This window comes from Lithobates pipiens, unplaced genomic scaffold (assembly GCF_037356315.1).
Source record: "Lithobates pipiens isolate NorthernLeopardFrog02 unplaced genomic scaffold, aLitPip1_a1.2 Scaffold_22, whole genome shotgun sequence".
Lineage (NCBI taxonomy): Eukaryota > Metazoa > Chordata > Amphibia > Anura > Ranidae > Lithobates > Lithobates pipiens.
Genome location: NW_027507784.1, coordinates 152,890,638 through 152,962,726, shown reverse-complemented (window position 1 = coordinate 152,962,726; position 72,089 = coordinate 152,890,638). Strand labels below are relative to the sequence as shown.

General features: G+C 44.1%; 2 protein-coding genes across 2 annotated transcripts; both read right to left on the bottom strand.

Annotated features, from left to right (window-relative positions):
* Window positions 1-31,030: 31,030 nt before the first annotated feature.
* Window positions 31,031-45,307, bottom strand: LOC143924272 (gamma-crystallin 1-like). Its single transcript, XM_077448477.1, has 3 exons — window positions 45,190-45,307; window positions 33,187-33,429; window positions 31,031-31,366 (listed from the first exon to the last, which is right to left on the bottom strand). Exons 1-3 carry the CDS (start codon window positions 45,208-45,210, stop codon window positions 31,088-31,090), a joined length of 543 nt encoding a protein of 180 aa, XP_077304603.1. The 5' UTR covers window positions 45,211-45,307; the 3' UTR covers window positions 31,031-31,087.
* An 8,100-nt stretch (window positions 45,308-53,407) lies between these two features.
* On the bottom strand, window positions 53,408-56,214 carry LOC143924271 (gamma-crystallin-3-like). The gene is made up of 3 exons (XM_077448476.1): window positions 56,070-56,214; window positions 53,861-54,103; window positions 53,408-53,747 (listed from the first exon to the last, which is right to left on the bottom strand). The coding sequence occupies exons 1-3, from the start codon at window positions 56,076-56,078 to the stop codon at window positions 53,472-53,474; spliced, it is 528 nt and encodes a 175-aa protein (XP_077304602.1). The 5' UTR covers window positions 56,079-56,214; the 3' UTR covers window positions 53,408-53,471.
* Between the last annotated feature and the right edge of the window lie 15,875 nt (window positions 56,215-72,089).

Genomic DNA, 72,089 nt, shown 5'->3' with positions numbered 1-72,089 from the left:
TGCCGTCAGCCCCAGTGCTGTCAGCCCCAGTGCCACCAGCACCAGTGCCACCTGCCAGCGCCAGTGCCACCTGCCAGCCCCAGTGCCATCCGTCAGCCCCAGTGCCATCCGTCAGCCCCAGTGCCGTCAGTGCCGTCAGCCCCAGTGCCGCCAGTGCCGTCAGCCCCAGTGCCACCTGCCAGTGCCAGTGCCACCTGCTAGCCCCAGTGCCACCTGCCAGCACCAGTGCCACCTGCCAGCGCCAGTGCCATCCATCAGCCCCAGTGCCATCAGCCCCAGTGCCGTCAGTGCCGTCAGTGCCAGTGCCACCTGCCAGTGCCACCTGCCAGCGCCAGTGCCACCTGCCAGCGCCAGTGCCATCTGTCAGCCCCAGTGCCGCCAGTGCCAGTGCCGCCAGTGCCACCTGCCAGTGCCACGTGCCGCCAGTGCCAGTGCCGCCAGTGCCACCTGCCAGTGCCACCTGCCAGCGCCAGTGCCACCTGCCAGCGCCAGTGCCATCCGTCAGCCCCAGTGCCGCCAGCCACAGTGCCGCCAGTGCCACTTGCCAGTGCCACCTGCCAGTGCCAGTGCCACCTGCCAGTGCCACCTGCCAGTGCCACCTGCCAGTGCCAGCTGCCAGTGCCAGCTGCCAGTGCCACCTGCCAGCACCAGTGCCACCTGCCAGCGCCAGTGCCATCCGTCAGCCCCAGTGCCGTCAGCCCCAGTGCCGTCAGCCCCAGTGCCGCCAGTGCCACCGGCCAGTGCCACCTGCCTGCGCCACCTGCCAGCGCCAGTGCCATCTGCCAGCCGCAGTGCCATCTGCCAGCCCCATTTGCCAGAGCAATTAGCCAGAGCAAATAGCCAGCACCATCTGCCAGCCCCAGTGCCAGCCCCAGTGCCATCTGTCAGCGACATCTGCCAGCCCCATCTGCCAGCCCCATCTGCCAGCCCCATCTGCCAGCCCCATCTGTCAGCCCCATCTGCCTCCAGTGCCATCTGTCTCCAGTGCCATCTGTCAGTGCCATGTGTCGTCAGTGCCACGTGTTGTCAGTGCCACGTGGGGTCACTTTGTGGGCATTTCCATTGTCCTGGTGCTCCAGGGCCTTCAAAACTGTAATAGGTGGTTGAGAAATAAGATGTGTAATTTATGCTCCTAGAACGCCTGATGGTGCTATTTCAATATTGGGCCTCTGTATGTGGTCAGGCTGTGTAAAAGTCTCACACATTTGGTATCGTTATACTCAGGAGGAGTAGTAGAACGTATTTTGGGGTGTCATTTTTGCTATGTACATGCTATGTGTTGGAAATATCTTATAAATGGACAACTTTGCGTAAAAAAAATGCGTTTTCATTTTTTTTCCACATTTTCCCAAAACTTCTGGAAAAAAAATGAACCATTCGAACGACTCATTATGCCTCATAGATTATATGTTGGGGTGTTAGCTTTCCAAAATGGGGTCACTTTGTGGGCATTTCCATTGTTCTGGTGCTCCAGGGCCTTCAAAAATGTAATAGGTGGTTGAGAAATGAAATGTGTAATTTATGCTCCTAGAACGCCTGATGGTGCTATTTCAATTTTGGGCCTCTGTATGTGGCCAGGCTGTGTAAAAGTCTCACACATTTGGTATCGTAATACTCAGAAGGAGTAGCAGAACGTATTTTGGGGTGTCATTTGTGGTATACACATGCCATGTGAGAGAAATAACATATTACATTGAAAATTTTGTGAGAAAAAAAAATAAAAAATCTTCATTTTGCAAAGAATTGTGGGAAAAAGATGACAACATCAAAAACCTCACCATGCATCTTAGTAAATACCTTGGAAAGTCTACTTTCAAAAAAAGGGGTCATTTGGGGGGTATTTGTACTTTCCTGACTTGTTCGGGTCGCAAGAAATGAGATGGCCACCAGTACATCAGGTGTGATACATTTTGTGCGATTCGCACCACAGCTTGTAGACTCTCTAACTTTTACAAAGACCAAATAATATCCACTAATTTGGGTTATTTTTACCAAAGATATGTATTAATATAAATTGTGGCCAAAATTTATGAAAAAAAATTATAATTTGCAAAATTTTATCACAGAAATAAAGAAATATGCGTTTTTTTTTTTCAAAATTTTTGGTCTTTTTTCATTTATAGCGCAAAAAATAAAAACCCCAGAGGTGATCAAATACCACCAAAAGAAAGCTCTATTTGTGGGGAAAAAAAGGACCCAAAATTCATTTGGGTACAGTGTTGCATGACTGAGTAATTGTCATTCAAAGTGTGAGAGCACCAAAAGCTGAAAATTGGTCTGGTCAGGAAGGGTGTTTAAGTGCCCAGTAAGCAAGTGGTTAATAATAAAAACCTTTGTAAAAGAAAGAAGAAGCCACACATTGTTGAGTAGAAAACTTTTTACTGAAAGCAAATTCACGTGTGTGTTTAGAAAAGCGTTTTTGAGCAAACCAACATCTTTGGTGTATAACATTATTTTTTGTCACATTAATTAGAAATAGCCTTTTTTGGTTAAACAGGCATGTTTCAAAACATAACAGACACGGGGGCGTGGCCGACCGAGCGCTGTGATGGATGCCTGAGCCTGCAGCTCCGCTCGTCCACCGGAGAGATTCGCCTCACACGGAGCACACCGGCATCAATTTCGACCCAAACCGCAGCGATCGAGCACCCGAACACCGAGGGGATGTCGCGGCGGAGGAAATCCACGCCGCAACCCCAGAAACTGAAAGACTTTTTTGTGACCAGGCCGCGAGACCTACCACAAGATGGCGGCGGCGCGAACTCACGGCGCCCTCCGCACCAGGCCGCGAGGCGCAGCACGGACCAGGAAGGGCAGGCAGCATCCACTACGCAGCCCGCAGGGCACAGCAGCTCCACCTCAGGCTCGTCCAGCCCTTCAACCCGGAGTCCGGTTAAATCTAAGCCGCGGATGAGCTCTCCAGCCTCAGGCCTTGACATGGAGGTAAGCGGTCAGCAGAGCACCCACACACCACAGGCCGCACATCTACCAGACCCCATAGCGGAGTTCCCAACAGAGGATAGGCCTGTGTCAGATACAGTGCTGAAGGAAATGTTACTTTCTCTCAGATCAGCTTTACACGCCGACATGGTACAAGCGATTAACCAATGTCGCTCTGAAGTGCAAGCTATAGGATATAGGGTGGACAGAGTTGAACACCAGCTAGAAGAGCATGCAACCTCTTATAATGTCATGGTGGAAGCACATGGGGCCCACGGGGAAGAAATCGCATGGCTCAGGGATAAAGTCGCAGACCTTGAGGACAGATCCAGACGGAACAACCTAATTGAGGGGTGTCCCTGAGTCGATCTCCCCATCGCAACTTCTACAATATGCCCAAACACTTTTCTCAACCCTGGTTCCTGACCTGTCTGTACAAGATTTGATAATAGACAGAATTCACAGGATTCCTAAACCCTCCTATCTCCCTGAGGGGACCCCGAGGGACATACTAATGAGGATTGACTTCTTCCACGTTAAGGAGCGCATTCTCCAAGCTGCACGCAGTGCTGCCACCTTGCCAACACAATACGCTGACATGCTGCTGCTGCCTGATCTCTCCAGACATACCTTGGAAAGACGGCGTAACCTGGCTACGGTGACCAAGGCCTTGAGGAATCACAAAATCCTCCACAAATGGAAGTACCCTGCTTCATTGGTTGTGACACATAACGGTGTATCAAAAACCATCACGACGGCGGGGGGCGTGGCTACCGAGCTACTGCATGGACGTGTAAGCAGTTAGCTCCGTGCTAGAGTCCGGGAAAACGACGCCTTACGGAGAGTACTTCAGCTCCAATTTTGTACTACCTGCTTGGGAACCATCCCTCACTCCTTCGCCATGGCCAAGAAGAGAAAAGGAGTCTCGCAGCTGCATAAACTCCAACATTTCTTCCCGCAAAAAGACCGAGGCCTAATCCAAGATGGCGCCGGGGACGATTCGTCGCCTGCTTCCAGCGGATCCTCAGCATCCACGCCTAGCCCGGGACCATGCGCATCCACTTGCCGAGATCCTCCGGACGTCTCCACTCCGCTGTCCCGGAGCCCGGCAAAATCTAAACCTAGACTGACGGAGGACACGACCGCCGATAAGGTGAGCGGGGACCATGACGGCCTAGATGACACCAGGGAACTAGCCGAAACGCTCCAATCCTTTCCCACTACTAACCAGCCGGTGTCTGACACCACGCTGAAAGACATGTTAGTGTCCCTTCGCAGCTCCCTCCACGCGGACCTGATGGACTGCATGAAAAGCTTTAAGGCAGACATGGGGGAGCTAGGCGACAGAGTGTCACATGTAGAGGAGAAAATGGGAGACTACGCTACCTCGTATAACTCACTGGTCGATGCTCATAATGAACAGGCTGACGAAGTGTCTTGGCTTAGATCAAAGGTCGCTGACCTCGAGGACAGATCCCGCCGCAACAACCTTAAAATTAGGGGGGTCCCTGAAGTGATCACCCCAGGTCAATTACTGCAATATGCTCAAGCTATGATGAGATCCTTCCTGCCGGACGCCACTGAATCTGACTTAGTGATTGATAGGATTCATCGTATCCCCAAGCCGTCCCATCTACCAGACAACATTCCTAGAGATGTTCTCATGGGGGTACATTTTTACCACATTAAGGAAAGCTTCATGTCTGCTCACCGCAAAAATAAGCAACCACCTGAATGCTATGCAAACATCCAACTTTTTGCGGATTTGTCCCAGTATACCATGCAGAAACGCAAAGCCTTGCTATCCATTACTAAAGCCCTGCGTAACCACGCCATCTTATACCGCTGGGGATATCCGGCTAAATTACACATTACCAAAGATGAGCAGGTGACTGTGGTGAATTCGTTGGAAGAAGGACTAACGCTTCTCCGCGCCTGGGACATCCTTCCAGCTCAATCAGAAGCACGCGCTTCTTCACCATCTTCAATGGATGTCAGTAAAACCTGGCAGGTTGTATCCAGGAAACACAAAGCTGCCTCCTCTAGGAGACACACTTGATCTCTCCATTACACATTTCCACTACAAATATGAGCACCTGGCTCTCCCAGCACGTATGCCACTAAGTGTTTCTACACCCCATGACATTTAGTGCAGTATTTCTGCCACGGGCTCATGAGAAGGGCCCTTTTCTTAATATTGAGCATGATATAGCTCTAAGTTCTTTTTTTTTTATTTTTTTTTATTTTCTCTCTGTATGCAGCTACTTTGGTTTTGTTTCCCCCTGCTTGCTGTTTTTCCTTTTTTTCTGCCCTACTTCCTCCCCCATCTCTTCCCAGGATGGACCCGCCATACTTCTCGGATTTCCCGTCTTATCTATGAAGACCACTTCCACAGCTGGACATTCGATGACATCTGTCTGCCCTATAGTACACTGGTATGCTTACTCTTATCTTCCCCTTGTGATTGTTGCAAATGGTGAAGGTAGTCACCTTTAATGCACATGGGCTTAACCACCCGGCTAAAAGAGCTGCCCTCTGGAAAGAGGCCGGTAAACTGAGGGCCGACATCTTATGTATACAGGAATCGCATCTCACACTGCAGGACCAGCATAGACTTAAACACAGAAAATTCCCCCATGTTTTTCAGGCTTCGGTGTCACGTAAACATAAGGGAGTTGCTATTGTTATTAGTGCTTCGGTAACCTTCACCCTCAAGTCTCTTGTCACCGATCCAGAGGGTCGTTATGTCATTGTCATTGGCGACATTAACAACAAACTCTATACCATAGTCAGCCTTTACGCTCCCAACTCTCATCAGCTGAGATTTCTAAAACGGCTATTGAAAAAAGTTGACGCAGTGAAGCAAGGTACTCTACTAATTGGGGGCGACTTCAACATCACCACGGACTACACTATTGACACTACATCTAAATCCAAAAGGCCTTTACCTACACTGCAGTCCTTTTTGCACTCCGAAGAACTATATGATATCTGGAGGTGCCAACATCCTGGTGAAAAAGATTTTTCATTCCATTCGGCTAGGCATAATACTTATTCCCGCATTGATATGATTATTGGAGATAGAAGCCTGTTAAGAGCAACATCCTCCTCCGCTATCCATGATATATCTTGGTCGGACCACGCACCGGCCTCGATAGTGGTGGCGGAGAAGGATGTCCCATTGGGAGATTTTGTGTGGAGGGCCGACTCGAGTCTGCTTCGGGTACCCGGATATGTGACCTCTTTAACAAATACATTACAGGAATTTTTTGATATTAACACAAATTCTGTCTCTGACCCTATGACCTTGTGGTGCGCCCACAAGGCATATATGAGAGGTATTTTGCTACAACTCAGCTCCAAACTCAAAAAACAGAGATCAGGCAAGTTAGACTCTCTGCTTCAAGAAATTAAAAACGTTGAAGCTCAAAATAAGGTCACTCCCGGGGCTCCCCTGGCGGACAAGTTGACGGCCCTCCGTTATGAACTGAGGGGATTACTTTTGAATTCTCATGACAAATACATCAAAGCTCTGCAGCTTAATCACTACGCTTATGGTAATAGGGCTGGGAAATTACTCGCTAGCAAATTGAAAGAACATAAAACCCGAAGTAGAATCCCCTTCATCAGAAATACTCCTGATGGTACTAAAATCTCAGACCCTAGAGGTATAGCGGATGCTTTTGCCACATATTACTCCTCTCTCTACAATATAGACAAAGATCCTGACACAGTTCAACCCTTGGAAGATGATATTCAAGCCTTTTTACAAACTCTTAGTCTCCCAACCCTATCCAATTCACAGCTGACATCTCTTAACGCCCCTATATCAGTGAAAGAAATACAAACAGCTATTCATACGTTACCCCTAGGCAAGTCACCTGGCCCTGACGGCCTCCCAAATGACTACTATAAAGTATTTAAGACAGTACTATCTCCGACATTACAAGCCGTTTTTTCCAGAGCAATTTTGAACGCTTCTTTTCCTCCAGAAATGCTTAGAGCATACGTGGTTACTATCCCCAAGCCTGGTAAAACTCCAGATACCCCTCCAAATTTCCGCCCTATATCTCTCCTAAACACTGACGTCAAACTTTATGCAAAAATACTAGCCTTAAGACTTTTGGACATTCTGCCTTCCCTGATCAACCCTGACCAGTCGGGATTTACAACTGGTAGACAGCCCTCGGACGCAACCCGGAGGGTTGTAGACTTGCTCCAACACGCCAAATCCTGTCGGACGCCTTCTCTGCTCCTCTCTTTGGATGCGGAGAAGGCGTTCGACAGGATACACTGGGGGTATATGGTTCATGTCCTTAAAAAATTTGGGTTCGCTGGACCCATATTATCAGCTATTCTAGCTCTTTACTCGTCACCATCTGCCCAGGTATATACTTCAAGCACATTGTCCCAGATTTTTAAAATCACAAATGGTACGAGACAGGGGTGCCCCCTCTCTCCTTCCATCTTTAATTTACTTATTGAACCCCTCGCGGAAAAAATTAGATCACACCCAGATATAATTGGCTTCACCTTTCAAAACACCTCCCATAAGATCAACCTATTTGCGGACGATGTCATCTTATTTCTGAATGCCCCCACAAAATCTTTACCCTCCGCTCACTCCATTTTACAAAGCTTTAGCCAAATTTCATATTATAAAATAAATTTTTCCAAATCTTTAATCTTACCGATTAATGTTCCTACCAATCTTAGGGACACTTTACAAACCCTGTTCCCCTACACCTGGAGCGAGGTCGGCATAACTTACTTGGGTCTCCGGATAATTGCTGACCCAACTGAGTTGGCTGATATCAATTACCGCCTGCTCTCTGACCATTTGCTTACAGAAATTACCCGAATATCCAAAATAGAACTCTCTTGGTCGGGGAGACTGGCATCCTTTAAGATGCTCCTCCTGCCACAAATCATGTATGTTTTCCGTACACTACCTGTACCTCTTTCACACACACACTTAAAGAAACTAGACGCCATAATTACCAAATATGTCTGGCAATCCAAAAGACCTCGATGCTCGAAAGCTCGTCTACTGAAACACAGGAATGCAGGAGGGGTAGGATATCCAATACTTCTAGATTACTATAGGGCATCACTACTTGTCCAACTTAAAAGGTGGTTTCGGGATACAGAGACCTCTCCATGGGGATCTATTGAACAAACATTAAGCCCTACTAGAACGCTGATGGCTATGCTTTTGATAGACATGTGGAAACCATTTCCACTTAAGACGCTACCTTTGACTGTACAGGCCTCCTTGTTGGCTTGGAGAGCTCTCTGTAATGCCCCTTCGCCAGGTGATAACTTAATTAATATCCCCATTCCTCTAGACATATTGGCAGATATTATTCCTAATGTACCTACTAAAAGATGGAGGGATAAGGGGATTGAGAATGTTGCTGACTTATTCTACGATAATTCTATGAAATCTTTCGATGATCTCGTCAAACAATATGGGTTCCAAATTCAGGACAGCTACCCTTATGGTCAGGTCTCCCACTTCTTTAGATCGCTCCCATCCCATAGATTGTATGTCCACGAACTAGCGTGGAAATATCTCACTTCAACACAGACCCAAAAGAAGGGAATATCTATATTTTACTTACTTTTTCAACAAAAAACAGTGTTTTCTAAAACATCATCTCATATTAAATGGGAAAGAGACCTGTCAACCACTTATACCAATCAACAGTGGCAGTCCGCATTTGGAACTTTGTATAAAGCTACCAGATGTGTCACTCACTGGGAACTCCATCAAAAAATCGTCCTGAGATGGTATCTGACACCCTACCGCCTGAGTAAATTCTCTCATGATCACTCACAACAATGTTGGAGAGGTTGTGGTGAAATAGGTAACCTTAAACACATATTATGGTCTTGTAGAAACCTAAATAGTTTCTGGAACTCAGTGTTTCGTTTTATCTCCTCAACCACTGGGATGCTCACCCCCCCTAATATAAGTCTTGCTCTTCTAAACCTGGGTATAGAGCTTTTCCCTCCAGATCTCCGCACCGTGGTTATCCATATACTTTTGGCTGCTAAATCGCTTATAACAAAACAATGGAAGAGTGCTGTAGCGCCAAATATATCCGATTTATACCATGTTCTTCAAACTACCTCTACATATGAAATCCTCCTCGCCCGGAAGCGGGGGTCGGAGGGAAAGGCCATACGGCTTTGGAAAATTTGGTTGGAACAGTTCCCTACTTGAGCCTCCCCGAATAACTAATTTGATGACTATTTATTATATTTCAGTAATCTTTCCTTTCGATGCACTGTATGTTACTGATTGATCCTTTTAAGATATGCCTGCTTAGAAAAAGAGGTCCATCCGATACTTACCCAAACAACTACCTACCAATCATCTCCATCCTTCCTTGCTTACCCTTTTCTCTCTTCTTTCTATCTTCCTTCTTCCTGTCTTCCTTCTCTCCCCCTATTACATACGTTGGAACTTCTACACTCCTAAGTGTAAATTGTTATAGTGAACTTGCAATAGATAATGTTCCATTCTACTTTAATACTACTGTTAACAATGCTGATGCTGAGTTACTTGTCCAACTCCTCATTCGACTGCTACATGTTGTATACTTTTTCCTTGCCAAATCATTTTCTGATGTATGTATTATCCTTGTTCTGTTAACTAAAATTCTTTTCAATAAAAATTATTGTGAAAAAAAAAAAAAAACATCACGACGCTAAATGAAGGTATAGCTGTGCTGAGGGAATGGGGGATCCTGCCCGAACCACACATGCAGATTTCGCCTACCCAAGATCCCAGACCTATTCCTGCAGAATGGCAAGTGGTGTCACACAAACGTCACGGCAAGAAAAATGCCGGTGGAAGCTCATAATCTCTTCTCTAAAGTTATTCATTCTCTCCGGCGAATTGGAGCCTATTGAGTCTCCTTTCACCCCCGATTACAAGTTAGCAGCTACGTCTGCCCGTGGATCGGTTTTGAGATCCTTTTTTATGACTATTGTACGTTATTTTTTACTTATGTTTTGTTTTTCTCTCTTGTTTATTGCACACAGTAACCTACCTTACCGTCACATATATGACACTGAAACTCAGACGACTCTCGAGTTCCTCGTGCGGATTTGTCTCAGAGGGAATACATGTGGTATAGTGAGTAATAACAACATGCTTCTCACGTACACCTACCTATTCTGTATCCATGACTATTAAATGCTTGTCACTGAACGTTAGGGGTCTAAATCATCCTGCCAAAAGATTCTCCCTATGGAAGGAAGCAAATAAACATAAAGCCGACATACTGTGTGTGCAGGAAACCCACTTCCAAAAACACAAAACCCCTACATGCACCCACAGGGATTATCCGCATGTTTTTTTGGAATGCAACCCGACCAGCAAAAGAGGCGGTGTATTATTGGCACTGAGGAACACCATTGCCTTTCACCTGAAGGAGTCTTTCATAGACGATGGGGGGAGATACATCATACTCACTGGAGATGTAAACTCCAGACCATATACCATTGTGACTCTTTACGCACCAAATTCACATCAACATCGTTTTATACGGAAAGTGTTTAAGAAAGTTTACTCCATGCTCCATAGTCAAGTCATTATTGGTGGAGACTTTAATCTAATTGCAGACTCCAACCTGGACACTACATCTATTGGCCTGCACAGGGCAAATGTCTTACAACCTCTTCTACATACCCATGAACTGTTCGACACCTGGAGGTGTTTACACACGACTGAAAAAGACTACACCTTCTTCTCTACAAGACATTGCTCGTACTCGCGCATAGACTTCTTTCTCACAGACAAGTGGTTGCTTCAACGTGTGTTGGATGCTCAAATACACGATATAACATGGTCTGACCATGCAGCCATAACACTGTCTATTGGCGAAGGGGGTGTCCCCCCCCTCCTCACTCATCTGGCGCTGCAATGTTAGAATTATCCAGAATCCCACACTTCTCCCGGTGATCTCTCAGCATCTCAAAGAATTTTTTCAGGTGAACAACTCTCCTGACACAAACCCTTTCACACTCTGGAATGCTCATAAAGCATTCATGAGGGGTATCCTAATCCAACTAGGAGCCAGGGAAAAAAGGAAATATATGCAAAATCTACAAAACACATTAGATACGCTTCGCAAACTGGAAGCCCAAAACAAAGTTTCCCCATCGCCATCCTTAGCTGTAGAAGTCTCTAAAGTTCGGGAAACCCTGAGGGATCTACTCACACACCAATACGATAAACATCTACGTAGACTGAAGCTTCACTCCTATGCCAATGCCAATAGAGCAGGGAAATACTTGGCTAACAGAATTAGACAAGCACGCTTAAAAACTAGAATAGCTTATATTCTACACCCCACCAAACAACACAAAATTACCAACCCACAAGTAGTGATGGCCGAACGGTTCGCCCGGCGGTCGTTTCGCGGCGAATTTCCGACTTTCGCCGTCCGCGGGTTCGAACGCCTTTTTCCGTCGTTCGCCCCGGCGGACTTACGTGTTTAATGTATACAAGAACTTTAACCTTTCGTGACACGTTTATCATGTGTTACAGGACAACCAATTGAGACATGACAGCTCATGGACACTTGGACATTCCCCCTAACCTATAAATACACCCGATCCGGTGGCCATTTTACATTCTTTCTTCTGTCACTGTAGGGAAAGGATCCTGTGTGGAGTAGGGACAGAGAAAACGCTAGCTATTTGGTACACAAAAGTTCTTTTCAGGACTGGTATAGGTGTTAGGTCAGCAGCCTGAGTTTCTTTTGTCAGTTTAGATAAAGGGACAGAGCGCTGTATGCTGCTATTTTAGGGACAGCTCAGCCAGATTAGTCTTTCTTCATCATCATCATCATCATCATCATTAGCTGTTACTATCAGGTCCACAAAAGAGCTGTTCCAGCTAATCGTTCCAGCCTACTCTTTTTTGCCAATTTGTATAGGGACAGGCAGGAAGCAGTGTGTCAGGCAGTGAGGATAATTTTAAAGACTTGCTGTTACTATTAGTTCCACAAAGGTTCTTTTCAGGACTGGTATCAGTGGTACGGTAATAGGCTTGTACACGTATAATATTCTTTCTTCCAAATATAGAAAGAATATTATACTTGACTGCTGCCCTTCTGCTGCAGTCTGCTAATCATTCACAACTCACTTGTTCCACAAAAGTTCTTATAAGGACTGGTAACTTGGTCTGTCTAGGGTGCTACGGTACATAGGCTTGGGTGCGGTACAGTCTGCTGTTCTGTAAGGACCGCTATCGGTCCACAATAGATAGGGTTGCCGTGCACTACTGCTGACCGCTGCCCTATACTGCAGCAGTCCTTCAGCGGTATAGGGACTGACGCACAGTCTGCTAAACACTAATACACAACCTGCTTGGTCCACAAAAGTTCTTATAAGGACTGGTAACTTGGTATAGGGTGCTACGGTACATAGGCCTGAGTGCGTTACAGTCTGCTGTTCTGTAAGGACCGCTATCGGTCCACAATACATAGGGTTGACGTGCACTACTGCTGACCGCTGCCCTATACTGCAGCAGTCCTTCAGCGGTATAGGGACTGACGCACAGTCTGCTAAACACTAACACACAACCTGCTTGGTCCACAAAAGTTCTTATAAGGACTGGTAACTTGGTATAGGGTGCTACGGTACATAGGCCTGAGTGCAGTACAGTCTGCTGTTCTGTAAGGACTGCTATCGGTCCACAATACATAGGGTTGCCGTGCACTACTGCTGACCGCTGCCCTATACTGCAGCAGTCCTTCAGCGGTATAGGGACTGACGCACAGTCTGCTAAACACTAATACACAACCTGCTTGGTCCACAAAAGTTCTTATAAGGACTGGTAACTTGGTATAGGGTGCTACGGTACATAGGCCTGAGTGCGTTACAGTCTGCTGTTCTGTAAGGACCGCTATCGGTCCACAATACATAGGGTTGCCGTGCACTACTGCTGACCGCTGCCCTATACTGCAGCAGTCCTTCATTGGTATAGGGACTGACGTACAGTCTGCTAATCACTAACACACAACCTGCTTGGTCCACAAAAGTTCTTATAAGGACTGGTAACTTGGTATAGGGTGCTACGGTACATAGGCCTGAGTGCGTTACAGTCTGCTGTTCTGTAAGGACCGCTATCGGTCCACAATACATAGGGTTGCCGTGCACTACTGCTGACCGCTGCCCTATACTGCAGCAGTCCTTCAGCGGTATAGGGACTGACGCACAGTCTGCTAAACACTAACACACAACCTGCTTGGTCCACAAAAGTTCTTATAAGGACTGGTAACTTGGTATAGGGTGCTACGGTACATAGGCCTGAGTGCGTTACAGTCTGCTGTTCTGTAAGGACCGCTATCGGTCCACAATACATAGGGTTGCCGTGCACTACTGCTGACCGCTGCCCTATACTGCAGCAGTCCTTCATTGGTATAGGGACTGACGTACAGTCTGCTAATCACTAACACACAACCTGCTTGGTCCACAAAAGTTCTTATAAGGACTGGTAACTTGGTATAGGGTGCTACGGTACATAGGCCTGAGTGCAGTACAGTCTGCTGTTCTGTAAGGACCGCTATCGGTCCACAATACATAGGGTTGCCGTGCACTACTGCTGACCGCTGCCCTATACTGCAGCAGTCCTTCATTGGTATAGGGACTGACGTACAGTCTGCTAATCACTAACACACAACCTGCTTGGTCCACAAAAGTTCTTATAAGGACTGGTAACTTGGTATAGGGTGCTACGGTACATAGGCCTGAGTGCGTTACAGTCTGCTGTTCTGTAAGGACCGCTATCGGTCCACAATACATAGGGTTGCCGTGCACTACTGCTGACCGCTGCCCTATACTGCAGCAGTCCTTCATTGGTATAGGGACTGACGTACAGTCTGCTAATCACTAACACACAACCTGCTTGGTCCACAAAAGTTCTTATAAGGACTGGTAACTTGGTATAGGGTGCTACGGTACATAGGCCTGAGTGCGTTACAGTCTGCTGTTCTGTAAGGACCGCTATCGGTCCACAATACATAGGGTTGCCGTGCACTACTGCTGACCGCTGCCCTATACTGCAGCAGTCCTTCATTGGTATAGGGACTGACGTACAGTCTGCTAATCACTAACACACAACCTGCTTGGTCCACAAAAGTTCTTATAAGGACTGGTAACTTGGTATAGGGTGCTACGGTACATAGGCCTGAGTGCGTTACAGTCTGCTGTTCTGTAAGGACCGCTATCGGTCCACAATACATAGGGTTGCCGTGCACTACTGCTGACCGCTGCCCTATACTGCAGCAGTCCTTCAGCGGTATAGGGACTGACGCACAGTCTGCTAAACACTAACACACAACCTGCTTGGTCCACAAAAGTTCTTATAAGGACTGGTAACTTGGTATAGGGTGCTACGGTACATAGGCCTGAGTGCAGTACAGTCTGCTGTTCTGTAAGGACCGCTATCGGTCCACAATACATAGGGTTGCCGTGCACTACTGCTGACCGCTGCCCTATACTGCAGCAGTCCTTCATTGGTATAGGGACTGACGTACAGTCTGCTAATCACTAACACACAACCTGCTTGGTCCACAAAAGTTCTTATAAGGACTGGTAACTTGGTATAGGGTGCTACGGTACATAGGCCTGAGTGCGTTACAGTCTGCTGTTCTGTAAGGACCGCTATCGGTCCACAATACATAGGGTTGCCGTGCACTACTGCTGACCGCTGCCCTATACTGCAGCAGTCCTTCATTGGTATAGGGACTGACGTACAGTCTGCTAATCACTAACACACAACCTGCTTGGTCCACAAAAGTTCTTATAAGGACTGGTAACTTGGTATAGGGTGCTACGGTACATAGGCCTGAGTGCGTTACAGTCTGCTGTTCTGTAAGGACCGCTATCGGTCCACAATACATAGGGTTGCCGTGCACTACTGCTGACCGCTGCCCTATACTGCAGCAGTCCTTCAGCGGTATAGGGACTGACGCACAGTCTGCTAAACACTAACACACAACCTGCTTGGTCCACAAAAGTTCTTATAAGGACTGGTAACTTGGTATAGGGTGCTACGGTACATAGGCCTGAGTGCAGTACAGTCTGCTGTTCTGTAAGGACCGCTATCGGTCCACAATACATAGGGTTGCCGTGCACTACTGCTGACCGCTGCCCTATACTGCAGCAGTCCTTCATTGGTATAGGGACTGACGTACAGTCTGCTAATCACTAACACACAACCTGCTTGGTCCACAAAAGTTCTTATAAGGACTGGTAACTTGGTATAGGGTGCTACGGTACATAGGCCTGAGTGCGTTACAGTCTGCTGTTCTGTAAGGACCGCTATCGGTCCACAATACATAGGGTTGCCGTGCACTACTGCTGACCGCTGCCCTATACTGCAGCAGTCCTTCATTGGTATAGGGACTGACGTACAGTCTGCTAATCACTAACACACAACCTGCTTGGTCCACAAAAGTTTTTATAAGGACTGGTAACTTGGTATAGGGTGCTACGGTACATAGGCCTGAGTGCAGTACAGTCTGCTGTTCTGTAAGGACCGCTATCGGTCCACAATACATAGGGTTGACGTGCACTACTGCTGACCGCTGCCCTATACTGCAGCAGTCCTTCATTGGTATAGGGACTGACGTACAGTCTGCTAATCACTAACACACAACCTGCTTGGTCCACAAAAGTTCTTATAAGGACTGGTAACTTGGTATAGGGTGCTACGGTACATAGGCCTGAGTGCAGTACAGTCTGCTGTTCTGTAAGGACCGCTATCGGTCCACAATACATAGGGTTGACGTGCACTACTGCTGACCGCTGCCCTATACTGCAGCAGTCCTTCAGCGGTATAGGGACTAAGAGTTTTGTCACAGGGTGATTTAAAAAATGACAGGCAGAGGAAGAGGCAGGCCCTTCCGCAGGGGTGGTAGGGGTAGGGCAGGAGCAACAGCCTTGAGCCAAAGTGGGAAGTTGCAGAAGGTGCGTTCAATTACTTTAAAGGACGCACCAGACTTGGTTGAGTGGCTCACTCAGCCTTATTCTTCTGCACCCTCCTCATCCTCTCGATCTGCACCCTCTTCTTCACTCTCTGCTATGTGCACCCCCAAAGACACTACCACCAACAACACCACCACCACCACATACCTTCCGCTTGAGTGCAAATGGGGGCCTTCATGCTCCAGTGTTTTAATAGGGACCCCCGTATAAAAAGCATGAGGGTCAAGGACCAGTACTGGGTGGCAACGTACTTAGATCCCCGGTACAAACACAAAATGGCGGAAATGTTACCGCCGTCGCAGAGGGCTGTCAGAATGCAGCACTTCCAGGCCTTGCTTCGAGAAATGCTGCATTCTGCTTTTGCGTGCGCTGGCAGAGGAGCAATTCCCACTCCCAGAGAAGGATTTGCGGGTACCAATCCAACAGCGCCTGCAAGAAGAGGCCGGTTTGAAGATGTGTTGGTGACTTCGGATATGAGGTCATTCTTTCAGCCGACCCATCGACAGGTGTCATCCGGATCCAGCATCAGGGAACGCCTAGACCGTCAGGTGTCCGACTACATTGGGTTAACGGCCGATGTGGACGCTCTGAGGAGTGATGAACCCCTAGACTACTGGGTGGGCAGGCTTGACCTCTGGCCAGAGCTTGCCCAATTTGCAATCGAACTGTTGGCTTGCCCCTCATCCAGTGTCCTGTCCGAAAGGACGTTCAGCGCAGCAGGGGGGATTGTGACCGATAAGCGTACTCGCCTAGCTCACGACAGTGTTAACTACCTCACATTTCTAAAAATGAATGAGGCATGGATCTCGGAGGAATTCAACACATGTGATCAGTAGACCATGTATATGTCTATAAACAATTTTTGGAATCAAGCACACAGACCTTCTTAATTCATTTGGCTCACTTCCCTGACCCAAAAAAGCACACCGTACTATATGCCCCTACCCTCCTCTTTGAAGAGGTTGAGCGGTGTCATATTTCTACTGGGGCTGCTTATTATGAGGGGTTCCCACCATCCCTGTGCTGTGCTGACTTCCTCCTGGGTGTTCTTATTATGAGGGGCTCCCACCATCCCTGTGCTGTGCTGACTTCCTCCTGGGGGTTCTTATTATGAGGGGCTCCCACCATCCCTGTGCTGTGCTGACTTCCTCCTGGGGGTTCTTATTATGAGGGGATCACACCATCCCTGTGCTGTGCTGACTTCCTCCTGGGGCTGCTTACGGTGCTGCTGTCAGCGCTGTATGTCACGGAGCTGCTGTCAGCGCTGTATGTCACGGAGCTGCTGTCAGCGCTGTATGTCACGGAGCTGCTGTCAGCGCTGTATGTCACGGTGCTGCTGTCAGCGCTGTATGTCACGGAGCTGCTGTCAGCGCTGTATGTCACGGAGCTGCTGTCAGTGCTGTATGTCACGGAGCTGCTGTCAGCGCTGTATGTCACGGAGCTGCTGTCAGCGCTGTATGTCACGGAGCTGCTGTCAGCGCTGTATGTCACGGTGCTGCTGTCAGCGCTGTATGTCACGGAGCTGCTGTCAGCGCTGTATGTCACGGAGCTGCTGTCAGTGCTGTATGTCACGGAGCTGCTGTCAGCGCTGTATGTCACGGAGCTGCTGTCAGCGCTGTATGTCACGGAGCTGCTGTCAGCGCTGTATGTCACGGTGCTGCTGTCAGCGCTGTATGTCACGGAGCTGCTGTCAGCGCTGTATGTCACGGAGCTGCTGTCAGCGCTGTATGTCACGGAGCTGCTGTCAGCGCTGTATGTCACGGAGCTGCTGTCAGCGCTGTATGTCACGGAGCTGCTGTCAGCGCTGTATGTCACGGTGCTGATGTCAGTGCTCTGTATTACGGTGCTGCTGTCAGTGCTCTGTATCTCCTGCACCCTCTTGTTTGCCTACCCTGGTCCCTGACCTTCCCTCTCCTCCATTGCCTTCATTAGCTCCATAGTCCTGAATTGTCAGAACAATTTCCCAAATAAAAAAAAAATGCTTGTAGTTATCGATCCCAAATTCACCTCATACATGTATTATGCTATTGTCCAGGTGGTGGGACTACGTGCTACCCCCTAATAATTACCCCGTGGCCGCAAATTCGACCTAAAGGTTTGCGAAATTCGCCTCCCATTGAAGTCAATGGAGCCCGCGGCGAACGGTCGTTTTCGCGAACGTTTGTGCCCGTTCGCGTTTCGCGTTCGCGAAACGTCCCGTCGGAAGTTCGTCCATCACTACCCACAAGATATAGCGAACCAATTTGCTGAATACTATGAGTCCCTGTACAACTTACATAGAGACGATACAATTTCCCAACCCAAGACAACAGATATTCAAAATTTCCTTAAGCAGGTCCAACTCCCCTCCATAAGATCAACTCTCCCTGCTTAATGCCCCATTTTCGGCTCAGGAAATCTTCCAAATTATAATGTCCTCTCCCAATGGCAAATCCCCGGGACCGGATGAATTTGGTAATGAATATTACAAAGTATTTAAAGAGATTGTGACCCCTTACCTGTTGGAAACCTTCCAAAAAGCGACTGATGGATCATGTTTTCCTCCTGAGATGCTGAGAGCTCATATTGTGACCCTCCCCAAACCTGGGAAAGACCCCAACACACCAGCCAATTTTAGACCCATATCGTTACTTAATTCAGACATTAAAATCTATGCTAAGCTGTTAGCAAAACGCATGATGCACATACTCCCGCATATTGTTCAGCGCGACCAGATGGGCTTTGTGAGGGGGAGGCAGACCTCTGACGCTACTCGTCGTATCATTGACATTGTTCATCATGCTGTTGAATCCAGAACGCCTTCTCTGCTTCTTTCTATAGATGCAGAGAAGGCGTTCGACCGGGTCCATTGGAAATATATGGAGGCGGTTCAGACTAGATTTGGTCTCAGGGGATCTATTGTGGCTGCAATAATGGCTCTATATTCGTGTCCGTCAGCACAGGTATACTCCTCGGGCATACTGTCCAAACCATTCACTATCTCTAATGGCACATGCCAAGGTTGCCCCTTGTCTCCTACAATCTTCAATCTTATGATGGAACCTTTGGCAGAAACTATTCGGGCACACTCTCACATTAAAGGGTTTATGTTGGGACATCATAAACATGTCATCAATCTATTTGCCGATGATGTTATACTTATGCTTACGGACCCAAGTACATCTCTTCCTCATGCTCATGATGTATTAACTACCTTCGGAAATATATCCTACTACAAGGTGAACTTTAACAAATCACTAATTCTGGATCTGGGGATTCCTCATGCAGTAAAACTTAATCTTCAAACCACTCTACCATACGCTTGGAGTAAAGGTAGCATTAAATACCTAGGTATCAATATATCTAATAACACCTCCACTTTAGCTGCAGCAAACTTTGGCCCTTTTATAAACAAAATGAACCAACAACTCAAGGAATTAGCAAACAAAGACCTGTCCTGGATGGGCAGAATAGCGGCCTTTAAGATGGCCATCTTACCACAAATACTTTACCTCTTTCGCTCATTACCTATCCCAGTTCCATTTCGTTTCATTCGTGAAATGTCCACGCTTGTATGGAAATTTACTTGGGCAGGTAAGAGGGCCAGATGTTCACGCCTTAACCTTCATCCACACAAAAGAGTAGGGGGAATGGGTTACCCGGATTTGTTAGACTACTTTTGGGCTACTAAACTTGACCATCTACGTCACTGGTTTCACCAGGTAGACCCCCCGTTATGGGTAGGCCTAGAAAAAGCACTGCTACAAACGACTGACATCCGGTTATTTCTCCTAAGTGATTTGTGGGAACAATGGCCCTTGAGAAACATGTTGCCTTCGGCACAGATATCTCTACAGGCATGGAGGCTTCTCCTCCGACTAAACTGCAACGACTCACAATCGGTTCCTTATGACTTTCCCATAGAAATACTGGAGGTGAAACTCCCCCTGCTTTCAACAACTCAGTTGAGGGCGGGGGGAGCCATTTCCTTGTCAAATTTGTTTACGGATGGTCAGCCGAAATCCGCTGACCACATTATGACTGAATTTAAGCTTCCAAACACATTATGGTTTTCATGTCTTCGTATCTCCCACTATTTGAGGACCCACCCGATCCCTAAGTTGATAATGCCCCCTAAAGCCTGGCACTTCCACTCTAATGCCCAACAATCCATTAAAGGCATAACTCTATTTTATAATCTCATCAATGATAAAAACTCATTTTGCAAAACACAGAACCTTAAAAGGTGGGAAAGAGATCTGTCCACCACTTTCTCCAATGAACAGTGGTCTCAAGCCTTCCGATCTATTCATCAAGCTTCCCACTGTGTTTCGCACTGGGAAATGACTCTTAAAATTCTCAACCGGTGGCATTATACACCCCTTAGAATAGCCAAGTTCTCTCCAGGTCTGTCGCCGCTATGTTGGAGAAAGTGTGGCAAACCAGGCAACCTGCTCCATATGATGTGGGACTGCCCGAGCCTAACCAGTTTGTGGAATAATGTTTTCCGCCTTATCTCGTCCCTCACGGGTATATTGACATCACCCAATCCTGCTCTGGCTTTACTGCACATAGGTATAAATGACTTCCCCCCAGACGATAGGCCAGTTGTTACGCATGTCTTGCTGGCTACCAGAAACCTCATCCTACGAAACTGGAAAGATACCTCTGCCATTAATGTTTCTGATGTACACACATTAGTCAATAGATGTCACACATATGAACGCCTCCTAGCCATCAATAACTTGAGATGCCACAGGTTTGACAAAACTTGGGGAACCTGGTGTAAGAGCTTTAAACCTAACTTGTAGAGTAATACCTTGATTACAATGTAACTGTTACTGATTCTGATGCGCTTATCATACTGTGTGCAGAGTTTTTTCTGTTTTTGTTTACTTTGTTTTTTTTTTTTTTTTATTGTTTTACTATTTTGAAAAAATTACTTACGTATTTTGACTTAATGTATGAGATATATGCTGAATATCAATTAAAACCTATTGATCAAAAAAAAAAAAAAAAAAACATAACAGACACAACTCCGGAACTTACAAAGTTCAATTTTGATTAAGTGAAGGCAATATCAGACATTAGCCTGTCAAAAATGTGTTGATATTGCCTTCATCAGATGGGGTGATGTCACCCTTGTAAAAGCCAAATTTTGAAGATGCACACAAATTGAGAGTCAAAATGGGGATTTCCTCCCTGATCCCATGCCTAATGTCAACATCATGGGGGATCAATGTGTTTTAGGGGTGCAACCCTTTCCTCTCACCTAATTGAGTTGGGAGGAAGGGGTTAAACCCACAAAACGCATACAATGATATCCTCTGATGGCAGATAGCACATGTTGACACACTGTGTGCATCTTCAAAATTTGGCTTTTAAAATACTTTAAAAAAACATTTTGAAAAAATATGTGATAGAAAAGGGCTAAGTTTTTGGGGGTTTTACATCAATGATGTTCTTAATTATTTGTTGAACATCATTGATGTTTTGCTTTAGATTTCTGAATCACAATTACACCCCATTATCTCCCTGATGAGGATATGGGCACTTTCACTGAAAGACATTCTTCTTCCACAACATCCACATCACCTAAAAAAAAAAAACATGTATTAAAAATGTGCAGGCACCCATATATTACCTGAAGCTGTGGTATCAGACACTCACCTGTTGTGGTTACAATTTCGCCTACTTACAGATTGTCTCCCTCCTCATCCTCTGCTTGTGTTTTGGTGACTTCCCTTCCTTAGGAGGTTGTGGGTCTCTGGTGTCCTAAGACGTCCTGAGTCTTTTCTCCCCTGTGTGAATAAAAAAGGTATACTTAGCACACAGATATATGAGGCCAGAAATAGGAATATGAAACATTGCTTGAAAGTGTCGTACAATGGTGTGTTTTGGCAGAGTTCCAAGTAGAATACATTTTTATTTCCTTTCCAATGCTGGAAAACTTCCCTTTTTTGGACAAGTTTCACACATGGAGACACCCCTAGTATCCACTGGAGCACCAAAAGTTTGTTCTGGTGTCCCACACTAGTTCTCCTGCGTCCATATGTGTAAACAGCTGCTGAATGTCCTCTCCTTCCACTGAATCAAGTTTGCATTTCATTCCAGTTACAAACCCATCAAGACAACAAACGTCTTTTAATACAAGTAGGCGTGAACAAATGTAGTTAACCTGCATCCGCCCAAAACATTGTATTTTATTGGGCGAACGATCAATGTTTCCTAAGACCTATTAATGTGCCCATGACCATGAAAGTTGCCATGGTAAACTGTACAATAGTAAAGAAAAGCACATGGACCAGTATGTAAGTAATAATAATAATAGGAACACAGGGCAACTACTTTCTTTTTAGAAGCACCCTCTTGATTCTTCTGTACTGATCGTGATCCCTCAATTTGAGATCTGACCATCGTTTCCTCAGTTGATCCTTGGATCGCCGTACTTCAAAATTATTCTGTAGACTCTTCACAACTTTAGTCATGATCTTGGCCTTTCTGACATTTGGGTTTGGGTAAGGTCCATGCTTCCCATCATAGTCAGCCCTCTTCAAGATGTCCACCATCTCCACCCTCTCTACAAAGGACATATTTGAGGTCTTAAATCTCCTCCTGTATCGGGACATTCATGGCTCTGGGCTTTTGTTGTCCTCGCTGCTGAGACTATCATGCACCTGCTGTGTCTCCGCCATGTGATCTCCCCACTACGCTGAAAGAGAAGGGGCAGGGAATAGACTAGAAATAATGTCAGGGGCGTGTTAGGAGAATTTAGCCTGAAAATAGGGTTTGTCTTGTGTTGTGTCTTGCAGAGAAAATGGATGGGTTCAAAGACCACAACTTTCTCTCAATCTTTATAGACAAGTACAGGGAGCTGCCCTGTCTGTGGCAGGTGTATAAATGGTTTATAAAAAGGAATCCCCTGGGGGTGGATTTTAAAGGCACATACAACTTGATTGAAAACACTCAAAATATTTTATTACATAAAACAAACAAGGAAGTAATGTACAATATACATAAAAGGTATATCTCTGGGTACAATTATAGAGACACTGTTGATAACAATGTGAACCACACAAGTTTATATATAATCCATGTAGGTATAGTCACCCTACGCGTTTCGGAGCTTAATAAAGCATCTCCATCTTCAGGGGTGTAGATACAACAATAACATGGAATAGAGCTTGTGGCAGGGTTGATAGTATTCCAGAATTATTGTTTAATAAAAACAAGAAACAGTGGGTGACCTCATATAAGTAGTTGATTTTGCCAGTGTTCAAGGCACATGAAGAGAAGTAGAGGGAAAGGACAGGTGGCATTTGCACAGTGCAGGTGTAACTGAGACCTTCTGTAATTTGTACAGGCCAAAAGGAAGTCCAAAAGACAGGAACTCCAAAAGGGGGCCACCCTGGAAAACCCTTATAAGTGCACTAGAGTAGAGATTAATCGTCAGGTCATCCGACTGGCGTTCCGCATGTGAAGTCTGCAGGACTGTCTGTGGCAGGTGAAACATCCACAATATAATAACAAAATAAAGAGGCATGTGGTGCTGGAGAAACTGCTGGAGTTGGTGAAGCTGCATGTCCCCACGGCAAACACCCCCTATTTAAAAACAAAAATTGGTGGCCTGAGGAGCACATATCTTAGGGAGCGCAAGAAGGTCCAGGATTCCTAGAGATCAGGAGCAGCAGCAGATGCCATTTATGTCCCCAGGCTGTGGTACTATGAGAGACTGCATTTCCTATCAGACCAGACTTTAGTCAGGCCATCACTCTCCACTCTTCCTTCCACCCTTCCTTCCACACTTCCTTCCACCGCAACTTCCGATGCCCAACCTGGGCCTTCCAACCAGGAAGAAGTGGAGGAGCCCAGCTTTAGCCAGGTATAGCATTGTTCAACATATTTCTTGTCAAAAAATGAATGATGTTAACTAGATGTTATTATTGATCACTAATTGCTGATTTAATAAAGTGTTTTACATATCAATAGACAGTAGTGACCAAAAATGATTGGGACAAAAATGAAAAATGCTGGGGTCAGAATGATAGTCTTTTCTATTTGTTAAAATTCAATTTGTTAACATTCAAAATTTCAACAGTCATGAGCTGAAAATTGTGTGTGATTGATGAAGAAAAAACTAAATCTATGTCCCTTTTTCATACACAGGAAAGCCTCAGCCAGGAGGAAGACATGGAATATGGCAGCCAGGAGGTGGCTGTGGAATGTGGCAGCCAGGAGGTGGCTGTGGTAAGTGTCAGCCAGGAGGTGGCGGGGGTAAGTGTCAGCCAGGGGGTGGCCGGGCCCAGTAGCCTGACAGAATCACAGGTCTCTCCCCTCCACCTTCTACTAAAAAGGCCAAGGCTGATTAGGGAGGCTTCTGTGGCCCTCAGAACAACCCCCACTCTTCAAGAGGCCTTTGCCTCTATGGCTGCATGCAAAATGCAGGAAATGGAGGAGGGCCAATGCCTCTTGTGTGAGAAAATCATGTACCTCACACTAAATCAGGGTTTGAGGTGCAAAATCACCAGCAAAACCCACCTGTGTGAGTTGGACCATCCTCCTCCTGCCACACCTCCAACACCACAGCCACAGCCTGGATGTAAGCCTGGAAGGAAGAGTGGAAGGAAGACAAGAAAGTGATTGCTTGGGTTCAGTCTGATCTGACAAAAGAGGCAGGCTCTTGAATGACCACAGCCTGGGGACATATATGTCATCTGCTGCTGTTCATGATCTCTTGGACTTCTGTACCAGATTGTACTCCCTTATATATGGACTCCTCAGACCACCAATGTTGCCTTTAAATAATTGATGTGTGCCCTGTACAAAGGCTTCCCCAATTTCACCAGTTTCTTCAGCATTGCCTTCCTCTTTATTTTTATGATCCATAATAAAGGGATATTTATTTTCCACAAATACTTGCCTATGTGTTTTACTTCAAAAAGGACAGTTTGTTTGCGAGTAGGCAGGTACATTTCTAAAATACAATGTCAAATTAACAAGGGACACCAACACCAAACAACCTCCTTGAGGTTAAAAAATACAAGATAATAGTGGTGTTGTGGTAACTTGACACACAAAACCCACAAAAAAATTAAGGAGATCATCAAATAAAACAAATAAAAAAAGACAGGAGATCTTGTTTAAAAAAACAACCAAAAAAAATCCCTATAAAAACCAAAAACAAAAAAAAAATTCTTCTGGAGATCTGGCGAAAATAAAAAAAATTATATTCATAAAATGATGAGAAATTATAAAGAAATCAGTTTGTGAGAACTATGTGTGAATATGAGCAGCAAAACACTTCATTCTTCTAGCATTATAAAGAAGAAGAAAATGCGCTGCATTAAAAGATTTCACAATTTGCAGCGTGACAAATGTGCTATCTCCATTACAAACAGTAGTTTTACCAGACCGAGCTTCTCATAATTTATTCTGAGCATGCGTGGCACTTTGTACGTCAAAATTGTGTACACACGATCAGAATTTGCACAAACAAATTTTGTTGTCGGAGAATTTGAGAACCAGATCTCAAATTTTGTGTGACGGAAATTCCGATGGAAACTGTCTGATGGAGCCTACACATGGTTGGAATTTCCGACATCAAGCTCTGATTGCACATTTGCCATCTGAAAGTCCGACTGTGTGTACGCAGGATTAATCATACCATACCTGCAAAGCAAATGCAATAAAACATAGTAAAAATAAAACAGAGAGTGAACAATAGATATAAAACAATAGTGAGCGAACAATAGAGCAGACAGTAGAGAGAGAACAATAGAGAGAGCGAAAAAAAATAAAACCACAACTATTTTTGCCTTTTTTATTTTATATATTTTTTGTGTTTTTGTGTGTGTTTTATTATTCAGTTTTTTCACTTTTATAAAAACTGTAAACTAAACTTTGCAGATTAGGGCCTCTCAAAATGTGATGGCCGTCTCATCTTTCACGACCCTGTGTTATCGTGCCCTAGGACTGTGTTGTGCTCTACCCTGCGCTAATACTCCACTTGTGAGTGGTAGCGTTTGAAACAGTCACTGATGCAGAGACCAGGTTGGTCAGGACAGGAGGGACAATAAAAGTGGGTGTCATGCCTAAATCTGTGTTTTCTGCAGACACAACATCTTTGGGGTATTTTTTGGGTAGGGGTACCAGGGAGGACATACGGAAAATGCCTCTCATGCAGCCAGCTCACTGCATTTGCGTTGGGAAGGTGGATCATAGCACCGTCTGGAAACATAAGGGCTGTGACGATCTTTTCCTGGAATTTGAGGAAGGATCCAGTTCGTCCTGAAGCTTTGCACAAAAGCATTCAGCAGAGCCAATTGAAATAAGTATACGGACACTTTTTTGTACCAGTGTCTGGACTTACAGGCAATTAGGTGCAGCACCAACAACTGGTCGTTGAGGTCCACCCTCCCATATTAAGGTTGCATTTGTGGACACAGAGGGGTTTCTCCACAACACCAGTCGCTGTAGGAATGTGGACTGTCGTATCTGTGTGCAGGGAGGACAGAACGAAAACAGTCTGTGAGTCCCTCCACTTCACTACTAACAAATTATTACACTTCAAGCAGGCTCTCTCCCCCGTCTAAGTCGGGATTCTACCAGCCGTTAGGGGAAGCCCCAGTGATTAGATAGCAGAGTGCCACATTCTCCAAATCCATAATCAAAAAGGTGACTAAAAAGTGGCATGCTCATGTAATAATTTTCCACGTACAAGTGGTACCCCTTTCCGAATAAGGGTGACACCAAGTCCCACACAATCTTACCAGGACTCCCTATGTAGTGTGGACAGTTCTCCGGCGCTATGTGACTATCTTTTCCGTCGTCGTGGACCATAAAACTATATGTATAGCCTGTTGCCCTGTCACAGAACTTATACATATTAACCCCATATCTGGCACTCTTGCTGGGAAGATACTGTTTGATAGACAAGCGGCCAGAAAACTTAACCAGGGGCTTATCAACGCACACAACTTGATCAGGAGTAAACAAGGATGCAAACTGTTGGTTACAAGGGGCTGAATTTCGTAGAGCTGATCAAATCCAGGGTACCCCGAGGATGACAGAGTTCATTGTCATTGAAGTGCATTAACCGCAAGATCTGCTCGTATCGTGTCCTGGTCATGGAGGCAGAGAATACGGCATATGGTGAATTCGGTTAGTGGACCAATATGACCACAACTCACTCCTTTTAGTTTTGTTCATGAGGAGGGATAGGCCCAGGTAGGTCTTAAATTCGGAAACCATAATTGGTTTTCAATCTCTGGCAAGGGTCAAATGGGGATTAGCGATGAATTGACCAGCATACAAATTGCTTTGGTCCATAATTGATCTATAGAGATCTTCCGTGAAAAGACAGCAACTAAAAATCAAGTGACGTAAAATCAACTGTTTCCACCTGAATTCCGGGTCGGCCAGTGAATGGGGGAAGTACGGGTGCTGCAGAAGTGGTGGGCTCCCAATTAGTGTTGACAAATGCAGCAGGAAGGGCACTATGAGCTTGGCGGGCCTGTGTGTGTCTTCTTCTTCTTGTTAGCTGGACACTACTCATGCTAGCCACTTCTCCAGCCTGAACTGCAATTATGGGACTCGCCATGTCACCAAGTGTTACTGCAGTGCTGGCTGTACGACCAGCATGTACTATGCCGCTGGTGCTTGCCAGTTCACCAGAAGGATGAGCGTCACTAGTACTGGCTCTCTGCTCCATGCGAGAGCCCTGCGGTTCTTGAACCTCAATGACAGCAGAAGAATGGGGTCAGGTACGCCTGACCTTGGCAGGGACCACTATTCTGTCATCAGAGCTATCTGTCAGGGTGCCACTGCTGTCTACCGGTTCATATTCTCAGCCTGAATCTGACAGATGAGTGATTTCCTCTTCACTATCTGTCATGCTCAGAAACGTGTATGCCTCTTCACTACTGTACCTTCGATTTGACATTTTGGTCTCTAAATTTACTGGTACAGTAGTGAGACTCACAGGAAAAAGAACTCATGACTGTCAGCGACTGCTTCAAATGCTACAAAAAAACTGTTAGCACTCTCATGGATCAGGCCTGAGTCTGCGAACACTGCAGTTATGCGTTTAGTGTTATTGTAAGTAACAGTGATCGACTGATACTGCACTTGTGTGGGCTGGGCTGGGCTGGGCAGAGGGGCTAAATGCAGGTGCTAACACTACATTTTTGGGAACCCTAAACTGCTGGGAACGCTAGTATAGATCTGATCAGATTAGATATGGATCCATTCAGACACTATACTACTAAGGGAGGTGTATGGTACGTGCGTGAGTGTTAGTGCTACTGGCACTAATCTGACACTTCTTGGGGCGACGCAGACCCTATCTGACACTAAAACCTAACTGGTATCACCCACCGAGTGATCAGAGGTTAAACCTTTATTTAGGTAATATATTGCAGGTGACCTGAAGCTATAAAAAAAAACTAGCTAACCAGCATCACCCGTGACACTAATACAGTGATCACTGTTGACAGGGGGTGATCAAGGGGTTAAACCTTTATTAGGGGGGTTTATTGAGGTCCCTAGACCTATCTGGGCCTACACTAAGTGCCCTAACACTGATTTTTGTCACTAATGACACCAGTACAGTGTTTGCAAAAAATATGAACACTGCACTAGGTGACACAGTGACACGGGGTTAAGGGTTTAACTGGGGGGGGCGATCAGGGGGTGACAAGAGTACCTACATGAACTGGTATCAGTGCAGTGCTGGTGCACTTACTGTGCACTTACTGTGAAATGTCTCCTCTCTCTGGAACGGAAAAGAGTTCCACAAGGGGAGATTACATCACTTCTCCTGCTGTGTTTACACTTACACATGCAGGGGAAGGATTTCATTTGCCAGGACCGATCACCAGGTCCAGGCCAGATACCATTGGCCTGAGGATTGACTGGTTCTGGATCAAGTTCGATCGCTACGGCCACCTAGCTACGACAATTTGCGCAGCCAGGCCAACCTGCCGCAGTATAACTGTGGTGGCTGGTCCAGAACCAGGTAAAATACATAACGCAATATATGTAAAATTATTTGCTTAATTTTGAATATAAGTACTTCAATACAATTAACTTATATATATATTGGGGATTATTGTTAATATGATTTTTATGCAATACATAATATAACATGTTTCATTTGTGAATAAGCCCTCTCTTGTTGTTCAATCCTGGAAACAAAAATTAGGCCTCTGAGCTCATTTGAAATATGAGTCTTTAGTCTAAACACTAGCCATAGACCCTCTTCTTATCTTTTCAGGCTGACAGAAAGAAAATTTACGATCTTAAGAGAATTTAACATAATACACTTAAAACCTTCTGGTGAGGGTTTCTTGGTTTCAAAGACCATTAACTTAAGCTAATCTCTTTTCTTTTAAAAACAAGATGGCTTCTGGTTTGTTCATAGTATACATATGAAAAATCTATAATATATAGGCCTTCTATATTCTTTTAACCCCAATAGTCCAGACACTTCTTTACTTCAACCTACTTTGTTGATTTCATCTCTTATCACTGTCTGGTACCATCTATGATGTACTCCACATATCTATTAAGCATATTACATTGTGATTTGTTCAATCACTATAGTATTCATTCACTCTACATAGGTTGTGGTGATGTCATTTATATTACTCTCATTCATGGGATATCACACTCCTCAGAATATTCATTCCCTGTTTGGGTTGTCATCCTTGTGCTCTGGGTTTACCGCCTCAGCTCCCTTGACTCATGATTACTCCGGCTGGCCTCCAGTCCTCACCATTTCACACCTAGACCCCTACTTGATCCCTAACCAGGTTGGGTTATTTTCCACTACCCTCTTTTTGTACCCTCCCATGACGAGACATGGTGTTTATCTATAATTTTCACTATGTATTTACATCTTTAGATACCCATATAGTATCCGCTCCTGATGAGTGGAGTTATTGCATGAAACGCATCAAGCAATTGGATGGTACTCACGTTGTTACCATCTAGGAATAATTTGCAATCTTATTGTACTATGCTGACATTATGTATATGTTATACATTTTTGTTATTCATATGGAACAAAAGAGACTGGAAATACTATGCACTACTATTATACTTGCATGCATTACTGTATGGAATAAATATTTTATCTTTATATAAAATTATATCTTGTTTACAATGTGCTATTATATAGCAGTTTGCATATTACCAGTTATTAGCCAGACGTATTTGTACCCATTTACCTCGTATGCTACACTGTTCTCCCCCCTAGTTAGTCATGCAATTTAGGGATAGAGGCTATGAACTTTAATTTTTTATAGCCTGATATAAAGTCCCACATGTTTTTGTCCTTCATCATGTACACAAATTAGTTGTGGAGGCTATTAAAGAGGTCAGTACATGCAGAAGAGGAGAGCAGAGAAAATATTGCAAGGCAACATGTGCAAGGTGTGCATACAGTTTAAGGGGGTCAGTAAATGCAAGAATTTCACATGGAGGGTATGAAAAAAGGCAGTAATTGCATGGAAGAAATGCAGGGGGTATGCAAAATCAGTCTGTCGTTTTTGAGCAGCGTAGGTTACACTGCAAATAAGGTGGTCTAGGGAGTGTTGTGGGCTTTTAGAGAACTGTGAACCAGTGACTGCAGGAACAGTGGAATAGTGACAGGGGAAACGGCAAACCAAGGACATCTGGAACTGAGAAGAGGTGACTGGGGGACAAGTAGGGACTATGAATCAGTGACAGTGGACACTGTAAAAGGATGACAGGTGGACTATGGCATGATAACAGTGAGGGTTTAGGGCAGATGGGAAGGGAGGTCTGTCAGTGTACAGTATGGGGAAGGGTGGGGTGGGTTGGGTAAATGTTCTTTCAGATAAAACTTTGAAAAAAAAAATTAATACTGCCAGAGAAAGTTAATAGCTGTGAAAGGCGGGCCAACAACAGTAAGAGTAAGGGGATAAGTGATTGATGAATGAAAGTTGTTTAGACAGGAAATGAAGGTGGGGTGGGAAGATGTTGCAGCTTCAAAGGGTTATATTGAGAATTGAGAGTAATCAGTTTCAACACATGAAAGCACTTGCTACCAATTTGGGGAAAAAAAGGAAGGCTGAAGTTCAGCTTTAATGAACATCTTTATTGAGTGTGTTATTCATATACAGGTATGGACTTTTTAATGGTAATAAGGTTTAACACATATGAAGGAACCAATTTTAGGGTTTTCAGCTCCCCACTCAGTGTACTTCCTGTACTCTCCTGGTCTCAGATAATACTGACGTCCTCTGTAGTTTGGCTCTTCATAAAAAATCCAGTAACCCTCAAACACATTGCAAGAGCATATGTCATTATAGTTGAAGTCACTAAATACACGAGGACAGTCTTCAGTGAACTCCCTCATCTGACCCTTGAAATCTTCTTTCTCGTAAATGCTGATCCTAAATGATCCATGATGCTAATTTAAAAAAACAAACAAAAATGTAATTCGCATACAGCTAAGAAATATTGTAATTTGTACAGTATTTATCTACTAGTTATAAATTAGTTGTTGCAAAATGTGCACTAAAACAGGTTTAACTGCAATGAGAGAAATGATAGTTAATTGGCTAAATCTGGCTTGTGCTGTTTTGAGTTATTAATCTGGAGCAAATATGCAGCAATATAAAAGGCACAAAAGTCAGAACTTGTTATGTCCTTATTTGTTCTGGGCCAAAGTATTAATGCCAAACCCCATTTCAGAAGGAGATCAACAATAAAGCCTCCATGTTCTTTCATGGCAGGTGTTTTTAATACAAACATGCTAATACCCTAACTGTGCCAAACAATGTACAATACTACAATACAGGAACCTATTCTTCTAAACACATCTCTACAGATACCATCTTCATTGTTCTTAGTTCCTTGAACTCTGAGCCCTGTAACATATATTACGAAGTAAGAATCCAGTACAGATGTACAGAAGACTTTTGACTTTACTTCTGACTTTATTCTGAATTTCCAGATCTACATATATGTTCCATGGCGATGACTCAAACTACTGAAGTCAAAAGATCAGTTTAAAGAGGAAGTAAACCTTGATGGGTTTACTTCCTCTTTGCTTCCTTGCAAAGGTAAAGCAAAATGGGCTACTACATTATGTGTCACTTACCTGACACAGGAGCCAGCGATGTCACCACTGTCCCCTCTTCCACGGAGCATCCATCTTCTTTCCGGGCATCGTGGACAGCGCTGTGATTGGCCAGAGCCGTGATGATGTCACTCCCGCGCATGTGCACGGATGCTGCCACTAACAGCATATCGCCGTTAGCAGTGGCATGCGCTGTAGACAGCTGTGACTGTCTTTTTGCAAATATCTCCTAAACAGTGTAGGTTTAGGAGATATTTATTGGACCTACAGGTCAGCCTTAAATCTAGGCTTACTTGTAGGTCAAAGTGGTCTGTAAGGGTTTACAAACACTTTAATAGGTAGTTAACTAGAATCTAGTTTGTAATATGTGGTCCTGCAAATGACATACCACTTATTTCTTTCTCTTCCACTTAAAAGATATTCCTTTTCATAAAACTTTTCATATTTAACTATTCCTTATGTATTCAATATAGATGAATTGTGAAATGCAAGGTTCATATGTTTTACTGACCCTTTCACTTGTACAATCGCTAGATAAAAATAGAAAACCAAAACCATTTTAATAGTAAAAAAGAATATGTTATCTAGGAATATGGCTACTCTTTCTTTGCTTAGTCAAGGGAGATCTCACTGGGTCTTCTAATGAGATCCTGGGAAAGCTGAGGATCCATATCCTGTAAGAATGTGATATGCATTCCAGGATCACACAAGAAGGCCTAGTAACATTACAACCCTTTCCTGGAATCATCCATATACACATGTATAGTATTACAAATCTTTCTTCTTGACTGGTAATGTATTTTAAGTTTTTATCTAGCAATTTTACATGGGGGGAGTCGGAGAGGGAATGAGTCCAAAATAGCCAGACCTTGCTATTTAATGCATAGTTTGCTTTACTCATCATCCATTGTCAATTACATTGCAGAAATTGTCAGTTTAGCATGGTTGTGCTCGCACATTCAAATGTACATTAACATACATGGATGCATGAGCCAACAATCATTTTTTGTAATGTGTCTGTTCCTCGGGAAAGATGAAGGCCTTGATAGGTTGCTTAATATACCAATTCCCACCCAAAACTTGAATTTCACAATATTTTCTTCAAAAGTTGATGAAATGCCTAGGCAATTACTTTGTATATAGCATACCTGAGGAATTAGTTGACAAGATCTAATAGAGTCATTAAATCCCATCCAGTGTTGAAAATCAGGATATTCTCCATTACGAAGGTAATACTGGTTTCCCTGGAAGTTAGTAAATTCATATAACATCCAGTTTCCTGTAGAAATCCTTATGGAGTTGCAATGGCTGAAGTAATAGGAAAGGTCACGAGAGTCTGAATAAACTTCATAAGAGTTGCCCTGAAAGTCTCGGTCCTCATAGAATATGATCTGTGTAGCAAAAAATATAAAGTCTTAATGTAGTTGACATTCATTTATAATTAACTGAAAACTGAGTAAAAGTAACTGAGTACACATATTTGTGATGTTCTTTTAAAAGTCCAAGGGCCTAACACATCATTTAAAGTGGTTGTAAACCCTTACAAACCACTTTGACCTACAGGTAAGTCTAGATTAAGGCTTGCCTGTAGGTCCAAGAAATATCTCCTAAACTTACACGGTTTAGGAGATATTTGCCAAAAGACAGGCACCGCTGTCTATGGCGCAGGCGCCATAGACAGCAGCGCGCAGGCGCACTGAGCACGCCGCAGTTAACAGCAATATTCCATGAGTGACGGCTCCCGTGCACATGCGCGGGAGTGACGTCATTGCGGCTCCGTTGAATGGCAGCGTCGGAGCAGCGAGACCCACCAAGAAGATGGAGGCTCCGTACGCAAGGGGACAGCGGTGACTTCGCTGGCTCCTGTGTCAGGTATACAAAAAACAAATATCTATGGAGGGACTTATGGACTTTAAAGGCACCAATACAGAACAATAATTCTTTTCATTAAACAATTTTATTACAAAAATACAATTAAAAACCAGAAACAGATGATATGTTCATTAATGGAGACCTCAATCAGCAAGGAATGTCATAATACACCTAGTACAATAACATCGCTCAATATGATAACCAACATTAGATCATTGGAAACTAAAGTGTAAATGCATATTCACGATAGTGGTATGCTGATGTGGGTCCCATGCTTATGCCCTTTGGCAATGATCTAATGTTGGTTATCATATTGAGCGATGTTATTGTACTAGGTGTATTATGACATTCCTTGCTGATTGAGGTCTCTATTAATGAACATATCATCTGTTTCTGGTTTTTAAATTTTATTTTTGTAATAAAATTGTTTAATGAAAATAATTATTGTTCTGTATTGGTGCCTTTAAAGTCCATAAGTCCCTCCATAGATATTTGTTTTTTGTATACATTTATTCACGGACGATGGCACCCTTTACTGAGGACTATATTGGGATATCCACTCTTACCACTAAGTGTCTTTCTTGATATCCCCTACCTTTCCATTTTTGATTCCTGTGTCAGGTAAGTGACACATAATGGACTACTATGCGATGCATAGTAGTCCATTATGCTTTACCTTTGCAGGGAATCAAAGAGGAAGTAAACCCATCAGGGTTTTCTTCCTCTTTAATGATTGAGGAGAGCCCAGAAAAATTTGTTGATCCGTATATGTTTCTTAAACATAAGGTGTATATGAACTCTAGAAAGCTTAGAATCATAAGAAATCCATTAGCAGTTATAATAGATAAGTGATTATTTTTCATATGATCCTACAGTAAGTTTAAATGTCCACCTTAAAAATTCTTAAGAAAGTTACAGAGACTAACTCATGCTCATTTCATTCTGAAAATGCTATTTGCTTGGCTTCTTTTTTTCCAAATTCACTGGCTTTAACCGGTTCCAGACCGGCTAACGTGTATTTACGGGGACAGAATGGCTCCCCTGCGCAAAACCCTATACTGGTACGGGGTTCCTTTAAGAGCCGCCAGAAGGCGAACGCGCGCCCACTGTATGACGGGGGACCAGATGCGAGTGGGCTGCGGTAGTGATCGCTGCTGGCCATGCGTAGTCGCCTGCACAAGCACCAGCATGGGGATTTGTGTGTGTAAATATACAAATTCCTGTGCTGTCAGAGGAGAGGAGACATGCATTTTGTTCCTAGTAAGTAGGAACAGCGATATATCTCCTCTCCAGTCCAATCCACATACAGTTAGAACTTAGGGAACACACATTTAACCCCTTGATCTCCCCCTAGTGTTAACCCCTTCCCTACCAGTGTCATTTACACAGTAATCAGTGCATTTTTATAGCACTGATCGCTGTATAAATATCAATGGTCCCAAAAATTTGTCGAAGTGTCTGATCTGTTCGTCGCTGTGTCGCAATACTGCAAAAGAATCGCAGATCACCACCATTACTAGTAAAAAAAATAATAATACAAATTCCATAAATCTTTCCCATAGTTTGTAGACGCTATAAGTTTTGCGAAAACCAATCAATATTTTTACCAAAAATATGTAGAAGAATATATATTAGCCTAAACTGATGAAGAAATTAGTTTTTAAACACATTTTTAGGGATATTTATTATAACAAAAGGTAAAAAAATAGGATTTTTATAACAGCTTACCTGTAAAATCATTTTCTTTTGAGGTGCATCATGGGACACAGAAACTCAGTAATTACTGATGGGTTATAGGCTATCACTAGGTGATGGCACACCCTAGACAGGAAGTTCAATCCCCCATATAACCCCTCCCCCTACTGGAGGTACCTCAGTTTTGTAGCAAAGCAAATTAAATGTATTAGAGGAGGGGAGGGACCTCTGTGTTCCGTGATGTACCTCAAACTAAGCTGTTATAAAAATCCTATTTTCTTTCTCGTACATCACGGGACACAGAGACTCAGTAATTACTGATGGGATGTCCCAGAGCAATGCTATCTGAGGGGAGGAGAACCACACAATATAGGGTGTAATCAGACCTGAGGACCATGTACCGCTGCATGCAGCACACCACGCCGAAAGGCGATGTCCTCATGCCTTCTCACATCCACCTGATAAAATTAGGTGAATGTATGGACTGATGACCAGGTTGCAGCCTTGCAGATTTGAGCCATGGAGGCCTGGTGATGCACTGCCCACGAAGCACTAATAGCTCTTTTGCTTCAAACCATAAGCTTGAACGATTACTTGTCAAATCCATTTGGCAATGGTAGATTTCAAAGCTGCCTGTCCTCTCTTAGGACCCTCTGGCAATACGAACAAAACATCCGTTTTGCAAACCTGAGCAGTCGCTTCCAGATAGGCTTTGACTGCTCTCACTACATCCAAAGAATGTAGTGACTTCTTTTCCATAGAGCAGGGATTTGGAAAAAGGAAGGCAGGAAAATATCTTGGTTTAGATTAAAACCTGAGACCACCTTCGGTAGAAAACTAGGAAGAGGGCTAACACCACTCTATCCTTGTGCATTATCAGATACGGTTCTTTACAAGAGAGGGCCGCTAATTCTGATACTCTTCTGGCAGAAGAAATGGCACCAGAAAAATTAATTTCCTTGTCAATAGAACTAAGGGAATTTGATGTATCGGTTCAAAAGGCTGCTTCTGTAAAGCTGACAGAACCAAATAAAAATCCCAGGGGTTCAGAGGCACCCTAACTGGAGGATTAAGACGCTTTACCCCTTGTATAAAGCTTTGGACCAAAGAATGCAAAGCAAGTGAACGTTGAAACAGAACCGATAAGGCCGAGACTTGGCCCTTGATGGTTTCATCTCAAACCCATTTTGCAGAAATTAGAGGATTCTGCTTATGACATATTTTCTCGGGTGCCATCCAAGGACTGTTGTATTCAAGGGCTGTTGTATTCACTCATCTGCCCTAAAAACCTTTATATGATGGAACATGGACTTTAGTTTGGGTGTGTATTTTACATTCGAATTCCATATCACTTTTCACTGTTTACATTTAGTTTTGTGCTCATTTCACATTATATATTAGATTGTATATATATGAATTGATATAATCATGAATTTTTGAGCGCTGCAAAATTTTATTTTTCACATATTTCTTGATTTACACTTGTCTTAGTGTTGTGCTGGCTGCTATTTGATGTACGTTTGTATGTCAGCACGATATACACCAATTTTTCTATTTACACTGTGCCCTGACTGGGCAAAGCTTTGCCCAATCAGGATGCAGAATGCACTGTGCAACAATTAGTGCAATGCAGGGTGTTCAGCGGGGCAAACACCCAGCAAACACCCTGTAAATGCAGGTGTTCAGCAAAGAGCCAAATAGGCAAATGTTTGGCCAGAACTCATGCTGGGACCTAACCGTTCACCCAACTCTTAAACCCGTTTCACACTGCCAGCGGGCTGCGTTAGCGGTAAATCGCTTTACTGTCACTTTTGGCTTCTAGCGGGGCCCTTTTTACCCCACTAGCATCTGAAAAAAAGGTTAAATGTGCCTGAAAAGCGCCGCTGCCGAAGCCTTTTGCAGGTGCTTCAGCAGCGGTGACCATTCATTTCAATGGGCGGGGTGGTAGAGGAGCGGTGTATACACAACTCCTAAACCGCTCCAAAGATGCCGCATGCAGAACATCATGCAAGCACACCACTCCAGTGTGAAAGCACTCAGGCTTTCACTTTGGGGCTGCAGGAGACATTCAGGCACTTTACAGGTTCTATTTTAGCCCTTTAGCGCCTAAAAAAAACCCTCAGTGCGATAGGTGTCTTATACCCATGTGCTTTAAACAGTACAAGCTACAAGTTGGATAAATAAGCACTACTAAAAAAAAACATATTTTTCTGAAAAGTTACTTTCCAATCAGGTGATCAGGTTTGTTATCATTTACCAGTTTGTTTGAAGCTTTTGCAAAGGTTTTCTGATTCATTTTGAAAAGACCATGTTTTCTTACTGGTTCTATGTTTTAGATGAATACATATGAAAACAGGTGGATAAGTCTGCCCTGACAAGTCTTCCCTCTTTTGTTATTCAGCGCTGTGCTACTTTAACTGACAATTGCGTGGTCATGCAACACAGTATGCTAATGAAATGTATATAATTTTTTTTTGTTTTTTTTATATAAATGAGAAAAGATTAAAAATGTGGAAAAAAAAAAATCTTTTCTACGTTCTGTTATAAAACATATCCAATAAAATCAAATTTTTTCATACATTTAGGCCAAAATGTATTCTGCTACATATTGTTATTAAAAAAAAATCCAAAAAGTGTATATAAATTGGTTTGTGTAAAAGTTATACTGTCTAAAAACTATGGTATTTATACAAATTTGAAAATTGATCAATCCTGATGTACTGACGGATGTAGACAGTCTGAAGTATTTAGTAAGAGGCGTGGTGAGTTTTTTGAAGTTGTAATTTTTGTCATAATTTTTTGAAAAATTAAGAAATTTAAAAAAAATCATGTGTATGATGTCTTGTTGTGTTCTGTTTTATCTGTTTGAAAAAAGAAAGAAATGTGGGGAATAGGGATATTGACTGGTGACAGTATCCTAAAATAGAAAAAAAGTAATCATTTTTCATTACATTTTTTTAACCTTGTTTATCTGCCTCCCACCCAGCCACTGTACATATACGGTTGGGCCTTTTGTCCTTCTGAGTGGACGTTCCTTAATGTCCCTCAGAAGGAGTGTGATCATGCAGCCACATGCCCGAGCAGCCACGCGATCCAAGTGTGCCTGTGTCCCCCAGACACAGAGCATTGCCGCAGGGCAGGAGGGCTCTGTGATTGGCCATCCTGATCCCACAATGGCTGTATCCAGGGCCAAAATTAGGGGGCAGGGGGGTATGTGCCCCCAGCGCAGCATCGAAGGGGGCACCGCAGCTGGTACCAGTCCTCCTGCATATGCACCTCTACCTCCTGCTAGTGGACCACCACCCTCCTCGCCCTGTTACTTCTCTGGTCCCCCTGTAGTGCTCACCTCCTCTCCCAGGAGACCATAGGAGCACAGGGTGGACCAGAGGAACATTGGGGGGAATAGAGGAGCACGGGGGACCAGAGGAGCCGGGGGATCAGAGGAGCATGGGGGACCAGAGAGCATATGGAGGACCAGAGGAGCATATAGGGGAAAATAGAAGCATGGGGGGAATAAAGGAGCACAGGGACCATGAGGAGCATGTTCGGGACAAGTGACACACAGGAGGACCAGAGGAGCATGGGGGGACCATGAGGAGCACTTGGGGGACAAGAGGAGCACATGGAGGCCAGGGGAGTATGGGGGGAAGAGAGGAGCATGGTGGGCCAGAGGAGCATGTGGGGCGCCAAAGGTTCCCAGGGGGAGCCAAGGAGCACGGGGAACCATAAGGGGCATGTGGGGGACTAGAGGAGCACAGGAGGACCAGAGGAGCACAGGGACCAGATAAAAATGTGAGGGGCAGAAGAGCAGGAGGACCAGAGGAGCACAGGGGGACCAGAGGAGCATGTGGGGGATCAGAGGAGCATGTCGGGGACCAAAGGAGCAGGAAGACCAGAGGAGCATGTGGGCAGCCAGAGGAGCATGTTGGGACCAGAGGAACATGGAGGGACCAGAGGAGCAGATGGGATACCAGAGGAGCATGGTGAGTACCAAAGGAGCAGGGGACCAGGGGGGACCAGAGGAGCATGGGGGACCACAGGAGCATGGGGGCACAGAGGAGCATGGGGTTTAATAAAAGAACAGGGGGAACAGAGGATCATGTGGGGACCAGAGGAGCACAGGGACCAGAGGAGTATGGGGGTACCAGAGGAGCAGGGGGGTCAGAGGAGCAAGGGGGACCAGAGGAGCATGGGGTAGGGGGGCAGAGGAGCACAATGGGGGGAGGGAACAGACAGCTGACTCAACAGCTATGGCAGTTTCTCACTTTCCTGCCTAATCTTGTCCCATTATAGGAGAAGGGGGGGCAAACCGATTCTTTGCCCCAGGTGAAAGAATGTCTAGCTTCGCCACTGGCTGTGTCCAATCACAGCCATCATGTGATGTAAACAGCTGCTAGGTGATCGGTTCTGCTTCTCCTCACACGGAAACTGTCAGTGAGGAGAAGCAGAGCCAGTCTGTGTTGCCGGTGGGACCAGTGATCAACGTCTGCACACATCTGTCGCAGTGATCGACATCTGCACACATCTGTCACAGTGATCGACATCTGCACACATATGTCCCAGTGATCGACATCTGCACACATATGTCCCAGTGATCGACATCTGCACACATCTGTGCCAGTGATTAACATCTGCACACATCTGTCCCAATGATCAACATCTGCACACATCTGGCCCAGTTAACAACATTTGTTGAACGGGGTAATTTTGTGGGTAATTCCATTGTCCTGGTGCTCTAGGGCCTTCAAAATGTAATAACTAGTCAGGAAATTAGATGAGTAATTACCACAGGCTGTGTAAAAGTCTCACACGTGGTATCGCCAGACTCGCCAGGACGAGTAGCAAAATTTATTTTGGCGTGTAATTTTTGCTATGTACATGCTATGTGTCCGAAAAATCTTATAAATTGACAACTTTGTGTAAACAAAAATTAGTTTTTTTCTTTCCACAAATTCCAGAAACTTGTGGGGAAAAAAAGGACATGTTATGCCTCATAGAATATAATTTGGGGTATTTGCTTTCTTAAATGTAATTTTATGGGTAATTCCACTGTCCTGGTGCTCCAGGGCCTTCAAAAGTGTGACAGGTGGTCATGGCTAGGGATGGTCCAAACTCCTGTTCAGTTCGCACCAGAACTTTTTCAAACACTGCGAAAGTTCGTACCCGGATAACAAACCCCATTAAAGTCAATGGGACGTGAAAGTCAAAAATCAAAAGTGCCCATTTTGAAGGCTTATATGCAAGTAATTGAGCATACAATGGTTATAGGGGTCCGGGTCCTGCCCTGGGGGACATGTATCAATAAAAAAAGTGTGTGAAAAACGTAATATTTTTATGAGCACTGTTTTTTTGATTTTTAAAGTGAAAGCCCAAAAATGAAAACTGCTTTCCAATATAATGCCTTAGTCTACCTGTAAAGTGGCAGGTCTGTACCATGTCTAGAATCTGCTGTATTTAGAATAATTGCATTTATAAAGCCAAAAAATATTAAATTTTCCCTGCAAGCTGCCTTTATTTTGCTCAGCAACAGCTGGGGAGCTAGTTTGTATGATGAGGCCACAATGTAGTACACTGGGAACAAGATTAGCGATTTTTTGGATACATTCTGGTGTCACTTTGACTTTGTATAGAAGTAATGGGTGCATAAAAATTGATCTTTGGGTGTCGGTGGCACCTTCCCACCATAACCCTATAGAGGTAATCTGGATGAAAGCAAGAATTGGCCTTGCTGTAAAAAATTGCAATGATATGCGCCTGTCAAACACGTGCAGAAAAATTACTCTTTGGGTGTTGGAGCGCCTTCTAACCATAACCCTTTAGAGGTGCTCTCGATGAAGGCAAAAAAATTGCAACAATATACATATGGTTGGTGTTTTTGCCACATTTGATGTGCCCGAGACACAATTTGCCCTAGCAACAGTGCAATCTGCTGCAGATGTGCTGAAAAAGGCCCAGACAGCTGAGCTTTGGGGAGTGGGCCAGGAGACAACTGCTGCAGAATGTGATGGAATAGGGTGGCTGCTCTCTACTCTTTCTTGATGTCTGCCTCCTTGGGGTTGTGCCGCTTCACCTTCAGTTTCCTCCTCTGCTCTATCTGGCACCCAAGTCCCATCAGTGACCTCATCCTCATCATCTTCATCTCCTCCATCTTCATCATTACCACTGGAGACATCTTGGCAATATGCAGTGTCTTGGGGAACATGAATACCAATTTGTCTACCAGTGTTCCTCCCTCTCTCTAGGCTCATGTTCCTGTCATCCTCAACCTCAGAACCAACATCTGAATCCAGTAATGGCTGGGAATCATCAAGCAGCAAGTGGCTGACACTGTGGTCAAATAACTCAGCTGACTCCTCAATGGATGGTGTTGGGGCTATAGCAAGAATAGATGTGGACAAGGAGGCAGGTTTATCCACTCTGGCAAGTGTAGGGGATTGCATACACATTTCTGCTTGTGTGACAGAGGATGAGGAGGATGAAGAGGATGAGGAAGGTTTAGTAAGCCAGTCCATCACCTCCTCTGCATGCTGTGGCTGGATAGCACAGGCAATATCACAAAACAGAGGTAATGATGCCCTGCCTGAGGACTAACCACCACGTCCACCTTTGCCTGTGGACACATTTGTTGCTGGCCCCCTTACAGTGCCAAGGGAATGTCTGCCTCTCCTTGTTGTCCTCCCAGACATTATTGGGAGGGAAGGGGTGGTGCTTATAAGCAAATGTAAAGAAGAAGTTGAAATCTGTACATAGATGCACTTTAATCAATGTAAAGAGGTGTTTGGTGCACTTTAATTTGAGTACTCACACTGCACAGAAACATTCAACAGATACACTATAATATACTGCAATATAATGCACCAAATTTACAGTGACACATAAACTATATGGCGTTAAACTGTCAGTAATGCACACAAAAATAAATGGTGTTAAACTGGCAGTAACACACAAAACTATATGGCGTTAAACTGGCAGTAACGCACACAGAACTATATGGCGTTAAACTGGCAGTAACGCACACAGAACTATATGGAATTAAACTGGCAGTAATGCACACAGAACAATATGGCATTAAACTGGCAATAATACACACAGAACTATATGGCATTAAACTGGCAGTAACGCACACAAAACTATATTGCGTTAAAATGGCAGTAATGCAAACAGAAGTAAATGGCGTTAAACTGGCAGTAATGCAAACAGAAGTAAATGGCGTTAAACTGGCAGTAACGCAATCAAATTGATGGTGTTCAACCGTCACTACACTGACATTGTCTGAGCTGTTCCTACTCTACATTAATGTATGTATGAATGACATGGTCTCACTATACTACAGTGAAACTATCTGAGCTGTCCCTACTCTAGCTGCACACTATGCAAAGCTGAATGACGGTCCTCCTCACTAAACTCACACTATCCCCAGCCTGATACTAAACTAATAATCTACACTGACAATTGAAGCAAAATAGCACAGGATAGCATACTAACTAACTAATAGCACCAAAAGAGCCCCGTTCTATCTCTCGTCATGCCAAAATCACACAGAAAATGGCTGCCATTGAAAGAATACTTGTATACTGTGGGGTGGGAATGAGTCATGATTGGATAAAGTCATGATGACAGTGTCCAATCATGACTCTGACAGTGTTCTATGCCCTGATTGGCTGAAGCTTTCACTGCTTTAGCCAATCAGGGCTTGCAATGCACTATTCAGCACTGCAATGCTTTGTGGTCCGTTCGGGGGGGGGGGGGGCGAACAAGCAGTCGAATGACCCATTTGGCTGTTCGCTGAACGTCTAAACAGTTAATGTTTGGCTGTTCGCCCATTCCTAGTCATGACATTAGATGGGTAATTTATGCTCCTTGAACACCTGAAGGTGCTACTTGGATGTTTGGCCTCTGTATGTGGCAAGGCTGTGGAAAAGTCTCAGACATGTGGTTTTGACATACTCAGATTGAGATTCAGGCCATCAGTGCATCAGGATTGACCAATTTTCAATAATGCATAGCATAGCTTGTAGACTCGATAGCTTTCACACAAACCAATTATCATAGAAGTAAAAATGTTTTACATATGTTCATCAGAGTAGCTCAGTGTCGCCATAGTGACACTGTAATACTCTAAGGGGGAGGGGTGTGATTTTTTTTTGCTTTTACACACTTGATTACTGTTACAACGATGATCACTGTACATGACTATTTTGAACTGTCAAGAGCAAGTTACATTTATAAAAGCTGTGATTTACTATTGTGTGCTGGGTTCAGGGTGCTGTGATTGACCCAGGTATCATGTGATAGCTGTGGGCCAATCAGAGCATCACTATAAAATACACATCTGTTATGATTGAAATGAATTCCTTACAATCGCATAGTGATCATATGATCCCTCGCTACTCAAATCAGCTGGGGACTGGGAGCCACACCCCAGGGAGCATGCATACATGTATGTGATCATGTATGTGATGCTGCCTGCCAGTGCCACCCTGCTGCAGTAAATGTACTGTGGCCGTGTAGCAAGCAGATGAAAACAGTAAATTTAGACCTCTTCCTAAAAATCTGGTTTTAAATAAAGATATTGATATCTACCTCAAGTGGTAGTTGTGATCCTGCTAATGTCTTTATGGGGTTCATATTATATTTCAGATTCCATTTCTTTATTTTATTTTTTCTCACATTAAAAAGCTAATTAGCATTAAAAAAATCATTTACTCCAATTTTAAAGCCATGTAAAAAGCATCTGCACATGACAGTCAAAGTGAACAGGAATTTAATCTTTCACGTAATTGAATAATTTAAGTGAACATTCACAAGTTTTTTAATGTACTTTGTAGATTCTCAAATTTTTAGTGCATCACACACAAAGCCTCAAGAATTTAAGACCATATTGACACAATCTGGCATCACCCTGTCCTATTAACTTTCTGTTATGCAATTTGTTTAAGACCATTCCTACTTCTCAAAGCAGAATTTTATTTAAATTATGGGTAAAAAAACTATTTTCACAAGAGGACATGTTGCCTAGTCTACTTCACTTCAGTAGCCATAGTGTTCCTAAAATATTCATAACTTTCATAAGAAAAAATCAAAAACTTCCAGTCTAGGCTATTTGTGAGGTATACATTTTTCTTAGTCCTAGCACCCTAAGTTTTGTACCAGGCTATTGCGACTAACTGGGGTTGATTTACTAAAGCAAAATAGACTGTTGATTTCCATCATCCAATCATGTGTAAACAGAAATTATGTTTTTCTATTTCCCTAGGACATTTACTGTAGGTATTCTTTACAAAGTGAAGTTTCACCACATTTACTAAACTCTGGGGGAAATTAGTGCAACTGCAATGGCAAAGTACAAAGTTGTTTTACTTTTATTAAATCAACCCCTCTGTATCTAGTACATTTGCACAATCCAGATGTATCACACCAGATGTAGTAAATTGTGTGTTTTTGTTGAACATCATGTACGTTGATTTGGTATTGTTAGGCTTTTAGCTACCATATTTGTTAAAGCATTTTCTACTGCAATCAGGCTAACATATGTGATTAATTTTTGCTTCATTATTTCCTATTAAAAGGAAAAATGCTCTTACCTTGCCCATTGTAGGAAACATTTTAACCGCAATCTCCAGTAATATAACTAGACCATTCTAAAGCCTTTAAATACATTTTCTAGTGCTGATGTCTGCATTTAAGATGGATGATGTCAACTTATTTGTGTTTAGCCATGTGTGTGAAGAGCTGTTACATACAAACCAAGTAAAACTATTGTTTTCATATGTGGCTGTATGAATAGCTACTGCTAACTTTGTAATGCACTCTGAAAGAATAGAGCAGGAAGCAAAGTTTAAAAGGCACGTGTTACTTGTTCACATGGTTTGACTTAAAAAGAGAAACTATCTATGTATTAGGGATGAGCCGAACACCCCCGAGTTCCGTTCGCACCAGAACTTTCGAACAGACCGAAAATTTGTATGAACTTTAGAACCCCATTAAAATCTATGGGACTCGATCGTTCGAAATCAAAAGTGCTCATTTTAAAGGCTAATATGCAAGATATTGTCCTAAAAAGGGTTTGGGGACCCGGCTCCTGCCCAAGGGGACATGGATCAATGCCAATTTATTCTTATTAATAACGGACGTTTTTTCGGGAGCACTGTTTTTAATGACGATAAAAGTGAAAAAAAAGTGAAATATTCCTTCAAATATCGTGCCTGGGGGATGTTTATAGTATGCCTGTGAAGTGGCACATGTTTCCCGTGTTGAGAACAGTCCCTGCACAAAATGACATTCAACTGAAAAAAGTAATTTAAAACTGCTTGCGGTTTTAATGTAATGTCTGGTTCTGGCAATACGGATGAAAATCATTGGCCTGGGTAGCCCCCCCCCCCCTGCCCATTACCAGCCCCTTTGGGTCTTGCATGGATATTAAGGGGAACCCAGTACCCAAATTAAAAAAGTAAAGGCATGGGGCCCCCAGGCCCTATATACTCAGAACAGCAGTATACAGGCGGTGCAAACAAGACAGGGACTGTGTAGGTTTGTTGTGTTAAGTATAATCTGTTTGTAATTTTGCACTGGTACATTTTTAAAGTGTAGCTCCAGTCAAAAAATTTATTTTTAAGCTTTTTGGAAAACATAGGGAAGGGTTATCACCCCGGTATAATTTTTTTTGCAGTCCGTCTTTTTTCATCTCCCTTCCTGTTGTCTCCTTGATTGCAAGTAGGAGACGTTTGTAAGTTGGATGTTTGAACGTAGGGGCCTGCCCTATATGCTCTGCAGAAATGTGGGCCTAAAGTGTTGGTGTTGCCACAACACTGTAAGCCCTCAATGTGACTCTTGGTGGGCGCTGGAGTGCCCTACTGTGAACGATTATATCAAGAATTGTAATTGCATGCCATTGTTGAACAGTGGTAGAAAAATTGGGCCTTTGGTGGTTGTGGTAGTGGTGGTGGTACTGGTGCCACAACACTGTAAGTCCTCACAGTTACTCTCGGAGGGCGCAGGAACGGGCCTTGCTGTGAAATATTAAATCAAGAATTGTAATTACATGCACCTGAAAAATTGGGCCTTAGGCACTGGTGCTGGTGCCATGACACTGCAACCTCTCCCAGATACTCTAGTTGGTGTGCAGGAATGAGCCCTGCTGCAAAGCATTGCATCAAAAATTGTAATTACATGCCCCTGTTAAACAGGGGCTGAAAAATTGGGCCTTAGGCACTGGTGCTGGTGCCACGACACTGCAACCTCTCCCAGATACTCTAATTGGAGTGCAGGAATGAGCCTTGCTGCAAAGCATTGCATCAAAAATTGTAATTACACGCCCCTGTTAAACTGGGGCTGAAAAATTGGGCCTTAGGCACTGGTGCTGGTGTCACAACACTGCAACCTCTCCCAGATACTCTAATTGGAGTGCAGGAATGAGCCCTGCTGCAAAGAATTGCATCAAAATTTGTAATTGCACGCCCCCGTTAAACAGGGGCTGAAAAATTGGGCCTTAGCCACTGTTTTTCCAAGCTATCAGCAGGATCATTGAGGAGGAAGAGGATAGTTAGTCAACATAACAGGACAGTCACTCAGAATCAGCATAGGCAGTCTTGAAGGGATATGACATTTCAAAAAAAATTATTCGGTTACATCAGCTTCAGGTGCTTGGTAGCTGGTGGTGATCCAAGACTGATTCATCTTAATGACGGTCAGTCGATCAACCGAGTCAGTGGACAGGCGCACCCTGTGATCGGTTACAAAGCCTCCAGCAGCACTGAAGGTGCCTTCTGAAAGAATGCTGGATGCAGGATAGGCCAGTAGCTCAATTGCATACTGTGCAAGCTCTGGCCAGTGATCCATCCTCAAGACTCAGTAAGCCAGAGGATTTTCGGTGGGAAAGGTGTCCAAGTCTGACCTTGCCCCTAGTTATTCCTGCACCATGTAAATCAGGCACTGGTGATGGTGCTGGAATCGATCATACCTTGGGGCTGCGGACTAAAAAATTGTCTGAACGCATTGGTCAGACGGCCACCTTCTCCAACTGACTGAAGCCTCAGCAACACGTTGTCCAGGACCAGGAGATTGTAACCTCCCAGTCTCTGGGAACCCATTGCACAGACCTTTCTGCAAGGCCTCCCGGAGATGTCTCATCCCCTGTTCCCTCTGCGATGGCAAGATAAGGTCTGCAACCTTACCCTTGTACCGTGGATCAAGGTGAGCGGCCAGCCAGTAATGGTCCCTCTCCTTGATTCGAAGAATACGAGGATCCTTCCGGAGGCTTTGCAGGATTTGGGAGGCCATGAAGCGTAGGTTAGCTGAGGAATTTGGTCTGGAGTCCTCTGGGTCACTAAGGACAACATGATCCGCAGCCACCTCACAGCCACGTACAAGTCCACGGGTTTCTTGGGACTGTAAATCATCCCTAAAAGCCTGCTGCTGCTGAGTGCCAGGCTCCACCTCCATGCTGCCACAATTCTCCTCCTTTCCCTCCTCTTCCTGTGTGATGGGTGGGACAGTAGGAACACTGTCTGGATAAAGGGGGCCTTGAGAGGCAAGGAAGTCCTCCTCTTCCTGCCTCTGTTCTGTCTCAAGTGCCCTGTCCATTATTCCATGCAGCATATGCTCCGACAGGTGGACAAGAGGTACAGTGTCACTGATGCATGCACTGTCACTGCTCACCATCCTCGTGGCCTCCTCAAATGGTGACAGGACAGTGCATGCATCCCCAATCATGCCCCACTGGCATGGTGAAAAAAACCGAGCTGCCCTGATCCTGTCCTGGTGCCATAGTCACACAGGTACTCATGGATGGCCCTCTGCTGCGTGTGCAGCCACTTCAGCATGGCCAACGTTGAGTTCCACCTGGTGGGCATGTCACATATAAGGCGGTTTTTGGGCAGGTTCAACTCTTTTTGGAGCTCAGCTAGCTGAGCACTGGCATTATATGATCGGCGGAAATGCACACAGACTTTCCTGGCCTGCCATCCTGTATGCCTGGGTACCTGCCCAAGAACCGATGCATCCCTAGGTTAAGGACGTGAGCCACACAGGGCACATTGGTCAGTTGTCCCTTTCTGAGGGCAGAGAGGAGGTTGGTACCATTGTCGGAAACCACCATTCCTGGCTTAAGCTGATGTGGCGTCAACCACCTCTCGGCCTGCCCCTGCAGAGCTGACAAAATATCTGCCCCAGTGTGGCTCCTGTCCCCCAAATAAACCAGCGCAAGCATGGCATGGCACCTTTTTGCCTGCGTACTTGCTTAGCCCCTTGAACGCCTACGGAGCACAGATGGTTTCAAGGACAAAGCACTGGAAGAGGCCATGAAGGAAGAAGAAGAGGAGGGGGTGGAGGAGAGAGGTGTGTCACTCACAACCAGTAGTAGCATTTTGGAGGCGTGGTGGCAGAACAAACTCCAACACTACTGCACCTTGTCCTGCATCCTTCCCAGCTGCCAGAAGAGTGACTCAATGGGCCGTGAAAGATAAGTCCCTGTCCATGCCTGCTGGACCATGAGTCAGCGGTAATATGCACCTTACCACTGACTTCCCTGTCCAGCGAGGCATGGACATTACCTACCACATGCCGGTAGAGAGCCAGAATCGCCTTCCGTGAGAAAAAGTGGCGTTTGGGGACCTGCCACTGAGGAACCGCACATTGCACAAACTCACAGAAGGGGGCTGAGTCTACGAATTGAAAAGGCAGCAGTTGAAGTGCTAGCAATTTAGCCAAGCTAGCATTTAACTGCTGGGCATGTGAATGGCTGGGAGTGAACTTCTTTCGATGGTGCAGCATCTGGGGCAGGGAAATTTGCCTGTTACAATTGGACGTCGGTGTACTGTTAGCAGAGTCCCCACAAGTACTTAGCTGTGACACACCTAATTCTACACCTTCATTCCTCTCAGTGTAGGTTTCAGAGAGGACCGAAGGTATAGTAGGGTTGGAGATCCCAGCTGATGAGGAGCAAGGAGAGATCCGCTTTGTTCTTTGGTGTGGGTCTTTAAGGTACGCTTGCCAAAGAGCTGCATGGCAGGTCAACATATGTCTGGTCAAGCACGTGGTGCCCAAGCGGCTGATGTTTTGGCCATGCGAGATACGCTTGAGACATATGTTGCAAATGGTAGCGGTGCGATCTGATGCACTCGTCTCAAAAAAGGCCCACACCAAAGAACTTTTGGAATAATGTGCACAGGCAGCGCCCTGCACAAGCGGAGCTCTGCGGTGTGATTCAGTTGGTGTGATACCCTTAAGCTGGCCCCCGGAGGGCATCCTGCCTCGTTGGAGATGTGCCTCCTCCTCCTCTTCCTCCTCCTCCTCCTCTCTCCTATCAGGCACCCACGTGGAGTCAGTGACCTCATCATCCCCTCCCTCTTCATCACTGGAGCAAACTTGGCAGTATTCTGCAGTTGATGGAACATGACTGCCAGATTGCTGTCCTTGAGCATCCCCTCTCTCTGTGCTCATGCTACTTCCTCCCTCTAGCTGGGTATCATCATCAGAGCCTTCAAAACGCTGGGCATCCTCCTGGAGAATGTACCCAACACTGTGCGCAAACAGTTCGGGGGACTCTTCAGGAGGACTTGGTGGGTTCTAGGGAAGGAGTGACTGATGACATTGAGACGAGGGAAGAGGACACGTTGGCAGCTGCTTTGCTAGTACCCTGAGCCTGGGTGAGAGAGGATGAGGAGGATGAGGAGGGCTTCGTCATCCACTCAAAGTCTTCGGCATGGTGCGGCTCACCGCGTCCAGCTGCCAAAAATAAGGACAAGCGTGTACCATGACCACGTGCTGATGATGATGCATTGCATCCAGGGTAGCTTCAGGTGTATACTGTGCAGGAGTCACACAACACCCACTCTAACTGCTGCAGATGCCTGTATTACAGAAACAGAACAACACCAGCAATAAGGGGTAGCTTCAAGTGTATACTGTGCAGGAGGCACACAAGACCCACTCTAACTTCTGCAGATGCCTGTATTACAGAAACAGAACACCAGCAATAAAGGGTATCTTAAGGTGTATACTGTGCAGGAGGCACACAACACCCACTGAACAAGTGCTAGGTTCCCAAGCAACAAAGACACTGTCCCTACCTATCATACTGTTTCCCTGACCGCCATAACACACTACACAAGGCCACTGTGCTAGCATCCTTATATAGTGTGGGGAGTGTACTAAACCCCCCTGAGCTATAATTGGCCACAGGCATCCTGCCTGTGGCCAATTATGGCTCTCCTTATTGCCGGCGCCTCTTGAAGGGAGAGTCTGTGTGTGTCCTAGGCCACTCCCTACGCGTTTCGTCAGAGGACATCATATGACGAAACGCATAGGGCATGGCCTAGGACACACACAGACTCTCCCTTCAAGAGGCAGTGCTTGTATACATCGCGGTTTTAAAATTGTATCTTTGTGAGTAGTTTTCTTATTCCAAATAAATAAATACTGAATGTTGGTTACAATATCATGCTATGGGCAATCTTTCTTCTTTATACCCAATGAGAATAGCACATCCCTGAGGCAGCAAACAGACTACTGGGACCAGCAGAGAGCGGGACACTAGGACCAACAAATAGCTACACAGTGGCTAATACTGTGGAGGCGCTTCTACCCCTGCAGGGGCAGGGGAGTTGGTGAGTGCGAATTCTGCCTATTGCATGAAAATTGCACCAAATAGCACCAGGTTTTTTTACCCCCCCAAGGATCATTTGCACCAGGCACTTTGCACTTTTGGATTGTTTTCTATGTGTTTTAACATTGTTGATTATGGACACTAATTAGAGGACCAGTATTTGCATTATTGTATTTTCACAGTTTGAACTCAATTGTGACCAGCGTTTTTCATATATATATTTTTAATAGCATTGTTTTTTTAATATTCAGTTATTGTGCACCCTGAGATATATATTCAGCACGTGGTATAATCTATAGATCATAATTTGGTAATAGATTTATTTTTCATATTGTGTTTTTTTTTTTGTTTTTTTGTTTTTTGCACTACACTGGAGTTCACCAGATTTGCACATTGCACTTTGCACAGATTTTTGAAAACACACCCACTAATTTCATCTTTATTAATTTTATTAGTATTTTTTACATTTCCTGGGGTTATAAAATATCAGAGTAGAGCGCCCTTACTACCTATATTTATAACATTGATATATATTTTGTTGCATAGTCAGAGAAATACTATGTTAGAGCACTTTTATAATTGTGTACCCTGCTTGAATTGGCCAAGCTACTAATAAGTTTACTTTAAATCGCTCTTATACTCAGAGAATAGAGTGGTGTTTTCCCATTTCTGATCTCTCTTTTTAGCTTTCTGACTATTATGTTAACCTAATGTCTTCAATACTTTTTGAGTAATTGACCTAGGACATATATGTAGGGAGTTCTAAATCCACTTTGAATTCAGTTAGTGAAGTCAGTTAGTAAGTCAGTTACTCAAACTTTTGAAATAAGCGACAGTCAGGCAGCCAGGATTCTTAGAAAAAGGCAACAATGGCAGCCTCTGTGATTCTCTCACTTGGGCTCTTCTGAAGTGGGGATAGTGTGATCAGGCTGTGGAGCCACAACAAATCCCATAAAGCGCTTGGATCCAGGGGTATATCTCAAGTTTATGAATGTGAGAAAAAACCTGACAGTCTCTCAGATTCCGTGAATTAATTATAGCCTCTCAGATTCAATGAATTAAAATATAATTTATTGTGAGAGAGAAACTTTATCTTGATTAAAAGTTTCCTACATTGCTTATATTAAAGAGGAGGGCCGGTTTAAAAAAAATAAAAATAAAAGTCAGCAGCTGCAAACACTGTAGCTGCTGACTTATTAAGCAAACTTACCTGTCCAGGGCACCCGCGATGTCGGCCGCCCGAGGCTGACCCGTCCCTCGGCTCTCGGGTCCTGGCGCCGCCATTCTATCTAAGGGAAACAGGCAGTGGAGCCTTGCGGCTTCACTGCCCGTCTCCTACTGCGCATGCGCGAGTGGTGCAGCGCTTTGTGAATGGGACGCGCTGTGTTCTGGGACACACAGTTCCCAGAACACAGCGCGACCCATTACTCAGAAGACGCCGCACGGAGGAGAGAAGATAGAAGATCTCCGCGGAGGAGGAAGAGGCAGATTAGGCTGATGTGCCTAGCAACAGGCATTTCTGGTAAGTTAAAAAAATAATTTTTTTCATTTTTTTTTCAGATTTATTTCTAATTTTTAATGTATTTTTTTTTTTAGGGTGGCCCTCCACTTTAACCTGCTGAAATGTAAGTGCAAAACCGTTTAGCTTTTTATCAATAAACTATCATTTGAATGTCTGCACTATGGGTCTCTTAACTGGGTATTGAGACTGTGAAGGAAATACCGAGTCATCCCCGTGCTGCTGAGTAGCTGTCAGTGATTTATATCCTTGCTTGTTAACATCTACCTATGGGTAAGAGGCAGTGTGTTTAGGTGACGGTGGTGGTCTCTTCACTTATTTGATATCTTATTTGATATCTCAAGATGCATCCCTGTGGCTTACTTTGGACTTTTTAAAAAGTGGATTACATTTATATGTTTTTGCCAGTTGAGTCTGTGCCAGCAATATATTTTGGGTTCATGTTGAACTTTTTTCAAGCGCTTCTCCATTTTCCATATACCAGTAATCAACAAATAGGAATAATACTTTTCCTAATGATTTGTACATGTGGTTTTCTTGGTGAAGGAATATGATTATTAATATTGAACTTCCACCAGAAATTGTAATTACCATATGTCAATAGAAAACTATAGTGTTCATTTATTAGAGTATGCACCAAAGATCTAAAAAGTATATTTGGAAATAAAAACAAAGTGTGTTGATGATATTTGCAATTGTATTTATTGCTGCTATCACATAGTGATTACGTTAGAGTACAGGCATTAATACAAATCCAGAACTCTCCTGAAGGAGCCAACTCGAGAATTGCTTGCACCCCAATCAGAATATCTCCTGTACTCTCCAGGTCTCAGATAATATTGGCGCCCTCTGTAGTTGGGCTCTTCATAGAAAATCCATTGTCCTTCAGGAATGCTGCAGGATTGAATTTCATTGAAATGGAATTGCTCATGGACATGTGGGCAGTCTTCTGTGAATTCCATCATATGGCCTCCAAAATCTTCCTTCTCGTAAACCTTGATTCTGAATGTACCTCGATGCTGGAAGACAGAATAATTTTCATAATTTGTTTCTATATTTATTTTTTGTAAATACAATCTATATACTAGCAAGATGTATTGCTTTAATCTGCTATAGCAGAAAGGGCTCCTACTTGTGGGGTCAAGCGGCAGGACCTGATAGAATCATTGAAACCCAACCACTGCTGATAGTCAGGGTATTCCCCTTTCTTCAGGTAGTATTGGTGTCCCTTGTAGTTGGGATGTTCATAGATCATCCAGTTTCCATTCTCCACACGGATGGAATTGCATCTGCTAAAGAAGGAGTGCAAATCAGCAGAGTCACAGTTGCACTCATATGAGCGACCCTTGAAGTTTTTATCTTCATAAAAGACGATCTGCAATTAGAAGATATGAAATTTATGGACACTTAAACCATAAGAATAATATAATATTGCATACTGTATGTGGTAGCTCTGGAAGGTTTTCCCCCTTTCATGACCAGGCTGGTTTTTGCTATTCAGCACTGCACTACTTTAAGTGACAATTGCTCGGTCATGAAATTCTGTACGCAAATTAAATTTGTATAATTTTTTCACACAAATTGAGCCTTCTTTTGGTGGTATTTGATTATCACTGGATTTATTTTTTATTTTTTTGCGATACAAACAAAAGAAGAAGACTGAAGATTTTGAAAAAATATATATATATTTTAGTTTATTTCAAAAAAACATATCAATAAAATCTAATTTCTTCATACATTTAGGCCAAAATGTATTCTGCTACATATCTGGTTAAAAAAAAATCCCAATAAGTGTATAATAATTGGTTTGTGTGAAAGTTATAGCGTAGTCTTGAGGCCCTAAAATGCCAGGACAGTATGAATTCCTACCAAATAACCTTTTCTTGGAAAGTAGACAGTCTGAGACATTTAATAAGGGGCATGGTAAGTTTTTTGAAGCTGTAATTTTTTGTCACAATTTTTTTGAAAATTTTGACATTAAATAAAATTTTGTTATTTTTCACTTTTATTTTTACATACTGTCACCAGTGCAGTACAGCATCTGTTCATTAGTTCTGTCACCATTTTGGTACAATTTTAAACCAAAGTAAGTTAACTTTTTTTCTAAGGCTCCCCTAATATATTTATAATGTCCACTTTGCTTCCTAAAACATGCCATATCCCTGAGGTAGCTTAAACATCCCCTACCCATAGGGATCACTGCTAAAGAATTAGAGACTGTTTACTTAGCAAAGTTAAAGCTCACTTAGCTTGGTAAATAATGATAAATTGTTTTCAATTTAATTATCCAATTATTCGATTATATGCAAACACAATCCTATTTTTGTTTCATTTTTTTTTTTGTGCTTAATTGGGTATTCAAATTGTACAACGTTTCCATATATTTACTAAGCTAAGTGAGCACTGACTTTACAAATTAAAACCCCATTACTCTTAGGAAAATTACCTTCATATATATGAAATATGAAAATGCTGCTGATAGAAGAGACTGTGCAGATTTGTTTTTGTTGCAGTTTACCCCATTGACTTCTATGTCCCCCGTTTTTTAGAATCCAGCATTAATTAATTTGTTAGACTAACCTGAAATTTTAGCTGGTGTCCATGCAATAATGTAAATGTAAACATATAGACAAATTAAATATAGCATAATATATGATACATTTCACATTCTTTATTAAAAAGATTTGTAAATGAAATTAATGCTTTTAAAATTGCAGACATCTTTACAACACTGGGATCATAGTTTAACAGTTAATTTTATCTGTAGAAACCAATTGTCTTCCAGCTGACATTTTTCTAGAAAAAGGTTGGAAATTGATTGGAATGCAATATAGATGTCTCTTTAAAAAATGTTCATAAATACAAGATTAGTTGTAGATACAGTATGGTAAATTGTGTAATCTAAAGCATTCTTTCCATTAAAATAATAGTATTTTACCAAAGATTTCTTTCTCTAGTAGATTACATTTTCATTTTGCAAAAATATAGTCAGAAAAATTACAATAGTTATTTTTTCACAGATCACTTTTTTATAAAACTAAATAGAACATAATGACATTTATAGATTACCTCTCATCAAATCTAGAAATTACAAGTTTTAATATATACTATTGTAATGTAATTAATTAGAAAGGGGATTTCTAGTGGCATTTTCAGTGCTGCATATTGTTAAGAAAAATAAAAATAAAAATAAAAATATTGACATCCTGTATTGTACAGGTAAATAAAATAATATTCTGGGAATTATTTTATTGAAAACAATAAAAAAATACTCTGCTACATTGTAAGTGCAGATTTTCTTATGTGATACATGAATGTTATAATTAATATTTTTTGCTTACCTTCCCCATTTTGGATGGACTTCACAGACTAACCACAGTACATCACAGACATTATTTCTGCTTCTATTTAAATGTATCACTACAATGCTAAGATTTGCATGTATGAATAGATTACAGTGTGGATTAACATATACATTATCTACATGGTATCAAATTGTTGTGATGCTCTCTAGGCATTTATTGTTGATTCTGCTTATGACAGCTTCTCTGGATCGCAATTGTTTGATTGGTCACTGAAATCCTCTTTTGAACCCTTGTATAGAAATTTCTAAAATAAATGCAAGCACATTCACTGTAAACTAGATTGTAGTATTTTATCCCATTACAAAGAAAAGCATTCATTCCAATGCTTCTCTTGTGCTTTTCTGTTGTTCTAAGCAGAAAATGCATGCACAGAAAATACAAGAGCCTGCAGGTCATATCAGGACAGGCTGTATTAAACTGCCAGAATTCTTAACCCAAGCATGTGTACAATGTTGCAGTGTATTTTGTCATATTTGTCATAATTCTTTTTGTGAATTTAAGTGTGAGAATCTAACTTACAGATTGTATAACTCTAATGAAATTGGAACCATTGTCCACATGCAACATGAATAATATATATTATTAAATATTATTATTATTTATGACACATCAATACTTTAGGGTAGTGATGGCGAACCTTGGCACCCCCGATGTTTTGTGACTACATTTCCCATGATGCTCAACTACACTGCAGAGTGCATGAGCATCATGGGAAATGTACTTCCAAAACATCTGGGGTGCCAAGATTTGCCATTACTGCTCTATGGAATGTGTTGAACCGATAGTTTTTACCCTCGGTGGGCAGCCACTACTGTATACAAAAACGTTCACAATGACTATAGTTAAAACATACTACAATCACTGTAGTAGCACTCCGCCTCTTTCATTCCAACCACCTTCCAACCCCAGGTGATATAGTATGAACAAAGGTGTATGTTTATTTACATATATACAGTGCCTTGAAAAAGTATTCACACCCCTTGAAATTTTTCAAATTTTGTCATGTTACAAACCAAAAACGTAAATGTACTCTATTTTATGTGATCGACCAACACAAAGTGGCACATAATTGTGAAGTGGAAGGAAAATGATAAATGGTTTTCCACATTTTTTACAAATAAATATAAGAAAAGTGTGGCATGCAATTGTATTCAGTCAATACTTTGTAGAACCATCTTTCAAAAAAAAGTTTTTTTGGGTATGTCTCTACCAGCTTTGCACATCTAGAGAGTGAACGTTTTGCCCATTCTTCTTTGCAAAATAGCTCAAGCTCTGTCAGACTGGATGGAGGGCATCTGTGAGCAGCAATATTCAAGTCTTGCCACAGATTCTCAAATGCATTTAGGTCTTGACTTTGACTGGGCCATTCTAATACATGAATTTGTTTTGATCTAAACCATTCCATAGTGGAACTGGCTGTATGTTTACAGTCATTGTCCTGTTGGAAGGTGAACCTCTGCCACAGTCTCAAGTCTTTTGCAGACTCTAAGCCCTTGTACACAGGGTCGGACATTCCGACGGAAAATGTCCGATTGGACTGTGTTGTCGGATAATCCGACTGTGTGTGGGCTCCATCGGACTGTTTCCGTCGGAATATCCGACAGACAATGTTTTAGAACTGGGCTATAAAACTTTCTGACAACATGATCCGATCGGACTTTGTCCGATTGTGTGTAGAGAATTCCGATCAGACAAAGTGTTACGCATGCTCAGATCAAATTCCTAGACCAAAGCTATTGGCTACTAGCCTGAGCGTAGTCCCGTCGTAACGAAATAACGTCATCACGTTACGTACGATCGGATTTTCCGACAACTTTGTCTGACTGTGTGTATGCAACACAAGTTTCGGACAAAATCCGATGGATTTTGTTGTCGGAATGTCTGACCGTGTGTACAAGGGCTAAAGGGGTCTAGATCCTCTCCAAACACCCGTTCAATCTCCTCATTAGTCATAATATGGTTGTCTATCGAGAAATGCAGAGACCTGCTAATTCCCCATCGCCTCAAATCCTTTAAACTTTTTGGGATCACGGGATTTGGATATGTTGACACCCCAATTTTATTAAATGTCTTTTTAATAGATCGAAGCGTAGCACCCACTGTAGGGTGTCTCTTCACCATCTGTGGTATCTCTGCATCCATGAGTCATGCAATTCCCTCCAAGGGTATACTAGTCATTGCTTGTTCCATATGTATCCACGGCTTATCTTTTTGACATACACACCAGTCCATTACTCGTGCTAAATGTGAGGCTTCATAATAGCCAACTGGATCCGGGAATCCAACCCCTCCTCTTTCTTTTGATAAGGTTAAAATATCTCTACGAACCCTCACTGGTTTTCCCGCCCAGATAAACCTCATAAACCTTGCTCTCAGATCCTCCCGGAACCCTCGGGATATCTTGATGGGCAAGGTCTGAAATAGGTATAATAATCTTGGCATTATGTTCATTTTTATAAAATCAATTCTGCCAAACCACGCAAAGATTTCCTTATCGCATCGCTGAAATTCTAATTTGATCTGTCCTGCCAGTGGTGCAAAGTTTAGTTCAAATACTCTACTTAATTTGTTTGGTATTTTAGTCCCTAAGTAGCATATATGAGAGTCTGTCCATCTAGAGGCAAAGTGAGCTGATAACTGGTTTTATAAAACAGTATTCACTTCTACTCCCACCTCTTCCGATTTACCGTAATTTATCTTACAGTTGGACATTCCTCCATATATGCATATTTCAGATATTAGAGATGGGAGAGATATAAGTGGAGAGGTTATACAAAATGGCAAATCATCTGCGTATGCCACCAGTTTGTGTTCTTTTCCCTTTATTGCAATGCCCCTGATATCTGGATTAGCTCGTATAGTTCTTAAAAAGGGTTCTAATATGAGGATAAAAATGATAGGTGACAGTGGACATCCCTGCCATGTCCCATTACATATAGAGAAGGGCTCCGACATTATATTGTTTATCTTAACCCTTGCTCTCGGGGAAGAGTATAAGCTTGTAATCCAGTTCTGCATCCCCCTTCTCAGTCCTATATGTTGTAGCGTAGCTTTCAGGAATGTCCAATCTACTCTATCAAATGCTTTTTCTGCATCTGTAGATATAAGTACTAAGGGTTTTTGATAGTGTTGGGAAAAGTGTATGACACTTAAGACCCTTTGCATATTTTCTCTACCTTCTCTGCCAGGAGTAAACCCCACTTGGTCAGGATGTATTAGGGATGGGATGTACGTCAGTAATCTAGTGGGGAGTATTTTCGTCAGAATCTCCAGGTCTACGTTTAGCAATGAAATTGGTTGATAGCTGGAGCATTGTGATGGATCTTTTCCCTCCTTAGGAATTACTGTTATGTGAGCCATTAATGACTCCACCAGCATCGCCTGCCCATCCCATATCGAATTAAAAACGGCTAGAAACTTTGGTGCCAATTTTTCAAAGAAGGTCTTATAATACCGCAACGTGTACCCGTCAGGGCCTGGAACCTTCCCTGGTTTTAATGATTTAAGGGCTTCTTGGAGTTCTCCTAATGTAATCGGTCCATCTATGTCCCCTGCTCCCTCTTCCGTCAGCCTAGGCATTCCTGACGCCAGTATATATGCAAAGATATTTGATCACTAATCCCATAAATGGTAATTGGGTAACGTCCGTTGAGTACCAACATTCTGGCCTCTCTAACTCATCACTGTTTAACCCCCCTGGAGCTCTTGCTCCTTCCTTGAAGGTTTTCAAAGACGTGGGGTTGAGGAATTTGGCAATATGAAGTTGAAACTTGTTAGGATCAAAAAAGATCAAGAGAGAGGCATTGACTCATTGTGTACCAACAAGGAATTGGTCATACAACCAGCGGTCAAGGGTGAGGGAATCATTATCCTGGACTAAAAAGATTATATGAAAGAGATGAACAGGATAGTAGGGAACGTGGATACAAATACCCCTTTGCCATCTAATCCAGGTAGAAGATATAAGGAGGAACTTGAAAGCATTATTAACTTGAAAGCATAGACTTTGATCATAATATTCTAAATAAGGAGAGGGCATTCCTGGTGCCATAGGCACCAAGAATACCTATTATATACTATCTATCAAAGATCCATAAGAGTCCCCGGGATCATCCAATAGTCAGTGGTATTGATTTTTTCACGTCCCATTCTTTCTACAACCTTTGGTACGTACCATGCCCTCATATGTCAAAGACATATGTCATGTCATCAATCTTTTGTCAGGATTCAAACCACATGAAGAGATGTGGTTGGTGACTGTCAGACTTCCACTTACCAGACCAGTGAGTCCCCTTGGGCAGAGGGTGGTCTCCCGTACGTGTCCGACTTACAACCCTTGGTAGAGTAGACAGGTGGCTAAGAGTGCGGAGTGGTATGAGAGCCTATGATGAGGGCCCAGGAGCTGGAAGCAGGAGAAACCCCGAAGCAGCAGGTGAGTAGACTGGAACACAGGCAATTGGGGTGCGGAGCAGGGTCTGAGCAGGTGTGTCCGGGTACAGGCAGGATTCGGCAACAGGCGGGCAGCAACGGTACAGTAGGAACAGGCAGGAGCAAGGTCAGAACAGGCCGAGGTCAGGTGCATGCGGAGATCAGGGGTGTCCAAGAGCAAGCCGGGTCATCAGGAAATCGGAGATACAGGAATGCAGATACAGGCAACGGAGCAGGGACCGGGGGAGCTGATGATCAGGCAGCACTTGAGTGGAGTATGCGGCAGACCTAAATAGGCCGATTGGCGCCAAACACCGTGCACGTGCGTACGTCAACGCACACAGGCGTGCGCATAAGCGCACGTGCACACGTGCGCGCCAGCACGCACACCAGTGCCACCAGGAGTGCACACAACAGCGCGCATCTGCGCACACCAGCGCTAACAGAAGCGCGCACAGGTGAACAACGGCGTGCACCAGCACCCGCAGGGGCGCGCACCACAGCGCGCACAGGAACACGTGCACCAGCACGCACCGTCGCACATCGACGCACACCAGCACGGCCAGCACCGCGACCAACCAGGTAACTTCTCTGACAGTGCCCCCTCCTTAAGGGCAGACTCCGGCTGCCCAATTGGGCCAATCTGGAAGCATGGCGGTTCTTGAAAGCCCGTAAAAGTTCCTGAGCATGCAAGTTGCTCTCGGGCGAGTTGTCCTCAGGGCCATACCCTTTCAATTTAGTGAGGTAATGAATTACGTTACCCTTCTTTCTGCAATCGAGAATTGCTTCGACTTTGAACTCCTCTTCGTTGTTAATTATAACAGGTTCAGGTGGGCCGGTATTGCGGCCAGCAAAGGGGTTTGGGGTGACTGGTTTCAGTAAGGTCACGTGAAAGACTGGGTGTACTTTAAGAAAGTCAGGTAGATCAAGTTCATAGATGACGTCATTTATTTTTCTCTTCACTGTGAAGGGACCCATGAATTTAGGGCCTAATTTCCTAGAGGGACAGGCCATTTTCAGGTTAACTGTGGACAACCACACTTGGTTGCCGGGCTTCACAATAAGTTCTCCACGTCTCTTCTTATCATACATCTTTTTATAGTACTCCTGAGACTTGGCCATAGTCTCCCTTAGGAGTTTGTTGTTGGTGGAGAAAAAATCCATAGTTTCGGAAACTGCAGGAACAGTACATTCTGGTATCGAACTAGGTAGGAAAGCTAGGTGGAAGCCGTAATTGGCAAAGAATGGTGTTTGATTGATGGCAGAATGCAAGGAGTTGTTATACGAGAACTCTGCCACGGGTAATAAGGAGACCCAGTCGTCCTGAGAGAAGGAGGAAAAACAGCGGATGTATTGCTCCAAGGACTGATTCGTTCTTTCAGTTTGTCCATTTATCTGGGGGTGATAGGCTGATGAAAATGCCAACTTGATTTCAAGGGATCCGCAGAGCGCCTTCCAAAACCTTGAGGTGAATTGGACACCTCGATCAGACACGATGCTCGCTGGGACCCCATGCAACCATACAATTTCCTTAACAAAGATCTTGGCCGTCTCCATGGCCGAAGGGAGTGCCCCTCATTGGGAGGAAATTAGCCATCTTGGACAACCTGCCCACCACAACGAAGATGGTAGAGAACCCCTCGGATGGGGGAAGTTCCACAATGAAATCCATTGAGATCATTTTCCATGGTCTCTCAGGAACAGGTAAGGGTTTCAATAGACCCCACGCTCGTGTCCGGCTGTTCTTACTTCAGGCCGGCCATTTTATGGTCATGGCAGATCTACAATACATTCACCTTTAAGGCCTCAGGAACCACAATCGTGCCTTTATGCCAGAATAAACCTTCTCTTAAGCTGGCTTCAGGGACTGGGGGCATTCCCACAGAAGCCTGTCTGATCCAGGAGATAAGGTCCCCTTGGAAGAGCAGGAAGTTCCCAGAAGAGAGGATTGTATCGGGAGGCAGAGTCTTTTCAGAATCAGAAAACATGCGAGACAGCGCATCCGGCTTAACATTCTTAGAACCAGGTCTGTAGGTGATATGAAATTGGAATTGGGAAAAAAAGGGCCCATCTGGCTTGCTGTGGTCTTAGTCTTTTGGCTGTTCTCAAATATTCCAAATTCTTATGGTCGGTGTAGACCAAGACGGGATGTGCAGCACCCTCCAATAGGTAACGCCACTCCTCCAGAGCTGCCTTAATGGCCAGAAGTTCTCGATCTCCTACATCATAGTTCCTCTCAGACATTGAGAGTTTACGGGAAAAGAACGCTACCAGGTAGAGGAGGGCCTTGGCACCCTGCTGCTGAGAGAGCACTGCCCCAACAGCGATTTCTGAAGCATCAACCTCAAGGACGAAGGGCAGAGCTGGATCTGGATGTTTCAGAATAGTAGCTGAAGTAAACAACTCCTTAAGTTTTCCAAAGGCCGCCTGGGCCTTGGGGGTCCAAGAGAATCGGGTACCCTGCCTGGTCAGTTCGGTAATGGGGGCAATAATTGCAGAAAAGCCTCTGATGAACTTCCGGTAAAAGTTAGAGAAGCCAATGAAGCGCTGTACACCCTTCTTATCCACAGGCGCAGGCCATTCCAGGATGGCAGACACCTTTTGGGGGTCCATTTTGATGCCCTCGACCGATATGACCAAGCCCAAGAATTAGATAGACTGGAGTTCAAACTCACATTTTTCGAGTTTTGCATAAAGCCCATGTTGCCTGAGTCGGGTTAGAAAATTCCGGACGTATCTACGGTGATCATCTAATGACGAGGAGAAGATTAGGATATCGTCCAGGTACACGATTACGTATAAGTCCAGGTAGTCACGAAAAATGTCGTTGACAAAATGTTGAAAAGTTGCAGGGGCGTTACACAACCCAAAGGGCATGACAAGGTACTTGAAGTGCCCAAATCGAGTACAGAAAGCCGTCTTCCACTCATCTCCTTCTCGGATATGAATTAAATTGTAAGCTCCGCAAAGATCTAATTTCGTGAAGATGACTGCGGTTCCAATCCTTTGAAATAGTTCAGGTACTAGGGGTAAGGGATAACGGTTTTTATTAGTTATCTTGTTCAACTCCCGATAGTCATGGACGCAGAGAATGGTCTTTCTTTTCGACAAAGAAAATGCCAGCACTGGCTGGGGAGGTGAAGGGGCAGATAAACCCCTTTTTCTGGTTTCATCGATATAGTCTTTCAGAGTATCTAGCTCCTGCTCCGTTAGTGGGAAAATTCTTCCAAAAGGAAGTTCGGTGCCTGGTAACAGTTTTATAGGGCAGTCATAAGGCCTGTGAGGGGGAAGTGTCTCTGCTCCTTTCTTGCTGAATACGTCTAGAAAGTCTCTATAAGGTTCGGGGATGGACTGACGTAGTTCTGGATCAACATCCAAGCAGAGAAGTTGGGAGGGTTCGTCAGACAGTCGGCCTAAGCAGTGTTGCTGGCAATACTCCGAAAGGAATTTGACTTCTCCTGTGGCCCAGTTTATGCTGGGATTGTGGGCCTGCAGCCAAGGCATTCCCAGGATGATGGGAAAAAGAGGGGAAGAGATGGCATCCAGACGTAGGTGCTCCTGGTGACAGGTGCCCATAGTAGCCAACAAAGGGACGGTCTCTTGTGTGACTGGACCGGAACTAAGGATGGAGCCATCTGCAAGGTGTACAGCAAGCCCCTGGGCCTTGGGTTCAAGCGGGATATGATGGTTGGCAGCGAAGGTCTGATTGATAAAACAGCTGCATGCTCCGGAATCAATGATAGCTGACACTGGAATATTCCCTCCTGGAAGCTGTAATGTGATGAGAAAAGCAAGGTGAGAACTGGGTTTATGCAGAACAGATGCACACATGGAAGAAGTGGTTACACACTTACGTGTCTTGTTGGGGCAGGCCCTTACATAGTGCCCAGGTTCCCCACAGTAGAGGCACAGGTTGTGGGTACGTCTGCAGTGTTTTTCTTCAGGGGTCAGCGAGGGCCAGAGCAAAGCAAGCTGCATTGGTTCGGGAGCTTCTTGAGCTGGAGCAGTAGAGGTGGGTGGAAACTGACCGGCAGAACTTGGAACCTTGGGGAGCATCCAAGTGGGGCGGAAATGGCTGGAAGATCTCTCCGACCGACGCTCCCTTAAGCGACGATCAATCTGGATGGAGAGATTGATAAGCTCCTCCAAGGTTTATGGTATCCCCACTCGTGCCAACTCATCCTTGAGTGGGTCAGATAGTGCCATCCCAAATTGGTGGCGCATGGCGGCATCGTTCCAATCCGTGTCGGAACTCAAGCGGCGGAACTCAACCACATAGTCCTCGGCCGCTCTGCGACCTTGTTGGAGAGAGTGCAGTGCGGCTTCTGCAGTTGCAGTCAATTGGGGGTCCTGATATAGCTGGGACATCGCCAAGAAGAAGTTATCAAGACTATCCAGGGACCCAGACTTCTGCTCCAGTAGACGGTGGGCACAGGTCTGTGGCTCGCCAGACAACAGAGATATCACAAAGCCCACCTTAGGTGCTTCAAGAGAGAATGTGCGAGGTTGCAGTGCAAAATAAAGCTTGCAGGAATTGCGGAATGCGCGGTACTTGTTGTGATCTCTGGTAAATCTCTCGTGGGTACTCGTGGCTCTGGAGGAAGCATCACTATGGAGGGTGCGGGTGAAAGGCCGGCTGAATATGTTCCCTGAGGATTAGATGAAGAGGATAAGGCTTGACCTTGCTCCTCCAATCTTGAGTAACCTTCCTGGAGGTTCTTTACGGCTTGAGTCAGACCAGCCAGATGTCTGCATAGTTCATCCATGGGGGAGGCCCCCTGCCCGAACTCGGTCATGGCTGCCTGATACTGTCAGACTTCCACTTACCAGACCAGTGAGTCCGCTTGGGCAGAGGGTGGTCTCCCGTACGTGTCCGACTTACAACCCCTGGTAGAGTAGACAGGTGGCTGAGAGTGCAGAGTGGTATGAGAGCCTATTATGAGGGCCCAGGAGCTGGAAGCAGGAGAAACCCCGAAACAGCAGGTGAGTAGGCTGGAACACAGGCAATTGGGGTGCGGAGCAGGGGCTGAGCAGGCGGGTCCGGGTACAGGCAGGATTCGGCAACAGGCGGGCAGCAATGGTACAATAGGAACAGGCAGGAGCAAGGTCAGAACGGGCCGAGGTCAGGTGCAGGCAGAGATCAGGGGTGTCCAAGAGCAAGCTGGGTCGTCAGGAGATCGGAGATACAGGAATGCAGATACAGGCAACGGAGCAGGGACCAGGGGAGCTGATGGTCAGGCAGCACTTGAGTGGAGTATGCGGCAGATCTAAATAGGCCGATTGGCGCCAAACACCGTGCATGTGTCAATGCGCACAGGCACACGCATAAGCGCACGTGCACCCGTACGTGCACACGCACACCAGTGCCACCAGGAGTGCACACAACAGCGTGCACCGGCGCGTATCGGCACGCACCAGCTCTAACAGGAGCGAGCACGGGCGCGCACCGGCGTGCACCAGCACCTGCAGGGGCGCGCACCCCAGCATGCACAGGAACACACGCGCCAGCACGCACCGTCGCACATCGACGCACACCAGCACGGCCAGCACCGCGACCAACCAGGTAACTTCTCTGACAGTGGCGGTGGATGTCACCTCACTGTACACAATTGCTTTGACGACCAATACTTTCGCCAGGATAAGGGTGTCACTATGGGGGCTAAATATGCCCCTAGCCTGGTGAACTTATTTATGGCTCAGTGGGAGGAGGATGTCTATACTCAGAGGAGGCCGGAAGTGGTCTTATGGGCACGCTACATATCCTCCTCCTATGGGATGAAAGCTAAGCTGCCCTGTCTGAATTCATGTATTTACTTAAAGGGATATTATGGATTTGTTTTTGTTTTTTAAAAACAAACATGTCATACTTACCTCCACTGTCCAGTTAGTTTTGCACAGAGTGGCCCCGAATGTCCTCTTCTGGGGTCCCGCGGTGGCTCTCACGGCTCCTCCACGCAAGAGATAACCCCCTCTGGGAAGCTCTCTCCCGGGGGGTTACTTTGCGGGTGCACTCCCGTGTGATACCCTCGGCGGCCATAGCCACTAAGTGTATGACTCGGCCCCGTCTCCAGCATGCCGCATCATTAAATTGATTGACAGCAGCAGGAGCCAATGGCTGCGCTCCTATCAATCATCCAATGGAGAGCCAACTAGAGCTTGGTGAAAGCAACGCGGGATCGTGCCCAAGGAGATTCGAGTTTCAGGTAAGTAAAACGGGGGCGAAAAAACACAAAGCTTTACAGCCCCTTTAATTTAAACAATAGGGGGATACATCTCTCCTATGAGTCAAGCTGCAGGGAGATCATTTCTTGGACCTTAAAATTTCTGTCAGGAGTGATTCATTGATCACCACTACATTTTTTAAATCAACTGACAGAATTTTTTACATTCCAGTGGACAGTTGCCACCATGCTTAGGTCAGTACCTAAAAGTCAGTATATGAAGCTTAAGCGCAACTGCACTGAACATGAGGAGTTCTTGGTGCAAGCTGGGACCATTACATAGAGATTTCTAAAAAAAGGGTACTCAATGGAGTCCTTATCTGACACTCTTAATAAGGTCATACTGTTAGACAGGGCAGATTTATTGAAAAAGAGACCTTCCGAACAAGGGTAGGGAACAATACTTTTAAAAATCCATTAATTACTAGTTTTTCAAATCAACATCAGAATATTAAGCACATTATTAATAAACATTGGCACATTCTGGGTAATGACTGAATATTGAGCACCTTTTTGCCAGTCAGAGCTCAGGTAGTCTATAGGGGTGTCCCTTTTTTGAGAAATAAATTGGTTCCCAATGTCCTAGACCCCCCCCCCCCCCAATAATAAACCTTGTTTACATGCTACAGGCTACTATCAATGTAGAAAATGTATGCTCTCTTAACTAATGTAGGGCTGGGAGAATGAATAGTTTTTTTCTAGTTGTACATCCAAGGAACACTGATGTATAAGTAATCCTTTAACCACTTGAGCCCCGGAAGGATTTACCCCCTTCCTGACCAGAGCATTTTTTTTTGATTCGGCACTGCGTCGCTTTAGCTGACAATTGCGTAGTCGTGTGCCGTTGCACCCAAACAAAATTGATGTCCTATTTTTTCCCATAAATAGAGCTTTCTTTTGGTGGTATTTGATCACCTATGCGTTTTTTATTTTTTGCACTATAAACAAAAAAACAGCGGCAATTTAAAAAAAAAATCTATATTTTTTACAATTTGCTATAATAAATATCCCCAAAAAACATAAAAAAATCATTTTTCCTCATTTTATACCGATATGTATTCTTCTACATATTATTGGTAAAAAATCGCAATAAACATATATTGATTGGTTTGCGCAAACGTTATAGTGTCTACAAAATAGGGGATAGATTTATGACATTTTTATTGTTTTTTTTTTTACTAGTAATGGCGGCGATATGCGATTTATATCTGGATTGCGACATTATGGCGGGCACATCGGATACTTTTGACACTATTTTGGGACCATTGCCATTTATACAGCAATCAGTGCTAGAAATAGGGGGCGATCAAGGGGTTAAGTGTGTACTAGGGAGTGATTCTAACTGTGGGGGGAATGGGCTACCACTGACATGACAGCGATCACTGCTCCCGATGACAGGGAGCAGTATATCCCTGTCATGTCACTAGGCTGAACAGGGAAATGCTTTGTTTACATCTCCCCGTTCTGCCCCTCCATCTCACGATCGCAGGTCGCAAGTGAACATTAAGTTCACGGGACTCGTGGACACTATCCCGCGGCATGCGGTGGGCATGAGTGCCCGCAAGGCGGCACATTCAAAGGGATGTACGGGTACGCCCATTTGCCTGTGCAAGCCATTCTGCTGACATATATGTGTGTGCGGCGGTCGGCAAGTGGTTAAGTGACATTCCTTTTACTATCCGCCGTGGGGATTATTGACCGTTGCTGATGTAGTTGGTCGATTTTCCCCATGTGTAATTTTTGGTGTGAACATGGAAGCCATTTTTCATATTCACTATGGTGACTAGGGATGAGCTCGGTGTTCGACTCAAATGCATGTTTGACTCGAACACGGGCCGTTCGCCTGTTCCGCGAATTCAGAACTTTGTGGACCGTTCGCACCAAATTAGTGTGGCAAAAATGGCCCAAAATGCACTACGCCATTGCAGTGCATTGCTGGCTCATGATTGGCCAAGCATGCACTGTGACCCTGCATGCTTGGCCAATCACAGCGCCAGTGTGCATGGAAAGAGCAAGACAGGCATGGACATTGTGTTCTTTTCTCAGGCATCTGCAAGAGTTAAAGTGGGTGTTGTTTGCCTCCAGCACAGTATACACCTGTATCTACCCTTTTTTGCTGGTGTTCTCTAATACAGGCATCTGCAGGAGTTAGTGGGTGCTGTGTGCCTTCAGCACAGCATACACCTGTAGCTACCCTTTTTTGCTGGTGTTCTCTAATACAGGAATCTGCAGGAGTTAGTGGGTGTTGTGTGCCTCCAGCACAGCACAGTATAAACCTGTATCTATCCTTTATTGCTGGTGTTCTCTAATACAGGCATCTGCAGGAGTTAAAGTGGGTGTTGTGTGCCTCCAGCACAGTATACACCTGAAGATACCCCTTATTGCTGGTGTTGTCTGTTGCATATCTTGCATATTAGCCTTTAAAACTAGCACTTTTGATTTTGAACGTTCGAGTCCCATAGACTTTTATAGGGTTCTAAATTTCATACGAATTTTGATCCGTTCGCAGGTTCTGGTGCGAACCGAACCGGGGGGTGTTTGGCTCATCCCTAATGGTGACAATATAGTCATAAACGAGGAAGGTGGTCCATGACATACCCTTAATATGGGTGTAATGGCATATGTAAATTTAGCCGTTGGAAATTATTATTCGTCTTACTACCACCTATGTTCGTTGAGTCTACCAGCTAATGTTTTGGCTCATTTTGTCGTTTGGCTAGGGTGGGTGCATTGGTCCTTAGGCAGATGTCCTGGCCGTTACGCTCACTAATGGCCCTGCCCCTTATTGTTATCTATAGGATTTACGAAAGGCAAATCCACTTTGCACTGCAAGTACTCTTCCAAGTGCACTGAAAGTACACTTGGAAGTGCAGTCGCTCTAAATATAAGGGGTAGATCTGAAATGAGTGGAAGCTCTGATGATTTTATCATCCAATCATGTGCAAGCTAAAATTCTGTTTTTTATGTCCCCCTCGAATCTACAGTGACTTTACTTCTAAGTGCACTTTCAGCGCCCTTTCAAGAGCACTTGCAGTGCAAAGTGGATTTTCGTTTAGTAAATAACCCCTCATGAGTCTACTGTATTGAACTTTTTCACAATATTCAAATTTTCTGAGATACTGAATTTTGGATTTTCACTAGCTGTAAGCCCTATTCAGCAAAATTAAAAGAAATAAATGCTTGAAATATCACTCTCTGTGTAATGAATTTATATAATATATGAGTTTCACTTTTGAAATGAATTACTGAAATAAATTAGCTTTTTGGTCATATTCTATGGGGGTAATGGGAAACATTTTCTGAATGAGACTTTTGAGTAAAGTATTTTTATTTTGTATAATGTGAATAAAAAATAAAAAAGCCAATGACAAGCTCATATCGCCCCAAAAAGTTGATTAGCCTGGTTGGCTTGCCATTAATATTATGAAAACAACCATGCTCATGCTGATGTGGCATTGACTATTAGGAAAAAAATTTGAAAAAACAGCGTGCCCCCCCCCCCCCAAGTCCATACCAGTCCCTTCAGGTCTGGTATGGATTTTTACTTGGAACTCAACGCCAACATTTTTTTAAAAGTTGACAAAGGGTCCCCCCCAAAATCCATACCAGGCCCTTTAGGTCTGGCATAGATTGCCAAATTTTTAAATAATTGGCGTGGGGTTCCCCCAAAATCCATACCAGAACCTTATCCAAGTATGCAGCTTGGAGGTCAAGATAGGGGGGACAATTGCCTCTCTCTGACAACCCTAGCCAGTGGTTGTCAGGTTCTGCGGGCAGGGGGGCCTATCAGAATCTGGAAGTCCCCTTTAACCACTTCAGCCCCGGACCATTTTGCTGGCCAAAGACCAGACCACTTTTTGCGATTCGGCACTGCGTTGCTTTAACTGACAATTGCACGGTCATGCGACGTGGATCCCAAACAATATTGACGTCCTTTTTTTTCCACAAATAGAGCTTTCTTTTGGTGGTATTTGATCACCCCTACGGTTTTTATTTTTTGCGCTATAAACAAAAATAGAGCGAAAATTTTGAAAAAAATGCATTATTTTTTACTTTTTGTTATAATAAATATCCCCCCAAAAATATATAAAAAAACATTTTTTTCCATCAGTTTAGGCCGATACGTATTTTTCTACATATTTTTGGTAAAAAAAATCCCAATAAACGATTATTGATTGGTTTGCGCAAAAGTTATAGCGTTTACAAAATAGGGGATAGTTTTATGGCATTTTTATTAATAATTTTTTTTTACTAGTAATGGCGGTGATCAGCGATTTTTATTGTGACTGCGACATTATGGCGGACACATCGGACATTTTTTACACATTTTTGGGACCATTGTCATTTATACAGCAATCACTGCTACTGTATAAAAATGCAGTGATTCCTGTGTAAATGACACTGGCAGTGAAGGGGTTAATCAGTGGGTGGCAGTGTAGGGGTTAAGTGTTCCTAGGGGTGTGTTGACTAACTGTTGGGGGCTGGGCTTTCATTTAGTGAACAGTACACTGATCTCTGCTCCAATCACATGGAGCAGAGATCAGCGTCACTTGTTGCTAGGCAGAGCGGGGGGATGCTGTTTACAACGGCATCTCTCTGTTCAGCCACCCCGGGAGACGATCGCGGGTTTGCCTGCGGCAATCGAGTCGGCGGGACCCGCGACCAGACTCACAGGGGTCCCGACCAGCACGCGAGCGCGCCGCCACCGGCAGGGCGGCATTAAAGATTGGACGTACTTGTACGCCAATCTGCCTGCCCGTGCCATTCTGCCGACGTACATCGGCGTGCGCTGGTCGGGAACTGGTTAACAAGGGTGCCTCCAGATCCTGCCCCCCCATGTGAACGGGTATTGGGTACAAATGTCAAAAAATACAAACCACAAGAGGCGGAGGGTTTTGATTTTTTTTCTATTTATTGGGTCCATTGGGAGCCATTATTGACAATGGATGTACATCGTGGGACACTTTTTTCTTTTTTTTAATAAAGAATTTTTCAAAACTTGTGGTTTGTATTTTTTTACACTTTTTACACTTTTTTGGTGAATGAGTAGGGGTACACTGTACCTGATACCCATTCACATAGGGGGGAGAGAGCGGGATCTGGGGTCCCCTTATTAAAGGAGGCTTCCGTATTCCAAAAAGCCCCCGGCCACAGACCCCGACAACCACCGGCCAGGCTTGTCCTCATTAACATCCTTATTGCTGTATTATATGTTTTTTTTTAGATATTATGTGCATATGTATTGTTTGTTTATAATAAATTAAATGTGAGTATCATTGTGTGTCTTGTTGCACAATATTTAATATTAATAATGTGTGTTTGATAGTTTTGCATCTTTCATGCAACT

Coding starts and splice junctions, on each gene's coding strand:
- LOC143924272 (XM_077448477.1), bottom strand. CDS start 45,210: ATGTTTCCTACAATGGGCAAG. Junction 33,430..45,189: donor TGTTTCCTACAATGGGCAAG/GTAAGAGCATTT, acceptor TTTGCTACACAG/ATCATATTCTATGAGGACCG. Junction 31,367..33,186: donor CTTGTCAACTAATTCCTCAG/GTATGCTATATA, acceptor TTTTTAAATTAG/CATCATGGATCATTTAGGAT.
- LOC143924271 (XM_077448476.1), bottom strand. Junction 53,748..53,860: donor CCTGCCGCTTGACCCCACAA/GTAGGAGCCCTT, acceptor TCTGTCTTCCAG/CATCGAGGTACATTCAGAAT.